Source organism: Benincasa hispida, chromosome 3 (assembly GCF_027475165.1).
Source record: "Benincasa hispida cultivar pf3 chromosome 3, pf3_genome.v1.1, whole genome shotgun sequence".
Taxonomy (NCBI): Eukaryota; Viridiplantae; Streptophyta; class Magnoliopsida; order Cucurbitales; family Cucurbitaceae; genus Benincasa; species Benincasa hispida.
In genome coordinates, this window is record NC_143480.1 from 71,029,148 (window position 1) to 71,101,236 (window position 72,089).

The 72,089-nt window shown below is 35.9% G+C and overlaps 1 protein-coding gene and 1 long non-coding RNA gene across 2 annotated transcripts in view; both read right to left on the reverse strand.

Annotated features, from left to right (window-relative positions):
* Positions 1–15,898: 15,898 nt before the first annotated feature.
* LOC120072865 (SH3 domain-containing protein) lies at positions 15,899–59,782 on the reverse strand. The gene is made up of 27 exons (XM_039025390.2): positions 59,621–59,782; positions 59,253–59,537; positions 58,985–59,044; positions 58,809–58,901; positions 54,116–54,344; positions 53,084–53,190; positions 50,278–50,340; positions 43,652–43,752; positions 41,302–41,396; positions 41,157–41,177; positions 39,783–39,878; positions 39,578–39,698; positions 39,306–39,446; positions 38,988–39,181; positions 26,895–27,166; positions 26,561–26,662; positions 20,871–21,047; positions 20,575–20,763; positions 20,065–20,306; positions 19,819–19,965; positions 18,582–18,798; positions 17,889–18,017; positions 17,646–17,786; positions 17,183–17,242; positions 16,928–17,104; positions 16,424–16,483; positions 15,899–16,326 (listed from the first exon to the last, which is right to left on the reverse strand). The coding sequence occupies exons 1-27, from the start codon at positions 59,624–59,626 to the stop codon at positions 16,252–16,254; spliced, it is 3,600 nt and encodes a 1,199-aa protein (XP_038881318.2). The 5' UTR covers positions 59,627–59,782; the 3' UTR covers positions 15,899–16,251.
* An 8,318-nt stretch (positions 59,783–68,100) lies between these two features.
* LOC120073751 (uncharacterized) overlaps positions 68,101–72,089 on the reverse strand; it is a 4,185-nt gene continuing 196 nt past the window's right edge. Inside the window, exons 1-2 of the long non-coding RNA XR_005480789.2 lie at positions 71,891–72,089; positions 68,101–68,696 (exon numbers count right to left, since the gene is read on the reverse strand). The exon at positions 71,891–72,089 is cut by the window's right edge and continues 196 nt beyond it. This is a non-coding gene — a long non-coding RNA (uncharacterized LOC120073751). The remainder of the gene's footprint in view (positions 68,697–71,890) is intronic.

Sequence of the window (72,089 nt, forward strand, 5' to 3'; positions counted from 1 at the left end):
TCACCCGGATGCGTTGATAACGGGAAATTGGAAGTCAATTCTACTCGACAACCAACTTCCCTTGGACGCGTTATGCGATGTATGTTCCTAAGATATGCGTTGATAGTCATGCGTCGATGGTCATGCGTTGGAATGAAAAATGCGTTAATCGAATGTATGCAATGACCATGAGTCCTGCCACAAGTTTTCTTGCGTTCACACTAAATATAACATGAATGGAAGTTTCTCGAGTAATCCGAGGTCGAACACAGGGACTTGTAACTATATGTTTGCGGTGATTGTGCATGCGGCGGTTGAATAAAAGAATGGAGGGGATCTTGCTACGTTAATCCTACTCTTACTCCTATCTATCAGACAACGCAATGAGAATATGCATGAAAGGTAGAGATGCGACAAACCTTGACATGAAATAAATGAATGAGAAAATGGATAAAATGCAAAGATGTTTTCATTGCAAAACTTAAGAGTGATCGCAAGGGCAACTCTAGTCAACGCAATCCATGCAATCATGCTACAACCATACACGACAAGTCATTTTCCAATGGAAATGCGGTGCTTCTAATGCTAGGATGCATGTGTTGAATGCAAAAGTGTCCATAGAGCTTATTCCTAAGTCTCTACTCTTATCCTATGCGATGATGAAAAGCATGAAAGCAAGGTGACCGCATTCAATCGTATCCCATCTCTAGGATGCATGCGATGCGTTAATAACAAATAGTGCTCATTCCTAAGTGCTTATCTCTTGTATTATGTGTTCTAATCTGGCTCTCCCAAGCCTAGATTCTAACCTGACCTTCCCAAGCCTAGATCATGTCCTTAAACTACCCTCCCGAGTATCCCCAATGGACGAATGAAGCATACATAATACAAGACAATCGCATAAACTTTGCTGACCTAAGATTGTTACTATCCCTAGTGAACAATGCATACCTTACTTAATGCGTCCAACCACTTACCATCTCGGGCAGTTAATTGTTCCTGACTTTACTCATAGACAAGCAATGTGTTAGCTCATAGACAGGCATTGCAGCAGCTTCACACTAAGCAAATAAGATTACTCACATACTCGCACAACGCACACCTTTCGGTGGGTTGCTACATGCTTCATATCCCTAATCCACATGACTAAGTATGCAATACCCAAGCAATCCCACTAAGTGTTGCAATGAAGGTAAAGATGCTAAGCAAGAAGATGGAGATGGGCTCGAAGGAATAGAGAAATGCATTGAAAATAAATTGTATTAATTTCTTAATTCCAAAATGTCATACAATACAAAATAAGAAAAGAGGGAAAAGGAAATGACCGGCTGGAAGCAAAGATTTGCTTCCAGTGGATGTGCGTCAAGGCTGCCGGTGGTGCCATGGATGGGCGGAGGAACTGACTCTCTCAAGATCTAGCTCCAGTCGAAGGCTCCGGTCGTCACTCGGAATGGATGAAAGAGGTGAAGAACTCTCGGCCATCTTCTCACGCGTTTGTCTGGATCATAGGGATACCTGGATAAAATGAATGTCAGCTCATCGGCTTCTATTTATAGAGCTTGGATTGTCGATAGCATTAATTGGACTGCTCTAAGTATGACATTCCACACGTTAGTCCTTTTCTAAGCCTCTGCCACCAATGGCGTGGTAGGTGAAATGTCAACATCATCTTTTGGATTTCTCGAGGTAGATGCGTTGATGCGTTCATTCCACCTACCTTGCGTTGATCCATTAGTTTGTGTTGTCGCGTAGCTACAATCATTCAATGGCCGCATTCGCTTAATACCGCAACTCTACACGGTGACCGCAATCGCCTGATGAGCGAAATCCCCAAGCGATGGACGCATGTGGCTGATCACCGCAACACCCATACATTGATCAATGCATTTACCTTGCGATGGAGAGCTTCTCCGCATGCGGTCGTCTATGCGGTGGTCCGGTTTCTACATTTGCATTCATTTCCTACATTAGCTACAAAGATAGAACATTGAACACATAATTAATGCAAAATAACGGGTTAGCCGAGATTCATCATGCTTATCAACGTAAGCTCAGTTTTCTCGTGAATTCCTCTTATGATTGCTGCATATTCTGCTTTATGACATTCATAATTCTAAGTAAAAGGCCTAAGATGACATGCATTTCTGCATGTCATCATACATCCACCATGTTGCGCTGACCAAGTTGCGGTGATTCTTCTTGGACGAATGTTTGCGAGCACGATCAATGCAAAGTCTTGTGGTGAAGTTGCGCTCGACCAATGTATTTCTATGATTGCAATCTCTACATTGCGTTAACGCATATTCTGCACAAAAATGTAAAGATCAACTGTCTAATGCGTTGGACGCATGCGACCGCAATATTATAGAATTTATGCTTAATGGATGCAATTTAACATATTTCATCAACGCAATCCAACATTGTTTAAGAACTTAGTACTATGATAACGTGCATTTCTACACGTTATCAATATACCACACCAGTATCGCACTAATCACCACAATCCCCGTGTTGGACCTCTGATCAATCTAAGAAACTTGCGTTGGAATTATACTTGGTTCCAGTGTAAGAAAACTTGTGACACGCGCACACTAAACGAACGCATACTACGAATTCATCTAAGCATCACCGCATCCATCATCAAGAACGTAGTATCACATTTATCATTATCGCAAAGCACATACGTCGTCAGCAACCTAACAAGTTGTTTGACAACACGACAAAGAATCAATTTTTCCATTACAAATTTTTGGCGCCATTGTTGGGGAGCGAAAACTTGAATCATCAATAAATCATCAAATTTTCCATTACAGTCGTACGTCGGGTTTAGATAGACATGTATTCAGTATGGAGGAAAACATGACTGACATGAAAGGGTAATTGTCGGCCATCCTGTCATTGATGCAGTCTATGTGCAAGTTTTGCATCATTTTATGTCTTTATATGTTTAGTTTTTACGTGTTCGTGAACTCACCATTTTACTTTACTAATTAAAGGGTTCCACGGTGAATGAGGAGACGACCAGGTCACTCATCCAATCTCGAGATCCCGATACGACTGCAACTGCCTCTGACACTCCCATCCTCATCCTCTTCTACAGCCCGATACCACCACTTCACCTTCTCCCAACCCCTCTGTACAACCCGATACCACCACTGCCACGACATCACCAATTGACGTTGAACCTATACAGGCCGACGTCTCACAAATAGAGCCCGACATGTCTACCTTACTCACCATGCCATACACGGAAGCTGACATGTCTGGCATCCCAGAGGCCGACACTTCTGGGATTGTTACGATCACAAAAGAAGTTCCATTGGTGAGTAATTTATTGATCAGTAATCTTTGTTTATATTTTTATATTTCTTGATGAGTAACATTTTATTATCTGTTTATATAGGAATCTCAAAGAATTAGTCATAAGAGAAAACCTATTGATAAATATACACCCCCAGCCCAAATAAAGAAGAAAAGTGTGGTTAAACATCCTCTCTCAGGTGTAGCTACATCAATATCCAGATCGATCGTCACATATAACGTAGCACACAATGTTCCACACAATATCCTAACAGAAATGATGGGTTGGATCTCGGACGACAATACAGACAATGAGGTTCAAGAGAACTCCTTTAAACCACTCGCCAAGCAATTCATCAAGGAATTGATTACCCCGAATTCGTTGGTCGAGTGCGATGTAAGTGTCCTAGTATTTACATCTTTACATGTTAGCTATCTTGTACTTTTACTGACATATTAATTTTTCGTGCAGACCATAAATACTTTATTTTATTTTATGAAAGATAAATTTTATACCCGGCCCAACATGTGCATGCATAAGTTCACCATCTTGCCAATTGGTGTAACGGTAAATTTTGATATTTCGTTTCTTAACTTCTCATTTTGTTAAGTTTCCTGGTCTTTACTTCTTTACTTAACTTCTCATTTTATTTGACAGAGTCACCTTAATGCTCGTGGCAAGGTATTTAAACGAATAAAGAATAAGTCACTTCTGGAGGCTGCCTAGCAAGGGAAGATGAAGACACATACAAGGACTACATCACTGGTAAATTCGATATCAAATGGCCAGATGTGGATTTCGTTTATACGGCGATGAATATCAGTGACCACTGGATGGTCCTTGCAATGGACATTAACAGAGGCTATATATTCGTGTTCGATTCACTTCCGTCATACACACCAATGACAAAGCTGATGAATTGGCTAGAGCCATTGACGGTCACAGTACCATCCCTACTTCACTATTGTGACGTGGACCGATCGAAGCCGAACCTATCCACAGCCAGTTGGAAAATCTCGCGACCTATGAACGTCGACATACAACATGGGTCGCTTGATTGTGGCATCTTCACAATCAAACTACTGGAACACCTGGTGACTGATGCTGATCCATCCATAATCACTCAGGAGAAGATGAGTGAATATAGGATGCAATTAGCGTGTCAACTATGGGCAAAGACTCCATGTTTTTTATATGTATAGAAGATGTATTTTTTATTGTATTTTTTATGTATGTAAAAACATTCATTTATTTTTTATGTATGTAAAAATATTCATTTATTTTTTATGTATATAAAAACATTCATTGTATATTGAACATATATTTTTTTATGAAAGTTCAAAGTTCAAAGTTCAAAGTTCAATATCAGAATTTTATCAGAACATGCATTTTTTATGTATAATGGAGCTACTGCTCTTTTCATTGTATAATTGAACATGTATTTTTTATGTAAGTTCAAAGTTCAATATCAGAATTTTATCAGAATATGCATAATTGAGCTTAGAACATTATATGGTTCAAGGTTCAAAGTTCAAAGATTGAGAGAGCGAGATGTTGAGAGAGAGTGAGATGTTCAGAAAGAGCGAGATTGTTAGAGAGAGCGAGATTCATGGAGAGCGATATTGTGAGAGGGAGTGAGATTGATAGAGAGCGAGATTGTGAGAAATCCAAACAATCGTTTAATTATTAGTGTACGATCGTTTAGCTTTACTATACGATCGTCTAGACAAATCCAAACGATCGTTTAGTTATAGTGTACGATCGTTTAGTTTACCAGCGCTCCCAAAGTTAAACGATCGTTTAGCTTTACTATACGATCGTCTAGACAAATCCAAACGATCGTTTAGTTATTAGTGTACGATCGTTTGGTTATTAGTGTACGATCGTTTAGTTTACCAACGCTCCCAGAGTTAAACGATCATTTAGCTTTACTATACGATCATCTAGACAAATCCAAAACGATCGTTTAGTTATTAGTGTACGATCGTGTACCTTTACTAAGCGATGAAGCCTAAAGTACACGATTATTTAGCGCGCTCCACATAGGTAGTAACTAAGCGAGAGAGCGAGATTGTGAGAGTATTTGTTATCCATTTTTGTTACAAGTATGAAGATTGAGAGAGTATGAAGTTATTGTTTTTTGTTACAAGTATGAAGATTGATAGAGTATGAAGCTATTATTTTTTGTTACATGTATGAAGATTGAGAGAGTATGAAGTTATCCATTTTTGTTACAAGTATGAAGACTGAGAGAGTATGAAGATGGAGAGAGTATGAAGATTGAGAGAGTATAAATATTGCTATTACATAAATACTCCAGCTTGTTATTGTTTTTTGTTTACAAGATGAAAGTATGAAGTATGAAATGTTACAACTATGAAGTATGAAAAAGTATGAAGTATGTTACAAGTATGAAAAAGTATGAACTATGTTACAAGTATGACGTATGAAAAAATGATCAATGGTATTTATAACTAAACTAGATCAGGGGTGTTTGTATCTCAGTCTTTGGCATTTTCAGCACGTCGCATGGTTGTAAGCGGTTCAGTACAATTTTGGCGGTTATGTCCATAATTCCCACACCGACCACATTTCATTTGTCTGCGAAATTCTCCTCTGGATGGTATTCTTCTCACTCTCCGTCGCCCAGCTTGTGGCACAAACTTCGGAGGAAGAATAATCTTTTATACGTATCCAGAAGGTCTTTTCCATTCCGATATGTGACCAAGTGGATTTATAGGCTCCCCATACGCAATCAATAGAGAGTCCACTGTATAAAATCAATTGCAAAGACTGTGGATGGGTATATTTCTTTCCTTGGTAGCAATAATTGCATGGGAACACGGGATACCAAGTGAGTCGAATTCCTTACATGTGCATTCCTTCGTGTGAAGATTGACAATACCGTCCAATCGATTATCTCGCACATGTACCCGATAACAATCAATAGGCTCCACCTGATATCATCTGCCCTAATCGGCTTCACTTGCCAATCGGGTTTCACAGTAGTCAGAGTGCAACGTCGTTCGAGATGCCCAATAAATTCCTCCGTTCGTAGAACCACGATTGGAGCATTCCTCTAATATGTTCAACCAAACATACTATGGGCATTAGTCGATACTCTTTAGTTAAGGAATTGAAACACTTTGCACTATTGGATGTCATGTTATCATATCTTCGTTCTATTTGGTAAACTCGTGCCCACCTTTGAAGACCGATGTCTTCCAAATATTTCGTGACAGCACCGTCTCTAAAACTACGGAGTTCGTCCAATTTTGTTTGGAACTCTTTCATGCGAAATGCCTTTGCACATCTCTAAATATCCAGATTCTGTTTTATATGCCATGTGCACAACCCATGAAATGTTGTGGGAAAAAATGCATGAATACAATTGCCGATAGATACCATCCGATCAAACACAAATACCAGATTATCGGGTTCTCTGATACTGCATTTCAAGTTTGACATAAACCATTTCCATGATCGATCGGTTTCATTGTCCACTATTGCATATGCTAGTGGGTATAATTGATTGTTCACGTCCATAGAAACCGCAACCAACATGGTGCCTTTATACTTTCCTTTCAAGCGCGACCCATCAATAATAATACAAGGTCGACAGCTTGCAAAACTTATAATACAAGGCCCTAATGCCATAAACATATACTTGAAATGCACCTGATGACCTGCAGAAATGCATGTCATCTTAGGCCTTTTATTTAGAATTATGGGGGCTGTTAAGCAGAATATGCGGCAATTATGTTAGGAATTCATGAGAAAATGAGTTTGCGTTGATCAGTATGATGAATCTCGACTAACCCAATATTATGTGTTATTATGCGTTGAATTGTCTATTTTTGTAGCTAACGCAGGAAGTGGGCGTAAACGCGAAAGTCGGACTACCACATAGACGACCGCATGCGAAGAAACTCTCCATCGCAAAGGCGAACGCGTTCGATCAACGCATGGGTGTTGCGGTAATCAGCCGCATGCATCCATCGCATGGGACTTACGCTCGTCAAGCGATTGCGGTCATTGTATAGAAGTTGCGGTACTAAGTGAATGCGATCAATATACGATTGCGGCTACACGATAACGCATAATAGAGGGATCAACGCAAGGTTGGTGGAATGAACGCATCAGCGCATATCTCAAGGAAATCAAAAGGTGATGTTGACATTTCACCTACCACACCGTTAGCAGCAGAGATTCAGAAAAGGACTAACATGCCGCGAATATTAGAATCAGAGCAGTCTATTAATGCTGTCGGCGATCCAAACTCTATATAAAGAAGCCGTTGAGCAGAATTTCAAATCATCCAGGGTTTTCCCTGCAATCCAGACTAATGCATGAGAAGAAAGCTTGAGAGTTCTTCATCTCCTTCTTCCATTCCGAGTGACGACCAGAGCCTTCAACTAGAGCTAGATCTCGGTAGAGTCAACTCTACCGCCCTTCCATGGCACCACCAGCAGCCTTGACGCACATCCACTGGAAGCAAGACATTGCTTCCAGTCGGTCATTTCATTTTCTCTTCTTTTCTTATATTGTATTGTATTACATTTTGTGATTAAGGAATTAATACATTATGTGTTCAATGCATTTCTGTGTTTCCATCGATTCCATCTCCATGTTCTTTACTTAGCATCTTTAACTTTCATTGCATCACTTAGTGAGAATGCTAGAGTATCGCATACTTAATCATGTGGATTAGGGATATGAAGCATGTAGCAAATCAACGAGAGGTCTGCGTTGCGTGAGTGTGTGAGTAAACCTTATTTGCTTGGTGTGAAGCTAACGCAGCGCTTGTCTATGAGTAAAGTTAGCAACAACTAACTGTCCGGGAGGGTAATTGGTTGGTCGCATTAAGCAATGTAAGCTATTGTTCACTAAAGATTGGGATAACCTTATGTCAGCAAAGTTTATGCGGTTACCTTGTCTTATGAGCGCTTCATTCATCATTTAGGCATACTTGAGAGAGTAGTCTAAAATCCAAATCTAAGACTCGAGAGAGCGGATTGGAACACATAAGCAAGAATGGGGAACTTAGAGATAAGCTTCGTTTGCTATCACACGTCGTATGCACCCTACGGAGAGGATATTGCATGCGTCCAAGAAGTAGGATACGATGGTATGCGGCCATCGCACTCATGCGACGAGAGCACGTGAGCGGGTTATGGAGGTTTAGGCAGGCGTAGGCTTCCCGACACTATCGCAAATACATCGCATACATCCTAGAGTTAGGCTCAAGTGTGTGTAGCATGATCGCATGGCTTGTGTTGACTAAGGTTGCCCTTGTGGTTACTCTTAAAGGTTGTAATGAAGACATCTCCATATTTTATCTATTTTTCCATCCATTTGTTTCATGTCAAAAGTTGTCATATTTCTACCTCTCATTCATATCCTCATTGCATTGTCTGTTAGTTAGAAGTAGGAGTAGTGTTAGCTTAACAACCCCTCCATCATTCTTTTATTCAATCGCCGCATGCACATTATCGCATACATCTAGCTACAAGTCCCTGAGTTCGACCTCGGATCACCCGAGAAACTTGTGCTCGCGTTATACTTGGCATGAATGCAAGAAAACTTGTGACAGGACACACGGTCATCGTATACATTTGTTAACGCATAGTCATTCCAACGCATGACCACGACGCATGATAATCAACGTATACTTTAAGAACATGCATCACATATTACATCCACGGATCTTTAGTTTTCGAGTAATTGACATCTAATTTCCCGTCATTAGCACCTCATCTTCATGTTTAATCTCAAAGACTATACCCGGATTCTCTATTTTTAGCACTTCTTCATAAGCATGTAGTATGGAGTATGAGTATTCTGGAGTACCTCTAGTGAGATCATACGCGACTTCCCTTGCACGCCACGCTTTATCATAACTTATGTTCATGCCATAATCTCTCCTCATATCCTCAACGATATGACAAGGTTTATAAATACGTTCTATGCCCGTGAACTTATCTTTGATGAGTTGACCAACAACCGTAGCAGTTGCTTGTCTATGGTCGTGATTCAAAATTCCTATGGAACATGTGTACGAATTGCAGTACTTTGTGATCTTGAATATATCAGACCCTTCCATTTTGACTGCATGAAAGCTCCACTTACATGTCTCCCCAATGCATTTGACAGTGAACAGAGGTTTGGTTGATTTCCTAACCTTAAATTCAAAATTTTTGTTGATGGACAGAATAGATAATCTCATTTTCAAGTCCTTTTTGCTAAAAAAAAGTTGACCAATTTCAATGTCCTCTGTCCCAGATAAAGAGGTGCCAGGCATAATCAACTCTATTCTATGACTTGAAGACACAGATGGTGGAACCACTGAAGCTGTTGTAGAATGACGCACATCTCCATGATCACAATCCATTTCATTCAATCCTGCTGGTTGCTCATCCACATCCACATCCACTAAAGGACCACAATCCATATAATTGAATGTTGATGGTATAGTGTTGGTAGACAATGGAATATCAGTGTTGATAGACAATGGAATATCATCCTCTTCCCAACGAAACTGATATGATTCCTCGTATTGTCTGTTCACAGCCGTATCATCATAACTCACATTTCCAAACTCCATTCCAATCCTTTCGTCCTCTTTAGACTTCAACATTACAGCTATCTAAAGTCTACTAAGCTCTTCTCGCAAAAGAAGGAAGTGAACATCATCATCATCCATTATCATTGTGGAGGGGCTTTAAATTCAAGATTATATTTAACTTTCAGGATAAGATAAACTCTGAAGAACTGACTTTTGTAGCCCTATAAATGCGAGATTTAAGTTCTTCATAATTCAATGTAGGGGGCACAACGATTCCTTTCAACAGTCCCCCAATATACGAACTTTTATTCTCATCCCAATCACCTCCAAATCGAATAAATAGACACTTTTTTGTCATCCTACAAAGCAAGAGAACTTTGTCATTAAGTTGTACAAGCAATTGAAGTGTACTCTCGCTCTCTCTCAAAATCTCACTCTCTCTCTTAATCTTGCTCTCTCTCATAATCTCGCTCTCTCTCTTACTCTTCCTCTTTCTTACTCTCTCCCAATATAAAATTTCGTAATGCTACCTTTCCAGAAATAACACATCAAAAATAATTAAACAGACTCAAAATAATTCAACTTTCTGAAAAAGTTGTTCCTTTCAAAGAAAGCCTCGTCTTGGAAATCCCCGTTCGAAAAATCTTCGTTCAACAAAACATCGTCGAAAATCAGAGAAGTAATCATCTTTAAAATGGAGTTTAGAGTTTAAAGAATTCACCATTGTATTGTGTTTAGGTATTATTGATTTGATTTGAGGCTTCCGTCGTGACATTTTGTCAAATCAACAGTACACTGACGAGCAATCACATCAAACCAGGGAATTTCAAGCAAGAGCGAGAGTGAGAGCAAGAGTGTTTAATCAGAAGAGAGCGAGATTTACCTCGTGAGGCTAGTATAAGGGCAATTTACGTAATTTGGTATGGCGGTGATGTCAGCAGAGGGTCAATTGACATTATTTTTTAAAAAATTGGTCATTTGACATTTTGGGCCCCATTTTTGGGTCATCCATGCAAACTTCCCATGTCTTTAGTTTTATTTATTGTTTTCAGAAATCACAAATTCAAATTCTGTTTCCAATCCTTAGCTAAAACTTACACAATTCTAAAATAGATAAGCAAAATTGTGAATTTGATCTTTGAGGACGATCATCAACCTCTTATGCCCTTTTAATTTACTATAACTTGACCATGTGCACTTGCATTCACATCAACCCCTTTTTCATTTTCACCAAAAAAAAAAAATGAAAATAAACTCCCATGTTTTAGAAGCTTCAACGGTTGGGAGGTGTTGATGGCTAGTCATGGATTGTGTATGTTCTTCATCACCTACGTCCTTTTTCCCCTTCTTATTCATTTTAACACATACATACAAACACACAAACACTCACACTCACAACAACAATGACAAAGAGTTAGATCTTTCATCCAAGAACTCCAACAACGGAAGTGTTGCATCAATAGTGTTGATCATGGTCATTCGTCTGCTTCCCACCTATCATATCATACCTATCGGCAGTCATTGGCGACTATTTTTTTTTTTCTTTCCTCCTTCCCCTTTTTTTTCATCCTCACACTAAAAAGAAAGAAAGAAAGAGATGGATATGTTGGGGTTGGTGCCCTGAATCTCGTAGGATCCTGTAGTTTGTAATTGTATTGTACAAACATTTTATTTATTTAATAAAATATGAGATGTTTTATTTGACAATTAGTAACATTAAACCCACAAATCAATAAACTAACATCCAAGGTTATCTTCTGTAGATTAAACATGAATGTAGAGACATATAGGTGGATCATGTTTAAGTGATAACCTTGAAGGTAGTCTGTGGGGACCATAAAATGGAAGCCGATCATCCCAATTTTTTCCAATTTTACATAATATAAAATTTTACAAAGATAAAAAGAAATATGCATTTAACCTAGAAATTACAACATGCATCAATTAAAATTACAGAATAATTAAATCGGTTTGAACCCTTAACTTTGAAGAAACCAATCTTCAAAAGAATCCTTTGATCAGAAGAACACCACTGCAATGGTTACCACGATATTCTCTGGGTGAGAATCCAGGAGTGTGTTGGGCTCGGCTATTTCAAATTTATGAGAGGGAAAAGAGATTGAGAGAGGAGAGGAAGATCAAGGTTTTTTGTCAATTTCTTTCAAGAAGAAGAAGACTGAAGAATGTCTCCCACTCCTGCACGTTGTAGAGAGAAAAATAAGAGAGATGGAGTTACAACTCCCTCCCTAAAACTGATTTGATATTTTTTAATTAAAAAACATATTAAAATTAATAAAATGAATTTTAATAATAAACTATATATATATATATATATATATATATATATATATATATATATATGATAACCACTATACCATATAATATATATTAAACTATATGTTATATCAAATATAGCATATAACCTATAGTTCAATATTGTATCCAATACAATATAACCTATGGTTTAATTCTCTCAATAATGATATTTAATATGAGACCAATTTATATTAAATTTAATTATATGAATCCAATTCACATAATTAATATTTGAATCATATTCAAATACTTAATTTCTCTCCATTAAATTACTTAATATTATAATGTACCAATTATATTATATTAATTATATCATATATAATTAAAATTTAATTAAGTATATCATATATAATTAATTCCCTCAAATAATTTGAACAATTTAAATTAATCCAAAACCTAATTCTCATCAAATCCCATTGAGCTATCGAGGGGACCTCATGGACCAGTAGTTTGAAGCTCCAACGGTACGTGAATAATTAATTAAACTCTTTAATTAAATTATTTATCATCCGTTAAACTGTCATGCACTCCATTAAAACCGACAGTTACATTCTTCGCACTATAAATATATTTCTATGTCAATTGGATATAACCAATCAACAGTACAATGACCCTTCACAAATCGCTCGTAAGTACAGTTTGACCAAAATTATCGTTTTACCCTTGTAGTTACATCTAACTCCTTAAGTATCATTGATTTCTCTAATGAACAATAAATCATAATCTAACCATGACCAAACCCCTCTCGATCAAGGAGAAGGTGTGGTGCCACATTGTTCAAGCCCCAGAATCAGTCCTTAAGGGAGCTGCCCCGACATTGGGGAATGGGTGAATTCCTTCTTGTGTAGTTATGTTCCCAACTCCCCAATTAGATGAATCCCCAAAATGGTAGGCATGTTGAGTTGGCGATCTAGCCACTCTCACCCATACAAATCAACGGACCGCTTTCATAAGTAAGAGTTCACAACTCACTCAAGATTCAAGTTATGTTACCTATGGTTATCCTAGTGAAATGTAAGTCTTTATTATGAACAGCGTTATATAATGAGACTAAACATTTCGTGGTCTGATCTTATACAAACTCTTTTGTATAGAATATCACCACTCATATGTCTCCACATGACTGATCAGGATCAACTCATTTGTAGCACTTTACAACAATTCTAACATCTACAAAGCAGGTCATACTCGTAGTGTCCCCAGGATTAAGTATCCAGCCTTATCCATCTACTAATAACTATTTAGGTTATCACTTAAACATGATTCACCCGTATGTCTTTACATATATGTTTAAGCTACAAGATAACCTTGGATGTTAGTTTATTAGTTTGTGGCTAATACAACTAATTTTGAAATAAAACATCATATAGTAATATTAATCCACATACATTACTCACACTTCAGTTATACGTATTATTATTTAAGATACGTCTAACAAGAGAAAAATCGAAGAATAGAAAACTTTTTCTCGAAACCTTTTGATGTTTTTGTGTGAGAGATGTGGAAGAACTTCTAGCGAAGAAAAACAAAACAAAACTTCTACAAAATAACTTCCCTTCTAGGACTTGACATAGGGGAGTCTCAACTCCCCACCTCTCCAATTCTCCTTCATTAAGGAGAAGTTAATTATTTAATAATTATTAAATAAAAATATATTTAATTAAATAAAGATTTGAATCATATTCAAATGCATATTTCTTTCTTAACCCATAGTTTTAATATGAATCTCATTCATATTAATTTATAAACTATCGTTTTAATATAAATCTCATTCATATTAATTTAATATTTGAACCACATTCAAATGTATTTATTCTCTCATACTATATAGTTTAAATTTGAATCATTTCCATAATTTAACTATAATTTATCTATTTGTATCTGATATAATAAATATATGTTTCCTTAAATTAATTTGAACATTTCAAATTATTCTTTCAATACCTTAGTCCGTGTTAATCCGTTGTGAGTTAGTAAGGGGATCCTATGGACCTACAATTTATAAGTTCCGTTCATTCGAGATTAATTAATTAAATTCTTCAATTAATTAACCTCTATTCATTAACGATGGGACAAACCCCTATGGACCAATAGTTGCACTCTCATGCACTGTAGCACAAGTTACATCCATGAATATAATCACTACGTGTAAGTCAATCATTCACAAATTGTTCGTAATTCTAGCTAGGTTAAATATTTATTTTATCCCTGTAATTACCTTTGTATTATTAAATACCACTAATCATCTAATGAACAATTTGTTTATGGTTGGTTGACCATAAACCAAGTACTCTCTCAGGAATTATGTTCCCAATCCCCTATTCAATCAAGTCCACAAAATGGTAAGCTTATTGAGTCGACGGCTCGGATCACTCTCACTCATGCAAATCAAAGGACGAACCTTTACCGATAGGAGCTCATAACTTACTCATGATTAATATCAAGTTATATATGATCATTATATGGAAAATTAATCTCTCCATTTAACGAATTTACAAAGAGAAAATAATAAGTTCTAATCTTATACAAACTCTTTGTATAGAATACATCTACTCATATATCTCCATATGAACTATTTGAATCAAATCGTTTTGTAACAATTATAAAGTGGGTCGTACCCAAAGTATCATTAGGATAAGACATCAAATCTTATCTATATACTAGTCACTTTGAATTATCACTTAAATATGATCCACTTATATATCTACATATTGTTAAAGATTACATATAATAATCTTGAATTTTTACTGTAATAGATAATTCATTATTGCATATTTAATAAAATAACCAAATAGTATATTAAATACTAAATTAACTACGATGGTTTAGGACACAAATCCTAACAATTATTTTCTTTAATATTTAATATATCAAATATAATGAATATATATATTTATATATCATCTCCTATATGGACAATATACCAAATATTTTGAAGAGGGCGTTCAATGGATTAAAAAAACATGAAACCAACAATGGTTTTTTAGATTTCCAAATATAGCAAAAATTTTCAATTTAATTTCCATTTATGCATGTGAATGAGAACAAAGTATGTTGGAAGACGACATAGCCAGGTCGTAGGAGACGCAGGGAAATGTCGAGGCCATAAATGCTGAATCCTGAGGTTGGGGGATTACAAATGGTAACAGAGCGAAACCTCTCCCATAAGATTTGGTTCAGGAATGGACATGTAACGATTCGAGTTTATGAGTACATGAATGAACCGATATCACATCCGAATGAGAGATCATGAGAATATGAAAGTATGGTTAAGAAAAACTTAAAAAGAATTAAAAGTCACTATCTATACCAACAAAGTGCACCTTCCTTTTCGGTGACTCAATCATAGGAACTTCAAAGTTAAGTGTGTTTAGCTTGGAGCAACAATTCTATGTTGGTTGACCTCCTGGGATATTTTTTAGGATGCTTGTGAGTGAAGACAAAACATGCTGAAATGACTAGTGTTGGTTTGTGGGGACTTCAAGGCACATAAGAACGACATAGCCAAGTCACAGAAAACACAAGAGAATACCAGAGCCATCAAGTGTCGAATCCTGGACCTGAGACATTACAATTAGTTAATTAATCGAGAGTTGGATCTAAATATTGTTATACCGTAAATTCTTTTCCATTGTGCTATATTTATTAATACTTTAGGCTTATTTGCTATATTTGCAACTGCGACTATTGCAACTAAATTAAATAAAGAAAAATAAAACATAATAAGCGTAAACATCTCTAAAAATCAATCTAAAAGGGCTTCTCATTAGAACAAATGTAATGGCTATAATAAAATACATACACGAACACTAATACATCGCATCCATCAAGCCAAAAGGCAGTTTCTCGCTGTTTCAAGAACATGATCATGGTTGGCCAAGACTATCATATTCATCCCAAAAACAAAATTATGAATGACAAAGCACACATCATATGGATGCAACAAACTTAATGAACAACCCATTTGCAGTATCCAGCTACAAAAGTAGATATATCGTGATGGCCCCGCTGAAGAACTCGCAAGTTATGTCATGATATGGAAAGGTGGCTATAATCAAACTTACTGGTCACAGATTTAACACCACAAGAATCAAGATTGATTAACGTAAAGGACGGGGACGAGCCCTGCCATTTTCCCATCCCTCCCGGGCCGTTTCTTTTTAACCTGTAATAGTTATGACAGTACATTAGTTCCATTAACATTGTTGCCTTCAGGTAGACTAAAATAAAATAAACTACAAGTTCTATTTCGTTATACTCACATAAAACCAGCCATCTACTTCGTACTCAATATCAACTTCTTCACCAGCTGTTAAACTTAACTGCAAGGCAAGAAACAAGTTAATATAAAAACGCTTAGTCAAGGAAATCAGCAGATATCAGAATGGGTGAGTGACATTTAAACGAGGCGACTAACTTTCATGGAAAAAGTATGAATCCAATAAAAGGGAAAGGAAAAAAAAGTAACACCGATAAAATAATAAAAAAGTATGAAAATAATGAAAATCAAATTCACCCGTCTAATTAGTATTTCTTACATCTTCATGAATTTTAACAGCTGGTGACACCAATAAAATAGCAAAAAAGTATAAAAATAATGAAAATCAACTTAGGCCGTTTAGTATTATAACATCAAAATTAATTGCTTGGGAGTCACTCGGGTTTCCTCCCAACTATCGTCACCCGTTGCACCTCCTCATATCCTTCCATCGAGAAAAATGGAAAAGCAAAAAGAAACTATAAAAGGATCATAAAGAGCAGGTTACCTCATCATCACCACCAGCAGTGAAGTCATAGAGAGCAGATCCTCGTTGTGGATTTCCAGAAGAGGAACGTTCTTCTTGAGATCCAAAACTCTGAGAACCACGCCCTGCTAAGGGGTTTTCAAATGATTCGTACCGTTGCATATGAGGAGGTGAGTAAGGAGGGGGATCTTCCCTGATCTGAGAAGCATGAAGAGTTCGATTATAAGCGAGACTATTTAACAGAGAAGTACAAAAGACAAGAAATGAATATCTAACCGGAGAATTAAAACCCTCGTGTATTGATGGATTGCTAAACCTGCTCGCTCCTGATCTTTCCTGGAAGTTATTATCATGCATCACAAATGAAAAAATAAATAAATAGCAACAATGCAACAAGTTAAAAACTGAATTCTAAAGCAAAATGCAGAAACATGCCAAGTCAAATTGAGGAACGTAAAATTTAAGTTAATAATTGATGGGCTCTTCCAGACAATTGAAAAAACCTAGTCACAATTTATATCTCATGTAGAATCCTATAATCATTTATAATCAAAACTTTTTAAGAAAACTTGCTTTCGTATCGTAATAATCAGATAAAATACTCATATCCCAGACTGCAAAACAAGAAAGGACTAATTGTGATGTGATCCACTTAATATTAGTTTCATTTTTCCACGAAAAACAAAACTTCCAGTTCCAAATTTCATGTCTCGCAAGAAACTTTTATTGTTTGTCATACCGAAGTTTGGGTGCCACCATAGGAAGGTCGTGAACTAAACAATGAAGGATAGCTCATTCCACCAAAGTGAGAAGATATGGAAGTTTCAACCGAGCCTGTTGACTCAGGAGAGGATGTCCCAGAGGACCGTGCATCATCTTCCTGAAATTCAAAAGAATACAAAATCAAACATAGCCACGTACTGCCAGTCCAACACTCGCCATACTGAACGCTACCTACTATATGGAGAAGTAACTATCATACCTCTAGTTCAGAAGTCTCTAAAAGAGTCTTTGCCCACATGTCATCATAACTAACTGACGGCCTCGAGATGATATTTTCTTCATCAACATCAGGAGCATCAGTTCCAGCTCCAGCAAGAAATTCATTGACCTAAAGGAAAGTAAAAGTGAGATAAATCTCTCTTAATGGAGAACAAAAGGCCAATTAGAACAAAAACATTTGCGCAGACTTGAACAAGTACCTTCAAATATATTCTTTAAAAAAATTAGGGGGCAAACCCTAGTTTTATCTTAATTAGCAATTCAAAGCATGCTTACAGCTTCAACAAAGCATTTAATTTCATGAAATTATTACTAATAGACGTTCAATGGTAGGAATCTGTACGTTAATTATTACTAGAGGTCTGTGGAGCATGCAATGTTTTTTATTATCAATATTTCTTTTACAAGAAACTAAACAAATTTAACCTTAAACCTATGCCTAAATCAAAATGTTTAGCATCTGATGCAAGAAAAACATAAATGGAGGATTGCCCAAAAGCATTCAATGAGGGGTAAATGATGAAGATAAGAAAATCTTGACAATTAACAGAAGCATCCCAACCCCTCAACTCGAAGTTAATATAGAACTCAGAGAAACAAGCAAAGACAAGTTGAGATATGTTGGAGTATGAAGCAGTAGGAAAAAATTTCACTAGCACTCTAAAAGACGTACTCTACTCATTGCTGGTGCACTGCTTCCCAACAGTCCATCATCACCAAGATTTGCTGCCCAAGCATTCACTAGGTCGTCATCAAGAGCATCTGGCTCATTGGTTGCTGGTTTTGATTCATAAATAAGATCAGAAATGCCAGTAGCAACAGCTGGATCACTCAAACCAGTTGATGCACTTATATTATGTTGTGTCCGATAGATGTCAATCAGCTTTGCACTGACAATTTGAAATTAAATCAAGTTTAGAAATAATAAAATTTGATGTGGGTAATAAACAGGACAAATGCTGCTCCTTTCTTTCCCTATGTATTAAAAAAGAGTCGAAGTTGACATGTTAATTCGTTTAAATGAATTTAAAAAAAAGAGCCAAAAATAAACCTTAGACATATACAGCATAACTACATATCATTTACTTATTTCATTTTAAGTAAAAAATTAATTTTCAACCAACAAAATAATCATCAAATTATTAGATCATTTTGTTGCATGTTTTAGATTAATGCGTCGGGTTATTTTCTCATGTGCATAATCAGCTAATCTTCCAGAATGTTTTATCACATTTCATAAGTTATGCAGATGCTAAGGTGAGATCTGATGTCCACAAAATGTATCACCTTTTGCTATAAAGAATTGGGAAAGATAACAATGAATATGAAAATTTTCCAACTTCCCTACTAAATCACTAGCCTGTCAAAACAAAACCATACAATCCCAATTAACACAATCAAAAATAAATTTTGAAATCTATTTTCCTAAATCTCCATCTCACTTTCTCATTCATTTTTTTCTAAATCCTTTGGCCATCCAAATAAAACCATAAAATCCCTCCGTCAAGTACACACCTAGCGAGAAAAAGTTGATTCAGTAATGGATTATTGTGCATAGGACAGAATACTAATAAAAAAATAAAATAAAAAACAGATATGGGGAGACAAGACAACATTAAGAAAATTGTTTGTATTAACGAACTAGAAAAAAATAAAATAAAGGTAAACTGATCCAAATGAAGAAAAAAAAGTGTACTCTGCAAATGATTGGTCTTAGGTTCCTAAGTAGTATGAATAAGGAGAAGTAGAATGCCACGGAGTAAACGAATATGAAGAAAAATGAAAGTTTTCTTAACAACATAAAAAACCTTGGTCGAAGAAGAAACTTTAAGACATATCTGTATATGATATTGGTTAATTTTAAATAAAAGGATGATAATGGAAACACGAAATGAGTGGGAAAAAATCACCTTATTGGCCCCAGAGGTAGGTACTTTGCTCTAGGAACGTAACAAAATAGTGAAACAAGATCCAACAACCTTTCATGGGTCTCATATAGCTTCTTGAGCTCCTCATCCGTCCATTCTTTTTTAGCATTGTCATGGTAGCGAATATCTCTGTTTGTGCAGGAAAAAATCAACAGTGCTCATGATAAAAATGAGAAATTTAAAGAAAGAGTTTGAGAAAAGACAGGAGGGAAGAGTTTGAGCTTATACTTAATCAAATCATCTTGAGCTCGATACATTTCATCAAGCACCTTTATCATTGGGCTTATTAAAACTCCAAGGCCAGTACCACTGGCCCCTTGATCTTCACCATTGCTAAGATGCATCTCTGAAAATTGAGACTGTAGACCACCTTGGGCTAAAGAATGTAAGAAGTCATAAATCTGAAGCCTATATGGCTCACCGGACCTGATTGCCACTGTAGTAAGAGCTTGAGCAGCAACTAGACGTATCTGAATCATCCAAAGAAGTTTAATATAAAATCAAATAACAGATTTAATAAAATATTAATTTGGTCATATGAAGCATAACAGATTTAATAAAATATTAATTTGTGCCGTAAAAACATGTTCAACTTGTGGCCAACTTCCCCCCTCAATATAGTTGTGCAGTAATGTTCCACTGAGATGGAGGGGATTAAGTCATGTTTATTAAATCTGCCAGTATTGTAGAAATGTTGATGACAGAGGTTGGTAGATAACCAATTGAGGAGATCAATACCTCCCAGCTTCCACTGAAGGCACTCCTCTGAAGACGAGTTAATGCACCAGCCAATGTAGGATTGCGAGAGCCAGCAGCAGCAACCATTTTGTCTGCATCTAACATCATCAATGCTGTACCCGGAGGGGTTGCTGATTCCCAAGCATACTCAGATGCAGCATAATTTGCATTCTCTCCAAGAAACCACACCTGTAGGGATTAAATCAACATAAAAGCAATATATTTATAGCATTCTAATTAATAAAAACCAAGTACAATACAAAAACAGAATAGGAATGTTAAAAGAAGATGCTTACTGCAGCTTGCACCAATCTCTGTAAAGCCAGTGCTGACTTAGGATCAGAAGCTGCAACACGGTCTACTGAAGTAATGGAGGTCATAGAGCCAGGTTGCGGTGGAGGAAGATCTAGAACTAGGGTTACAGCTTCCAAAGCTGTGTGCTTCCAGTCAGGACCAGCTCCAACGAGGCACGTCTGTAAATGGAATAACAAAATGCCTCACTTTTTCCTCTTATGTAATCTATTATTGAAAAACAACAGAATAAAAGAGGACAATAGACTGTTGATCTCAAGCATACTTCAGATTAATTGCCTTTTGTCTGCATTTGGTTATCTTGCGTCTTTTGTTTTGTTTTGGATCTCAGCTTTGTCATGATTACTCATATTATGATCCATATTTTCTTTCTCCCAATCCCCTGTGGAGTTTGTGATTTTGAGCCTAAGTCACTTCATTTTTTCAATAAAAAGTTTCATTTTTAGTTCAAAAAGAAAAAAAGTGAAGATAGAGCCACGCCCCTAGCAGCCAAGAAGCTTACAGAAAAAGGTGTCCCAAGCAGTATGAATAGGAATACAAATACACTAGTTACAAATTTCTTTCGACAGGAAGCACCAACATAGAAGCAAAGAAGCCTTGCAATGTCCTAAGAATCACTGGAACTGTTACCAGCAACGGACTGTATTTACCTTTAGTAGGGATGTTCATGGATTGGATTGGTTTGAAAGACTTTTTAGACCGAACCCAATTGTTCGGGTTATAAATTTTTTCAACCCAAATAACCCTTATTAAAAAATGAACCCAACCCAACCCAACCCAACCATGAAAGATTTGGGTTGGGTTGATTCGGGTTAATCAGGTTATTTATTTAAAATTTTGTTATAAAAAGAAATCTAATTTAATTGTTTTCATATAGTGAATTAAGATTAACAACTCAATTTCAATTTATATAGTGAAAATTTTCTTTCTAAAGTGTTGAAGAATAAATTATTCAAAAAATATTGGAATTAAATAAAATTAAAATCAATATATATATAAATAATTGTATTATAAGTAATAAAAGAATATATTTTAAAGTTAATAATAAATTCAGGTTGGTTCGGGTTGGTTTGGGTTATATTAGGTGAACCCATAAACTAACCCAACCCATAAAATTTTCATTTATTTGAACCCAACCCAACCCAAATGAGTTGATAACCCAATTCAAACCGCATGGGTTGGGTTTGGTTGATCTGTTTTTTCGAGTCATCGGGTTTTTTGAACACCCCTAACCTTTAGTGTCCTTAGTGCCTTTTTCTTTTCTTCTTTTTCTTTTTTTTTTTTTTTCCATTTTCCTTGGAAAGGAGACTTCTTCAGCGTCTAGAGTTCTAAAATAATACTCTCTAGAAAACCTGAAGCCTAAAAGACTAGATACCCAATTAAAACTGACTTGATCAGAGCTTACCAATACTGACTATAAACCAAAACTAGAAACTGAAAAGTCAGATGGTGATCCCATCTAAAACAGATTTCAAACCAATTTAAGAAACCATTTGCAGAGCCTAGGAAATTGAGCCAACAGCTGCACGGAATTGAAAGTTCAACATCACACCTACCCCAAATTCCAGTAGGTCGAAATCCCCCATTCCAAGTTTATCGCAACCAACTTAAATTGCTGCTTCAACAGTTCTCTAATGAGCAAAACAACAAGCTTTCTCCCAGGTTTGATATAAATATAACATAAGCAAATCACAAATATTGTCTATCAATCCCTGCAGGATCATTTTAATTACAGTACACAAAATCATGAGTGATGGCAAGAGCTTTTTATCACAAAATTTCATTGTGACCTCTTGGTCATGGAAGTCAAATTCTTCTTATATGGTGTCTGCTCGTGGTAGCCTTAACATCATGGACAGAATCCAAAGAAGGTTCCAATTCAGAACCTTCCCTCTCCCCCCAACATGTGTGCTTTGTAATAGGAGTTCTGAAAGCCGTGACCACCTTTTCTTTCACTATGGGCCTTTATTTTGAATCTTTTTGGTCTAGCTTGGTGTCCTCCAAAACATGTGGTGAAACAGGAGCAAGGCCCCCTTGTGATCTTTATGGAACGAGAGGAATAGAGGGATGTTTTTTTAAGAAAAAGAAAACGAAGCTTTTCATGTGGGTGATCTCAGATAAGTCTATTACAATTCTTTTAACTAAAATGTACAGTTTACTGCATTCATGTGGAGTTCTTTACACAATTCTTTTTGTAATACACAGTATTACCTTATTAATGTAGATTGACTTCTATTTTCCTGTGCTTATTAAGTCTCATAGTAAGTCAAGCATTAGTCTACATGGTTTGAGACATGTACTTTGACAGCCTTAAAGTGAAACTACACGATCTACCTTCACTATAACGGCTGTCAAACAACGTTGCTCTAGGTGGCTTACTGACCATTCACACAGAACATACAGCTGCTTAGCCGATGTGTGACTGGCTAATTAGCCACCATGGTAAGTCAAGCATTAGTCTCTTTTCATTTCATAAATGAAAGTCTTGTTTCCATTTCAAAATAAATAAATATAAATAAATAATTTTTTAAAAAAATAAACCTAGATTTTTTTTCCTTATTCTTGTATAGAAGTAACTGATTTCATTGAAAAAGAATGAAAGAATACAAGAGCATTCAAAAAAGCCCCACTAAAGAATGGCCTCCAACTAGGAGTAACGTTAGCTAGAGTATAATTACAAAAAGTCTTCAAAACCGAAACCCAAAGAGAAATGTCTTTTTTAATAAGAAACAGAAACATACATTCAAAGAACAAAAGAGAACAACACAAGGGCAGGGGTTGAGACAACAACACCCCCCCTCCCCCCGAAAGAGCTAGTGAACCTTCCAATTGTTAAAAATCATAGAAAGGCTGTAGATGTAATTATAAAAGGAATTTGGTGTAATTTGTGCACCACCAAGAAGTTGTATGCTAAACAACAGTCCAAAAAGAACCAAACGAAACAAACTTATCTTCAAAAGTTCCACTATTCCTTTCTCCAAATGCACCACAAAAGGGATCTAGAAGCACATCTCCAAAGGATCTTCCCTCTAACACCAAAGGCTCTAGTATTGAGCCCATCAATCATCCAATCGTCAATTTTGTTTAGGAGGCAGCAATCAAGGTTCTAAACAGGAGGGACCACCCCTTAAGAGGTAAAGTCACAATGCAAAAACAAGTGATCAAGGGACTCTTCACTTTTCATACAGAGACAGCAGATAGAAGGACTGAGGGAGGATTGTTGGAGCTTCTTTTGAAGTTTTTGGCTTCTATAAGCAAGAGACCAAAGGAAGAACTTCACCTTCTTTGGAATTTTAAGCTTTCAAACAATTTTCACCAAAAGAAAAGTGAAGGAGGAGGTGCTCTTCGCGATGTTAAAAAAGGTGGACTTTGTAGTGAACTTGCCAGAGGCCTCTAACTTCTACTTAAGGCTATCACAATTCACGACCACTCTGAGGAGCCCAAGAGTTCAGAAGTTCCAAAATAGCGATCAAATCATCCATCTCTCTATCGAGGATGCTCCTTCTAAGGCCCAAAGTCCAGGACTGACGCGTAGAATTCTAAGTTTCCAACAATCCGCCACAACGGCATCCTTTTTCAAGGAGAGGGAAAAGATGTTAAGGAATTTCTGTGCCAAAGGCTGATCATCACACCAACTGTCCTTCCAGAACCGAATAGCTCTCCCATCACCCATGATGAAGTCTCTGAATTTGAAAAACAAATCTTTATGCTTAAGAATTCTCGCCCACTGCCTTGAATTTCTTCCCCTTTTAGGCATGTTTGTAACCCAACCAGAAGGATCCAAGCCTTAAATAGCCACAATAATGTGCCTCTGGAGAGCATCCTCTTCATGACAAAAGCATCAGAGCCATTCCATGAGAAGAGCAATGTTTTTTTTTTTCGGACGAAGAGACCCGATACCAAGGCCACCATAAACAGTGGGAAGGGAGGTAGAGTTCCAGTTGACAAGGTGGAATGTAGGGTTACAAGGACCTCCTTTCCAAACAAAGTCTCTAATGATCTTTTCCAGGATATTTATAACTTTGACCGAGGCTAGCATAAGAGAAAAAATAACAAGGGAGACTATTGAGAACCGAATGAGCAAGAGTTAACCTACCACCCTGAGAGAGAGATTCCTCTCCATTCGTGCACTTTCAATTTAAACCGCTCCTCAAGATTTCTCTAAGCTTCCTTCGCACTGTGAGTCCCACCAATAGGGAAGCCCAAATAAGTGAAAGGAAGAGTATCAACTTTGCAACTGAATTAGTAGTGTATCGATTCACCTCCTCCCTGTCAAGGTTAATTCCAATTATGGAGGTTTTAGCAACATTAAGAGAAAGCCCCAAACCCAACAGAAACAAGTTTACAACAATCCACCACGCCTCAAGGTTGCCATCTTCCCATGAGCAAAAGAGAAAAGGGTCGTCTGCATCCTAGAGATGCGTTAGCTCAACGTTCAAGTTACTAAAAGAGAAGCCTTTTATACTCCTCCTCTCATTGCAATACTGAATAAGAAAACTCAAGGCATCCTCCACAATCATGAAAAGAAAAGGAGTGAGAGGGTCTCTCTGACGCGAACCCCTTTTAGCAAAGATTTTACCTCGAGGTCTTCCATTAACAATAATGGAGAAACTGGCCATAGAAAGACAACCCCAAATCCACTCCACCATCTCCTACCAAACCCCTTCAGTTTCAAGATCGTGTCAAGGAAAGTCCAATCAACTTTATCATAAGCCTTCTCAAGGTCAAGTTTCAAAAGGGCACCTCTGTTCCCTAGTCACTTGACACTCCTCTAAGGACTCAAAAGCTGTCAAAATAGCACTAAGAATCTGCCTCCCCTCCACAAAGGCTGCCAGAGACTCATACATAATGGAGGGGAGCACTTTCTTAAGCCGTGTAGCAAGCACCTTAGAAATGATCTTATAGAGAGAGGTAAACAAACTGATTGGTCTGAAGTCACTTACTCAAGAAGCGTTTTTCTTCTTTGGAATAAGACATATATGTTTCGTTGCAACGCTTGTTAACAATAGCATTATTAAAAAAATCTTGGAACACGCCTACTAAGTCAGATTTCAGAATTTTCCAAGATTTTTTTGTAAAATTCCTCTACCATACCATTTAGGCATTATTAAAAAAATCTTGGAACACGCCTACTAGAGACTTCAGATTGCCCAAATCAAAAACAACATCGTGAATCTCTTTTTCGGCAAACGGGACTTCCAAGGACAAAGAATCCTGATTGCTTAGAGTCTTCCAAGCAGGGCCATCAAAGGTGAAAGGGTGAGAGACTTTGTTACCACAAAGGTTGGAATAGAACACGAGGATTTCAGCCACAATCTTATGCATTCTGGGTAAACCAAACAACAAATTAAGCTACACCGAATCATAATGAGTAGGTTCAGTTTGACTGATTAGGGATCCATTCCAACCGAAATGGTCACATTCTACCGGTTGTCAGTTAAACATATTTTACTTTTAACTGAACAAAGTCATAATGATAAAGACCATTGGTATCTTTTACAATAATAGCTCAACTCTCTTTTTACTGGTTAGAACTTAGAAGTTTAGTTTTACCATTCAGTTTGTTGACGATCATACAAACAGTGTTGTTTAACAGAACTACAAATATGTTTTGGACAACTTAAAACACAATAAATTTCAAATATGAAATTTGGAGAAATGAATAATCACTTACTTTCCATAGTAGTTGCAAAACATCCGCATCAATCTTCCCAGGAACTTTAGTCGCAAAAACTCGAGCGATTTGAAGAAGAGTGACAGCCATATCAGGGGTTGCCTAAAAACAAGCATGAGTGCATATGCATTACTGGAAGGATTATAAATACACAAATCATACGTAGTACTCAAAGACTGCTTTCACTCTTCTTCACATTGCAAAGTGATAATAGATTAAACTAAATTTATAAGTGTTAAACCAAAGATAAGAATAAAACCAGTGTCATTAAAAGTGAAAAACAAAAAGTCAAAGCCCAAACATAAACAGAATATCTTTTATATACAAAACATACCTTAAATCGAGCATGCAAAGTAAGCAAAATATCATTTAATAGTCCTGCTGGCCAGGCTGGGTCAGAAAGCTCTGATGCAATAATGGATTCAAGTTCATCAAATGAATCATGGGGACTTTGCATCCATATCAAGGCCTTAATCACCATGGCTCGAACATAGACACATTCACAGGCTACTGTTGTTCGCACTACTTCCATCAATGAAGCCAGCAAACTAGCAATTGTATCTTTCTCGCCCCTACCATTTGCCACTGAAGCAGTTCTCTTCATACCTAAAAGAAGAGGATGACAATAAATAAAATAAAATAAAACAAGAACTGAGGGATATAGCAATCAAAAGGGAAGAGAACTTGGCAAGATCCAAAATGGACTCAAGCAGCAACTTGGTCATTTAACAAGGTTGGAAAGGATTAAAAAAAGGGTATTATGTTAACATTTCTAAAAAAAGTAATGCACACACATTTTTCTGTTATTTCAATGACTTCATCTTCTAATAGATTGTTTGGTTAGAGGGTTTTCTGCATGGGAATTGACACAGGCATACAAATCTCATGTTCGTTTCACAGTTTTCAACATTTTGCCTAGGAATAAGCTATTCTATGGCATCCCCTTTCCCACAGACAATATTTCCTTCCAAACTGTGGGTTTTCTCTTTTCTCTTCTCCATCTGTTTTTTTTTTTCATTTTATATATAATTTCATTTTGAATATAGTTATTTACTTAATTAATTGATACTAATTTAACAAAATTAATATAAATATTTATTTTAATAAATCAATAATAATATATTAAAATATTTACTTAACTTATTTTTACAACAAAAATTTATTTAATGAATGCAATTACATTTTAACATTAACAATTCATGAATTCGCTAACAATATCTTGAATATATTTAGTTAATTAGTACAAAATTTATTTTCAATAATAATAATTCGTTTTTTATTTTTTTTATAATCAAGCAATTATTTATTGAGATTAATTTTAATTTGATCTTTACTTATAAAGATATAAAACTTTTCTAGTACTCTTTATTAATATTCTTTATTAACATATCACATTTTTATCTCATTTTTCACTTTTTATATAATATATTGTTTATTAAAATATATTTTCTTATATTATTTAATTATAATTAAAATTACTAATGTTGAACTTAATTAATTATGAACATGATTAAACATTAGATTATAATTAATACAATGTTCATTTAATATATTAATTGGTTAATTTCAATTATAAATTATTCAATTTTCAAATATTTATAATTAAAATTATTATTGATTCTTAATTAATTAACTTTTATCAATATATTGAATGTTTTTATTTTTTTAATTAATTAATCTATTACAATTATATAAGCCTGTCATCCTTAATGTCATGAATTAAATACAAATATAATTGTTGTTTATAAAATTCTAATAGGATTTCTCATGCACAACCTAACACAATCATCTTTGATTCCTAGACATCCTATTCCCAAGCATCTCTTATTCCCAGGCATCTATAAAACCTTAAACCAAAGAGCCCCTAAAGGGTGTCTTATATATATATAGGAATGCATTCATCCAAATAATCATTAATGTATTCCTTTACTAGAAACCAAAGAGGAACAGTCAGTCAGAAGGATTCCCACGCATACAACTAGATATATATATATATATGAATGCATTCATCCAAATAATCATTAATGTATTCCTTTACTAGAAACCAAAGAGGAACCGTCAGTCAAAAGAATTCCTACGCATACAACTATATATACATATATATCTATAGGAATGCATTCATCCAAATAATCATTAATGTATTCTTTTACTAGAAACCAAAGAGGAACAGTCAGTCAGAAGGATTCGTATGCATACAACCTTCCAGATTTTACATATTCTTTTTTAACCAAAAACAACATTTTAATGAGAGTTCAAAAAAGGAGTAAAAAGGTAAAAATGTTCTCCCCTCTCTCCTCCTTTCCTCCATCTCCCCATACCCCCCCTACCGACCACCTCACCGGACCTCACCATGCCCTCCCTAATCCTCCCTCCGTCTGACCATCCCCCTCACCCATCTCCCTCCAACCTTCCTTCAGACTCTTTCATCCCTCCCTTACTCTGTTTCTGCCCTGTTTTTCAGCCATGGTTTCACTCTCTTGCCGTATCCTTGATCACCCCTTCCTATTGGAACAAGAAGGAACGAACTTCCTTTTAAAAGACATAAAAAAAAGACAGTCCATTCTTCTCTCCCTAACCTCAGCTACTTGGCTTCTTGAGAGTTTTCGAAGGCTTTTGAATGGTTCCACCTTTGAGTTTTTCCTTCTAAAGGAAAGAGTTGATCAAAGCTTCATGAGGCTTGCCAAATTTCGTGCAAAGGAGAATTGGTTTGTTGAATTTGTTGTTTCGCCAATCACGGGAGGAAGAAGGAATATCCACATCCCGTTTGGCAATGAAAAGGCAGGCCGGCAAGACTTCAAGGAGATGATCGATCGTTGCATCCAACACTTCAAAAAATCCCCTGCTCTCCAGGTCAGTACTTCATCATCCTTTCCCTCTACTAAGCTTTGTCCAACCGCCGGCCATAACAACCCTGCTCCACCCCATGTGTGAAATCTGCCCTCCCACCTTCCTCTCCTCCACCTATGAAGAAACAGAGCACCCCTGCTGTTTGGTTGAAGAAGAATGACGAGGTCTTGTCTGAGAATTTTAGTAACCTTTGGATTATCTCAAGACCAATGGCATCATACGGTTGGAAGGAGATTGCGGTAGAATTAAGCAAGTGTTTAGGCACCAATGTCATCATTAATCCTCTGTTTGCAGACAAAGCACTCATCAAACTAAGCCAAGGTAATATCAACGAAAAATTACCAATTAAGGGTAAATGGACTAAGGTCGGCCCTTTTCATCTTCATCTGGAAAAATGGAATCCAAACAGTCATGGAAGGCCCTCAGTAATGCAAGGTTATGAGGGCTGGATCACAATCAAAAACCTCCCCTTAGATTATTGGTGTAGGAAAACTTTTGAAGCAATTGGGGCTTATTTTGGTGAATTAATTGCTATTGCTTCAAAAACTCTTAATCTTATCAATTGTTTAGAAGCAAAACTTCAAGTCAAGAGGAATTTATGTGGTTTTATGCCAGCCACTATTGAAGTTAAGGATGAAATTCATGGAAGTTTCTACTTACATTTTGGTGATATTACTTGTTGTCATCAGCTTTCAAAACTACCCACTAAAGTCTTGCTTAAAGAATTTTCCAACCCAATTGATCTAATTCGGGTCCATGATGCTTTAAAGGATGAAGATGCCTCATCCCAAGTTGAAGAAATTGATTTATCCAATTGGTCCTTCCTATTGGCAAATAATTCTAAACCTAAGTTCTCGCGAAGCCCAAGTGTAAAATCAGAAAAGTTGAAAGCAATCCAAAAGCCTCTAAATTCCTCCTTCAATCCGGGAGTAATAAAGGAAGTTGAAAAGCCTCAGACCTCATCCATCAATGCGGGAGAAATAAGGGCAAACGAACAGCCAGCTTGCTATTTTATTAAGGCTGCCAAAGATACTCAATTAATTATGGAAGCTGAAAAGTCCCCACTTTTACAGCCTTTTGAAAAAGATTGCCTCATATCTCAGGCAATTGAGAAACCCTTGCAGCCGCAACTTTTTGAAAATACATCTAAGGAATTTAAAAAGCCCCGACTTATTTAATGTTGCAGAAAAGACCCCTCGTGTCCCACAAATAACAGTTAATTATTCTACTGCCATTAAGATGAAAGAGAATGAAGTTGAAAAGCCACCATTGCCAAAAAGAAAAAAGAAAGCAAAACTTTGCATCCCCTGTAATGAAGTGCTTCGTCCGGCCTCTTCCTTGACCGAGCAAGCCATAGCCAAGCCCGAAACCAAAGCCCCTCATCAGTTCTCCTTTTTCCCTGCTCTCTGTCTCAACTACTCTCCTCTGCCCTCCCCTGTTTTTCCAGACCAGCCGTCCTCCCTGCCCCCCCCTTCCACCAAACAGCTGGCCCCTGCCTTACCCTGTTCTCCCCTGCCCTAGCAAAGCACCTTCCTCCACTGTTTCTGCTTTCCCCAAGCCGCCTCTCCCTCCCCTAAACATAAAACCTGCCCTTAGACCTAGCAAAACAAACCAGAAAAGGCCAACCAGAGTTCGCCACCCCTCATGCCTCTTCAAAACCTTTCCCAAACACTTTATCAGAAGAAAGCATTTAAGGGAGCATCCCAAAAGCCTCGGACTCACCCTCAGCTTAGCCTCCCCCCAACCCCAAGAGACTTCTCCTAAACAGTCTCTTAAGAACAGGTCAGTTAATTCATCTTCACTTCCCCCGTCTAGACCACCACCAAAAGAAAACCCCATTTCCCCCCTAAACTTCATTCAACCAGTGAAAGAGACTGCCCCCCTGACTCTCCCTTTAACATCGGTTCAGAGGAAATTGATTGGCCTAGCACTTCAAAAGTTCAAAATGAGTCAATTCTAGAAGAAACCATACTTGCTGACCTAAATACCCTGTTTCAAACAGGGGAGGAACCTGCTGCCGAGAATATTCTCTCCAACCCTGCCCTTCCAGCCCTTAATCCAGCCCCTTCTGACCTCCCACCACACCTTCTGAGCTTAGTCACTGAATGCAGCTTGTTACTGGACTAACATTTGGTTGAAATTGTATTTGATCTCGAAAAGATGAAGATTATTTCATGGAACACTAGAGGACTCAAAAGACATTAATAAAAGATTGGCCCTTAAACGATTCTTAAAGAAAATTAACCCTTCAATTGTGTTAATTCAAGAATCCAAGAAAGAAAATTTTGATGCAAGCTTCATTAAATCTTTATGGAGTTCTAAAGAAGTTGATTGGAAATTTGTTGAATCTTTTGGTGCTTCGGGTGGGCTGTTAACAATGTGGGACACAAGCCTAATTTCAGTAATAGAAACCCTTAAAGGCGGTTACTCTCTCTCAATTAAGTGCAACACTAATTGCAAAAAGACTTGTTGGGTTACTAATGTATATGGGCCAACCGATTATAAAGAAAGAAAGTTTGTGTGGGAAGAACTTCTATTCTTGGTAGCTTATTGTGAAGATGCATGGTGTATAGGTGGCGATTTTAATATCACAAGATGGGCACACGAAAGATTTCCCCTGGGTAAAAGCACTAAAGGCATGAGAAAGTTTAATAAGTTCATTGAGCAAGCAAAACTTATAGAAGTACGGTTGAATAATGGGAAGTTTACATGGTCAAGGGAAGGCACCATTGTTTCAAGTTCCCTACTAGACCGCTTCTTCATATCAAAGGGTTGGGATGAATTATTTGAAAATTCTAGAACCAATAGACAAGCCCGGATTTTTTCAGACCACTATTCAATTTTATTAGAAGTCGGATCTTTTAGTTGGGGTCCTTCACCGTTCAGATTTTGCAATAGCTGACTACTCAACAAAGATTGCATCCAAATTATAGAGAAAGCATGGTTTGACAGCAAAGCACATGGTTGGGCTGGTTTTGTATTAAATCAGAAACTAAAAGATGTGAAAACAGCAGTAAAACAGTGGCATGTCAGCAATAAGGAAGAGTCAAAACAGAAAGAGGAGAGGTTGTTAGCAGAAATAGAAAATTGGGGTACACTTGCAGAAAATTCCCCACTGTCCAGCACTGATTATGCAGCTTGGTCCTCCTTAAAATCAGAACTAATGGCTTTATACAGGTTGGAAGAAATTAATCTATTGCAGAAAAGTAAACTAAACTGGCTTAAGCAGGGAGATGAGAATACATGCTTCTTCCACAGATTCTTAGCAACAAAAAAGAGGAGAAACTTTATAAATGAGCTAGTTGATGAACAAGGGATCCCAACAAAGTCGAGTGCAGAAATTGAAAACCTAATACTCAACTATTACAGCAACCTTTACCTAAAAACTCCAGGGCAGAGGCACCTTCCTTTAAACCTAGATTGGCCTTGTGTAAGCTCAAATCAGAATCTTCTACTGCAAAGCAATTTTTCAGCCACAGAAATTCTCTCAGCTATAAAATCCCTTGGCAAAAACAAAGCCCCAGGCCCCGATGGCTTCACTTCTGAATTTTTGCTAAAGTTTTGGCCTATGCTCAAGTCAAGCTTCCAAGATACCTTTAATGACTTCTACAAGAATGGCAAGATCAATGCGTGTATAAGAGAGAATTTCATTTGCTTAATTCAAAAGAAGAAAGTAGCCATCATAGTAAGTGATTATAGACCCATTAGTTTAACCTCTTTAATCTACAAAGTCATTGCTAAGGTGTTAGCCGAGAGACTAAAAGGGGTCATGTCCGACATCATTGCTCCATCCCATAGTGCTTTCATATAAGGAAGGCAAATTTTGGATCTCATACTTATAGCCAATGAAGTAGTGGAAGAGTATAGAACAAAAAAGAAGGGTTGGATACTTAAACTTGATATGGAAAAAGCTTTCGACCGAGTTGATTGGGATTTTTTAGAAAAAGTGCTTTGGGCCAAGTACTTCAATCAGAAATGGATAGAATGGATCTTGGGATGTATCAAAAACCCACTTTACTCGGTCTTCATTAACAGGAGACCAAGGGGAAGAGTGGCTGCTTCAAGAGGGCTTAGACAAGGTGATCCTCTCTCCCCTTTCCTTTATCTTCTAGTCAGCGAAGTGTTGAGTGCATTAATCTCCAAACTCAATCATTCTGGCATCATTGAAGGGTTTTTAGTTGGCAAAGAGCAAGTCCAAGTCTCCATACTTCAATTTGCGGATGATACCTTATTGTTTTGCAAACATGACAGCACTATGCTGAAAAAACTTAAGCATACAGTGGAGCTATTTGAATGGTGTTCAGGGCAGAAAGTAAATTAGGATAAATCAGCAATCTACGGCATTAATGTGGATGATAGTGAGCTCTATAATGCAGCAGCCTCTTTAAATGTGTCGGCTGACCACCTCCCCTTCCTTTATCTAGGGTTGCCTCTAGGGGGTTATCCAAAAAGAGCCTCCTTTTGGCAGCCGGTCCTAGATAAAGTACAAGGCAAACTCGACAAATGGAGAAGATTCAATCTATCTAGGGGTGGAAGAGCCACCTTTCGTACCTCAGTCCTTTCAAACCTCCCAACCTACTATTTGGCTATCTTTCTTATGCCCGAAGGGGTAGCAACTAAAATGGAAAGGTTTATACGAAGTTTCTTTTGGGAAGGTAATAAGGGCAGCAAGCAGAATCCCTTGGTCAAATGGGAATTGGTTCAAAAACCTATAGCAGATGGTGGTCTAGGTCTCGGGGGGCTCAGAGCTATGAACACTGCACTACTTGCTAAATGGGGGTGGAGATTTTTCAATGAGCAAAACTCTCTTTGGGGTAAAGTGGTCAGAAGTATCCATGGTACGGATGCTTTTGATTGGCATACGACAGAGAAAGGAGTTAGAAGCCTGAAAAGTCCATGGGTCAGCATCTCAAAAACATGGCTGAAGGTAGAATCCTTGGCCACTTTCAAACTTGGTAATGGCAGTCGTATTGCTTTCTGGTTAGACACTTGGGAAGGACATTCCCCATTCAGCATCCTTTTTCCTAGCTTATTCAGAATCACCACGCTACCCAATGGCTCAGTTGCCGATCATTGGGACAATAACATAGCTTCGTGGTCCATTACTTTTCGAAGATCGCTTAAAGATGAAGAAGTGTCAGCCTTCCAAGACTTGTTGAGGAAAATTGTAAGTAGAAGGCCTTCTATCTCTTTTGATAAAAGAGTGTGGTCCATCTCAAACAATGGCCATTACACTGTTAAATCCCTCAAAAGTCACCTCACACCATTCTCCCCTTTGGAAAAGCCCATCTTCTCGGCTATTTGGAAAACAAAAAGCCCAAGAAGAGTCAACATCCTCATTTGGATTATGCTTTTCGGTCAGCTGAATGTAGCTGAAGTCCTCCAGAAGAAGCAATCAGCATCCTCCCTTTCCCCCACAGTATGCCCACTCTGCCTACATCACAACGAGGACTCGCTTCACCTTTTCTTTACATGCCCCTACTCAAGTTGGTGCTGGAATAAGCTGCTGTGTTTTTTCAATCTTCCATGGACCTTGTGCAATGATTTCAAAAGAAATGTGTTTCAGCTCCTTGTCGGACCCACCTCCCGCAAATCTATCCGTTTGTTATGGTGCAATGCTGTAAAAGCCTTATTGGTAGACCTTTGGTTTGAAAGGAACCAAAGAATTTTCTATAACAAAGCCACTAATTGCCAAGATCGCTTTGAAGCCACCCGTTGTCAAGCCTCCTCCTGGTGCCTCCTCTCCGACCCTTTCCGTGCCTACAGCCTTTCAGACTTCAACCTCAATTGGGAGACCTTTATCTCAACCCCTCCCAACGGACAGCACTAAAATCCTCCAGATTTCCAGATTCCAGCAACGCATATTGAACTTTTTATATATTTTTATTATTTTCAGGCCACTATTTTGGCTTCATCCTTAGTTTTTTCACTTTTGTTGTCTCTTTAGGCTTTATCCTCTTTTTGTAATCTTGTTCTCTTATCTCTCAGTCATGGGATAGAATTGGATATGATGAGGATGCTAAGGGAGTGTCAACCTAGTTGAGACGTCCGGGTGCATCTCCTGATCCTTTCACAAGCACTTGTATTCTCGCTTTGCTCTTTGTATAACTCTCTTGTACTTAGAGCTTTCGCTCATCTTTATTTATTAATACAATGAATCATTTCCTATTCAAAAAAAAAAAAGAACAACCGAAACAACATTTTACATTTCATTGAAGAAATGAGAAGAGACTAATGTGCAAAGTAACAAGCTCGACACAAGAGATTCCACACACAAATTGTTTCTTGTATGCTCTTAACTAACATCCAAAAGGGAAGAAAAAAGTTATGAATGTCCATTGAAAGTATCTTAAATCATGCAATTCCTCAAGTTGAAAAATTTTCAGCTTGCTTCTTAAGATATATAAAATTTTGCAAATTGTGGTGAATTGACAAACTTTGACAGACTTTTCATATTGCTTTCCTAGTGTATATAATATGAGTCGTTCAGGTCATCAAATTATTGTATAAATTTTATTAATAATTTTGATGTGATTTAAGTATTTTTTTCAATTTTATCCTTTTCATGTCATTTTAAGTAGGGGTATTTTTTATAATTTTGTTATGATTAATGATGTGGCATTAGAGTTTCAATGGAGGCTATATTGCCATTAGGTCGTGTCAAACAGTTTTTTGGGACACTGAATTTGGGAATGATATTTTTCCTATGTGTTAATGACGGAGATTCATCACCAATCTTTTGCAATTCTTAATCTAGTGTTGCATGCTTAAATATTCAAGTGGAATTGATCATCTTATTTAAGAAGTGATATTTGATCTTACGGCAATCCACGTCTAACCCAATCCTTAGGGTTGAAATCGAGTTGAGTTGATTTGATGGTTTTAGTGATTGAGAATTAGGGGTTCTCATCCCAAAGGGTTTCTAATTCCAATTAGCTAGGGTTTTTGTATCATTTGGTATCAAAGCCTAGTACTCTAGATCGATATATCCGGTGAGTATCATCTTTATTTGATTAAGTTTAGAATTTCCATTTTTAGATTTTGTTTTTTTTCTTTTCTGTGAGTTATTATTATGGAATAAAATTTGAGTCGAATATGATAGATGGGGTAGAGTCTAAATTGATAGAAGGAGAAAACAAAATTGGAAACTGGAAATTGAAGAAAAAAAGAAGAAAAAAGAGTTGGGGGCTGTTGATTGAAAATAGAAAGGGAAAAAAAAAAGAAAAGCAAGAAGAAGGTTTGATTAAAAAAAAAGTTGGGGTTGTTTGGTCGCTGTACGTAGAATTGAAAGGTGAAAAAAAAAAAAAATCAAAGTTGAAAGGGGCGGCAGAAAATTTGAGATCGGGAAAGGGAAGAAAAAAAAAAAAGGAGAAGGAAAAAGAGTTAAATTGGGCTACATGTTTGGGGAGACGGTAGATTGAAATCGAAAAAACAAAGGAGAAAAACAATCACGTGGGTGGCTGGGAAGCAGAAGGTGAAGCTGAGGGTGGGGCAAAAATTTAATCAGGCAGCTGAATTTTCATGAGTTATAAGCAGCTTAACTTCGTAAGTGATGTAAAAGAAGAGTTTCAAGGAATAGTTGTCATGTTATTCGAAATATGCTTCCATTGTTCTTTGGATGTCATACAAATCCGGATGAGTATCTTCTTTGAAAAGAGGAAATCGATGTCATATTTGATCAACACCACCACTACAGTAAAAAGGGAAAGGTAAAACTTATCGTCTCTACATTTGAGGAATATGCACTAACATGGTGGAATAATATGTTATAAAAAGGAGTAAAAATCAAGGAACGCCTTTATGGAAAGAGGTCAAGCTTCTTATAAGGAAGCATTTTGTTCCAAGTCTTTCCACAAATTGCAACTTTGAAACAAGGGAGCAAAAGTGTGGAAAAATACTATGAAGAGATGTTGTAATTGCTTGAGGAGATGACCAAATATGAGGATGGGAAAGCTACCATGAATCGATTCTACAAAGGACTTAATGAGGAGATTGTTGAGATGCTTGCCGATCGAGAAGAAATTCGACTTTGTAAGGATTTGGAAGAAATAGTATGCGTTGTCATCAAGATATAAAAGCAACTCCATAGGAGATCTTCAAAGTACACTAAATCTAAGACTAGTTTCAATGCCTATACATTAGTGGGAAAAGTTAGTTTATCTACCCTATCTGAGCTTTTTGATAAGGTAGGAAGTAGTAAAGAGAAACATGATAACGTTGTGCCTATGCATGATAATGATGTTTTGTCCAGTAGGTCATTAGATTGCAAAGAATTACTTGATTGTATTCTTACTACTATCCTTGAATCACCTATGTCTAGATCAGAAGCATGTGTTAATAGTAGTAGGGTAGAAAAAGTAGATGATAGTGAATTTGAAACTAGAATGCTTTGTGCTAACATTGCTAGTCCATTAGAAGCCAAAGTAACATTTGATCTTACTCTTGTATCATTGCTTCTAAGAGAAATAAAACTTGATGTATGTGAGTTGAAAAACAAAAAGCATGAGACCGAGAGAAAAACAATAGAAATATGTGAATGAGAAAAGCATGTGAAGAGTGCTCGATCTATAGATAAAAATGAGAGAAAAGCCAAGAATGTGTGTTTGAAAAATTGCGAGGTCTGGTTTTCAAAACAAAGCATTCCATGTCTTTTTAACAAAAGAGTTTGTCTTCTGACAGGTGAGTTTCAACCAAGTTTGCCTAGTTTTTTTTTTTGAGTTTTTGCAAGACGTTAAAGTGACTTTCAAGCAAAGCTCAAAAACTGTCTTGTTCTTTTGATGGTCACAAATTGAATGAAGATTGGAAGGATCAATATTCTTTCCAAAATAGACAAAATCCAAGACGGTGTCAACATGACATCTCATGAATATAAAGTTGCTTTGCAAGAGAGACCGTTCAAGAGAAGTTCAAGAAAATCGAAGCCATTTTCTTCTCATGATTTTAGAACTGTTTTACAAAGCTTTGATTTGGATTCGAGGATGAATCCTTCAAAAGGAGGAGAGGATGATATGAACCGTCCAGGACATCAAATTATTATTTAAATTTTATTTAATAATTTTGAAGTAATTTAAGTATTTTCCAATTTTACCCTAGGGGATATTTTTATAATTTTGTTATGATTAATGATGTGGCATTAGGGTTTCACTGGGAGGCTAATAAAGCCTTGCCATTAGGTTGTGTCAAACAGTTTTTGGGACATTGAATTTGAGAATGATATTTTTCCTCTATGTTGATGATGGAGGTTCATCACCAACCTTTTGCAATCCTTAATCTAGGGTTGCATGCTTGAACATTCAAGTGGGATTGATCATCCTATTTGTGGAGTATTCGAATCTTGGGGTAAGAAATCTGTTCTTGTTTCAAGATATTTGATCTTAAGACAATCCGTGTCTAACCCAATCCTTAGAGTTGAAATCGAGTTGATTTGATGGTTTTAGTGATTGAGAATTAGGGATTCTCGTTCCAAAGGTTTCTAATTCCAATTCGTTAGGGTCTTCGTATCAATATATAATGGTTTTCTTTAATTAAAAAAGATATAATATGAATATGTCATGAGAGGTGTGAATAGAGAGAAAATTACTTTCAGGATGTGTTTCGTTAGCATCTGAATCCTGAGAATCACCAGCCTCAGAAAATGAATTAACAAAAGCCCCTTCATCAATGTCCTGTAGGCCTAAGGAAAATGCAGCAGCCCGACTTCTTCCCATCTCTTGCACAACTCTTGCTGCCGCATGAAGAACAGGCCTTGAAAAACTACGAAATGAACTCTCTAACCTGCATCCAAAGCACATTCCAGATAAAAGAATTACGCTTTTTACCCTTTTGAAAGTCAGGCACATGTAGATCTGATGGGCAAAATATTGAATCTATTCATGCCATAATGAGAGTGGACTTCAACCTTCGCATTACAAGTTTGATAAGAGGTTGAGGACGTCTAATCTTCTGAGATTTATCTTTGGAACTTTCCTTTGACGGCGCTTCTGGTAGCTTGAGAAACTCCCTTGTCAGACGATACCAACCAGCAGCTCGTTCTTCAGTCCTAAAATAAACCAAAATAAGCAAACCTATCTGGTAAAAAGATAAAACACAAGACCAGCCATAGAAGTATCTATTTCATAATTGAAAAAATAAATTAAATTAAAACAATAATAATAAAAACCTTCTACTTACCTGTCCGTGTTGTCTGATTTACCAAGTACACATAAGATTGCCTCAAAACAAACCCTTTCACTTGGATCAAGAAGAAGCTGATAAAGCACTGAGTTGAACTGCGACTTAATATCTGGCCGCTCTATACAAATCAATTTCACAAAAATGATCATGACATAGAAAAGCTAAAGGTATAATATCCACAGACTTCAATTTCAGTTTTTACCATCCAATGCCCTAGCTCTGGATATTGAATGACACAACCGTGCTAGTGAAACCCTGGCCAGAACATCATGTAAATGGAGAACATCCAGCAATGCCCCTAAATGGGAAGATAAAGTAAATTTTAAAAAATTCCATATACTTCTAGACAATGTTAAAGAACCAACCCATCCAGCTGCAGAAATTGGGCCAATAAATCATGCAAGAGACGGTTCATCAATAAAATGCCAGTTATACTATGTTTATTGGACATCTTTTTCTCTTGAATGTCCTTTTCATCAAAGGGCAAGGTGAAACTTAATTTCTGTAATCTTTATGTAAAAATTTATGGACGCAAGCATCTATGTAAAGATTGTCTTATAATACTACTTAATTTTCTAAACCAAATAACATTTTTGTTTTTTGGAAACAAGAAACAAGCCTCTCATTAAGGTAATGAAATGAGACTAATGCTCAAAGTACAAAATGATACCAAAAAAGCAAACCCTAAAGATCAGCAAGTGCATTCGGGCATCTCAACTAGGTTGACACCCCCTTAGCACCTTCATCATTTCCAAACCAAATAGCATTAAAAAATAATACAAATAATAATATATTTAATAAATAAAAAAATAAAAAAATAAAAAAAAAAAGAAGCTTTTGGGAAAAAAAATCAATTTATACCCGCTCAAACTAATAATGGTATCAATTTAGTACTTTCATAAGTAATCAATATAGGACTTTCATAATGAAACGGTTCCTTATCAAAATAATAATAATAATAATAAGTGAACCAATATAGATCCCATTAGAAATTTTAATTTAAACATTAATGCATAACTTTCATACATGTATAAGACTTTTTTAAATTATGAATGCTATGAAAGTTATGCATTAATGTTTAAATTAAAATTTCTAATGGGATCTATATTGGTTCACTTATTATTATTATTTTGATAAGAAATAGTTTCATTATGAAAGTCCTAGATTGATTACTTATGAAAGTACTAAATAGATAGTATCGATTTTTCATCTTCTCGTCTTCCTCTATTTTTCTTTACTTATTTAGGAATAAATATGTGATAATTTTTTCTCATAAAAAGTGGAATTCCGGGAGGCGATGCAAGATCTCCTAGCTACAACTTTTGTGGGGGCACCTTATTAGACAGGAGAAAAGGGTCTTAAGGCTCACATTAACAGGGCACTTTTTTGGAAGTTTGGCTTCAGAGAAATAACAGCAACTTTGGAATCTTCCAAAACATCCTTATATTTGGTTCTTTTCATGCTTTTAAATGAGTATAATGCATGCATCCATCTTCCAAATATAGGCTAAATCCAAGAAAAACAAATTAAGGTGGAGAACACCAGAAAGAGTACTGGATAAGATATAAAAGCATACCTCCAGGTTGTGCAAGTTTTCCTGCAAAAGGCATGGTAAACTATTAGATGCATAAACTAGCATTTAACCAAGCTTTAGTTAATTTTTAGACAACACATTCTGACAATATAAAGTCTGGAGAATTATAAAAGAAACATAAAATAACCTAGTGACATTGCTACTGCATAAGGATCTCTTGCAGCTAGCTCAGAAAGCATTTCCAATGCATGCCTCACAGCAACTGGATCAGCGAACGAAACTCTGCAGTTAAATATAGAAAACACTTGATATTATCAGAGAAACATCTCAAGAAGTTCAACCTATGGTGATCAAAACATCAATACATATAACAAGAGAGGACAAGCAAAGTAGAAAAAATAATTTCTTTCAAATAAAACACGATAACAATAATAAAACTTAAATCTAATTGATGCTTAAATGAACAACAATATCATGCGTGTACTATCTTGTTTTTTTCTTTTTTCTTTCTTTTTTCAATGTGATGAGACAGCATGCTTTCACTGAAAACAAATAAATGAATACAAAAGATTAAAGAACATACAAAAAAAACTAACCTAACAGAATTAAATGTCCCCAACCCAGAAATGCAATACAAAAAAGAGGATCCGACCTTGCTCGGTGAAAAGCACTTAAAAAGTGATTCTCTAGGACTTGTTATTATATAGCTTTGTTCAATGATTGTATGCTTTGATGTTTTTCTTTGTTGTTTTCGCAGGAAGCAAGTAATTGAATGCAATTGGAAGGTGGATTGAATATTGGAAGAAAAGAGCTTTAGGATGAACAAAATGGATCTATAAGGCATGAATAGAGAAAAAAAAAGGCTGAAATAAGCATTCCCAAACTGTTGCAACACTCAAATAGCATTGCACGATGCTTAAAACCCAAGGGCATCAAAGGGGAGAGTATCGCGACGATGGGAGAGCATTGTGATGCTCTGAAGTTGAAATGTCAAGCGACACTACAGCACTCTGGGACAAATCAGTGCAGCATCGAGACACTATCGTGTATTACAAATGCTTCATTCATTGGGTTAGAAGGGGGCGATCAGTAGGGATTTTTGGAGTCCGAGAGAGAGGAGAAGCGGCATTTCAAGAGAGATAGAGGATTGGGATCGTGATGATGAATTCTCAAGAGCTTGAGCACGAGGATCATGAGCTTGGGGAGCAGTTCCATTTTGGAGACGAAGTTGCAATGCCAACAAATTCCTTCTAACCTTCCCATTTGTCATTCATATTTCTGAATGTTAATATTTGTGCTCCTAGATTTGTATTCCCCTATCATGAGTGGCTGAATTATCTAGTTTTAAGATTTGATTGTGCTATGGACCGTTGTTGATGTCATTGTTGGACCTTGAATTGATTTTCAACTAATTACGTTCTAGAATTGTTTGCCCTTAATGCTATTATACTAGTGCTTGATCGCTTTTTTTTTTTTTTTTTTTGAAATGGAAACATAACTTTTCATTGATGAAATGAAAAGAGACTAGTGCTCAAATTACAATGAGATATAACTAGAAAGGAAACAAGAATCCAAGAAGACTAGGGAATCAGTAGGCGAACCTAGAAACTTCAACTAGGTTAGCGCACTCATCACATTCTAATAGAAAAAAGATACTAATAAAATGGTTTGGCTGATGAATGGTTTATTGTCTTGCTCTTGCTAGAGGATTTTAGACTAGATCTTCCATGCTAGACTATCATTTGAGTATACGAATATAATAGGAGAACGGTAGAGGTTAAAGACGAAGGGTCGTAGTGCCTTGCTAATTTGGCTACTTTCAAGGCAGTTTAGGAATTAGTAATTAGGTGAGAGAAAAATGTTTGGCCTCAAGAGGGGAGGTAATTGGTGTTAATTAATTCAAGCCTTATATAGGTTGAAATTGACATTCCATTAATGAAATCAATACCCTAGTATGTCTCTCTAATTGCATTTTCCTTAGTTGATTGTTTAACTAATTTAGTTCTAAAACCATCACTTGTGAATCCTTAGATAAAATCAAAAGAGTTTTCATAATAGCTAGAAGGATTAATACCTGATCCCAAAGGAAGATACTTGGTCCTATACCATTTTAACTATATTATTACTGGACGTGTTCCTTGCGTGTATCACTCGTACTAATGATATATTTTGCCAGTCTAAAATGCCATCTTGATTGCCCCCAAGTAATCAGAGTAAACCCTCACACCACTGCTTCTTCAATATTTACAATCTTCTAAAGAACTTTGTCCCACCAAAGACAAGTAGGTCTTTCCACCATCTTCACACATCTCTCACTCCCACCCTCTATTTCTTCATCTCTTTCAATTCTGAGGGCCATAAAAATGATTTAGATGACAAGAATCTTCGACTATGAGCTAATAACATAAGTCAATGTCATATGGAAGATAGAAACAAAAGCTAGCTAAGTTCATATTAATTTTCATTTGTATGAAATAAACTAGTAAATGGTAAGTTGAAAGTTCTTTAGGTATTCATATATCAATTGAGGTCCATACCCCTGGACTGCACGATGCAGAAATGCAGGATTTCCCGGATCAAGGGGAAGTCTTCTCAATGCACTTAGCGCAGCTTGTTGCAAATTGCTCCTTATGACAGACTACTGAATTGCAAGAGGTAAGCAAATAAGCAAATATTGTGAACACATGACACGAAAATGACATGGTCATAACAATAGATACGTGGCAAACAAATTATAGCGACAGGAGAAAGAAATGGATAAAAACCAAATAATCGAAGTGTAGTAAGCTTTTATATTTTAAGCATTGCACAATATAAACGGGATTTTGTGCATTCAATAATTCCCACTCATGCTTGAATCCTATCACTACAAATGTCTCCAGTTTCAAATGAACTAATGGAATGCTACAAAATTTATCCACCGAGATGAAACCAATTTCACATTCAAACTTTCAAAATAATAGTAAAATGACAGCAATAGGAATTGTTATAAAAAAAAGAAAATAAAATAAAAAGGGGAGAGAGAGAGAGATCTAAACCAGGTCATCTAATCAGGGGTGTAAATTTATCTAATGGCCCAAAATTTTGATCATCTGTGCGTGTGTTTTGGATAGGAAACAAAACCATTCATTGATATGATGAAGTGGAATACAAAAGAAGTTCCCATCGATTAATAATTACAACAAAAAAAACCTCCATTGACTAGTGAGGGTAGATAAGCTATTTTGTAATTACAAAAGGGAGGAGGCAATTTGCTCCAAGTCCAAGTAATAGCCAAAAGAGAATTGAATTTTATAAAATTGTTAATATTCGGACTCTTATACGATAAGAAGCATAGATACAGATACGAGACAAGAATACGACAACAACACGTTTGATTAAATATATATCATCTTTGGATGTGAAAAGATTCAACAAAATTCCATTGATGAGATGAAATTACAAGAAGCCTGAAAAAACCAGGAAGATTACAAGAAGCTATTCCGTTTTGCAATAAGAGAAGATAGAAGTAAAACTGTAATCACGAGAGACGTGGTATGAATTTACATCAAGATATAGATGTATAAATAAAATGTTTCAAAAAGATAGATAAATATGTTGCTTTGTCTTCGAAAAATCCATGACTACCCATAGAAAAAATTTAACATCTTTGGGGATAAGGTTTTTCCAGATATATGTATAAAGATCCTTTTGAAGGTTATTGCCATGAGATGATAGGTGTTGGGAGAGATATTAGGTTGCATAAGTCTCATTTTTTATTAACATCCCAACTGGAGCAAGGGTCCGATAGATTGATCTATGCGAGTGCGAATTGAGCGATAGAGAGTTGGTTTACATCTAATCCCACGGTCAACAGACGAAACCCACGAGGAGAGGCACGAACCTGAGCACGAAAGGCACGGCGAGAGCACGAATCTAGGCTTGCAAGGGACTGCTCAACCGACAGATCTGGATGTACTGTGTCAATGGCGCACGGATCTAAGGTCGATGGGTTGTACACGATGGATCAAAAACGAACCTAGCAACAAATTTGAGTCGGATCGGAGAACCACGAACAAGCAGATGAGCAAGGCAGATCAGAACGGAGGGCTTTGGATTTGTGCAGAGGCAGAGATTCAAGGTGAAAAAAATGCCAAACGACTGGGAATTTGGGCGTAGATGGCATGAAACGAAACCGACGGACCTGACTGGCATAATATGCACACAAGCACAGCAGCGAACGGAACGTATCTATACCTAGGTGGCAATGGCGGCTGGAGTTGAAACCCTAATGCTCTGGTACGAGAGACACCGACAAAGACGAATAAATAGACACCGACATACCCAACAAAGAAAAGAAACCAAGAAAGGAAAAATTACAATAAAGTAAAAATACCAATTAGGAATAAACCTAATTCACTTTAACACTCAACTTGCTACTTGTTTTCTCATACAACCATCTTGAAATATTGAACTCTCCTCCAATTATCCAATGGTCGTTGCAGACATGCAATAGGTCGTATAGCTCTGACTTAGTATAAACCCCGGTCAACCAAAAGGAAAAAACCATCCATGAGAACAATTTGGAGAGTGAGTGAGTGATTACCTTCAATGACCTTGATGACTTGTGTTGGGCCGTCCCATAAAATTAAGATACCACCAACTTTGTTAAAAGCATCCTAAGAGGCCCATGCTACATGTCTTCAGCTCCATATAGTTTTGATGAATCGGCAATCTAAGTCTCTTTTTTTTAGTTTACTATAGGATGACAAAGGTGCTATTTGTCTTTTTTTAAAAAAACGGAAACAGGCCTCTTCATTGATATAATGAAATCAGACAATTGCTCAGAGTACAATACAGAGGAGAAGAAAATCAAGAAACAACTAAGAAACCAACCCCAAATCACCCTAAAAAAAAACCCAATATGGCCAACAAAATAGCCAACAAACAAAATTAACAACACATGCATACATGCATAATCGACCAAGAATACAAGCCAAGAAAAGGATATTCTAACAAAATAAGACACTCCAGTTCAAGTAGAGATCTTGCTGTGAGGTTAGTGAAGACAAAACAATCCCTTCAATCCAAAGGCTTAACGTGAGAGACACGCTAATTCCTTTTAAACCAAAATCCATCTAATGAATCTATAACATCATTAGATCAAATCAACCGTGGCCTAGACTTCCAAGAAGGACTTAACAAAGCCTTTGAGAACTTCATCCCCAAGAGCTAACTCTCTCTCAACCCAACAATAATCTTGAGTTTTAAAAAAAAAAACCGATTCGAAGAAGCTTGTCAAAGGGGAAAACAACCCAAAAATAATCCATAAACTTTTGCTATAGACTTCAAACGTATAGGGATTTCAAAAGGGACAATGGAGAGAAACATGATGCAACCATGATAAAAATTTCTAGACGTCTTCAATTGAAAACAGAGCATTAAGAACAACCCCAAAATATTAACGTGCACTGTGACTGCTTGGTTAGCTTCATTCCCAAAATAATCTGTCTTCAATCAAAACAGAGTCAAAAGTGTTTGTCAAGGAGTATGGCCAGCCCAAAATTAATCCACGGTCTTCAACTATGGACTTAAAATGTGTTGGAATTTCAGAATGATGCAATGGAGAAAGACATGAAGTACCCACCACTTTTTAATTCAAATTGTCTTCCTCGTGAAAACAAAGCATTCAAATCTCCTCCCAAGATATCAATTTGTGTGGATGTTTCTTGATCAAATTCATCGTCAAAGCAATCTAAATCCTCGCTGCTCACACTAAATGGAGATTCAATGGCGGGATCCGAACTCCTTTTCAGGCGCGAAGTCGAGGGGGAGCAAGGGGTACCTCTCAGAAATTGGACCTCTGAGTTAGGATTAAAAACAAAGTATTTAAATTTCTGAATTGATGTTAAGATAGAAAATGACTTCTTGGCAGGTGTTGGCAGTTGAGCACGCACACAGCAAGCTTCTAGTCCAAGTCTTTGATAGAGTTGATTTAAGGTCGAATCTCCTTTTTCTTGAGAAATGTTTGGGATATGGTTTAAGAAGTCTCAAAAACTTGTAATGCTTAGAAAACGGCTTTAGAAGACTCGATAACCTGTTTTTGCCATAACATTTTTCTTTTACTACCAGCTTGACTTTTAGCAGGGAAAGCAACTTTCAAGTTGAGTGTCAAAGGATTCACTACTTCGGCTGAATTTGAGTTGTTATCCATGGATGGAGGGAGGGGGGAACAAAACGCCTGAGGAGATGGAACCAAAGGTGGTATTTGTAGAAGGTTCTTTGTAATAGCTCTTTTCTTCCTCGAGCAAAGGCCCCTGACATTCCAAGAGAGAACAATCATGGATGCTCTATCAACCCTACAATAGCAGGATGAGAAGATTTCCTATCATAATAGTTATTTAGGAAGTAAGGTTCTTTAATTCCCTAATCAACTGGTTGGACTTGTGATGGTTGATGTCCCTCTTTTTTTTACTTTATTGGGAAAGGCAATACTGCAGTCATTTTTCCATAGACATGGCACCAATGTACAAAGACTAAGGTGGAGCAAATCTTCATCATTTGTTTCTTCTTCTTCAACGTTTGTTGGATCATCGAAGCCAAGCCTCCATGGGTTGGTTGGTGGTTTTTTGTGGGTAGGTTGGCTGAATGCATAAAGGTTCGAGTTCAGGTTCAAGGTCTTAACCGTCATCAAGGAGTCAGTGTGGGATAGTGGAGAGGGGAGAGAAAAAGGGGTATGTCTGTGATCGAATCGATATAAGGGCCGGAGGTTAGATCTTCCAAGTTGGATAGGTGAATTCATCTCCGAAAGAAGGTTTAGTACCCTATAGCGAGAAGGTTTGCTTCCCATTGATGATAACAGCCTGCTTGGCTGACCAAATCGTTACCATAGGCTTTTTAGGAATAAGCTAAGATAAAGGTGGGTTGGGTCAAAATGGGACTGCTTGGATTTTTTGTCAAGATGATCAAGCTGGTATGGGTCGTGGGTGAAGACAGGTGTATTAGGCCCATATGAATGAGGAATGAATAGTTTGACAGAAGTGTGAGATGTACACTATTGAGGGGAGTCAAGGGGAGTATTGACTTTAAAGTATGAAGGAGGTTGTGTAGGATCAGAGGGATTTGTTTGACTATAAGCACAGGGCACATGTCAATCAAAATCACACTCTTGTATGAGATAATTCGCTAGCGCATAGGTTTACAACCCATCAATTTGGCTTTCATTCCATGAATTTCAATGATGTAACCGAAGTGGTTTTCTGGTTTGAAGAAAGGGTCGATGATAACAACAATTGCCTGAGAGGAAGATGATGGTAGTTGTAACATCTCCTGCAAGAAACTTATGTGGTTCTCGGACGCTTTTAAGCAAACTTCCATCATGTCCATGTCAGATAAAGTCTTTTATGCTATTTCACATAACCCACCATAAGTTTATTGGTATATTCAAAGGTGTCAATACTCCATCTATAGCAAGTTTCTAAATTTTATCCAGACACCGTATGACGTGACTTTCTGGTATTTGGTATATGCATCTTACCCCATTCTTCAAATATGATTAGGTATTCTCCCTACTATGAACCATCCATCCAAGTTTGCTAAGTTGGCTGCTTGCCCAAGGCTTTAAGATAGCTTTGTTGGCTTGTATGGGGCTTATATGGGCCTTGCTTGGGCTAAAGAAGCAAAAATTACTAATATCATGTTTGAGAATGTTTAAAGCTTTAATTTCAGAGATTTGGTTCGAAAGAAATTGATAGTTTTTCATGATAAGCCCTCGGATTGGACAATGGACAGATTGTTTTGGCTCTATTTGTTTACTAGCATCTTTGTGGAGTTCCCAGCCAAAGTTCTATGATAATTACACTATTCAGGATATTTGTCTTAACTAGAATGCTTTTACTTTCTCTATGTAATCATGTTCTCAAGATATTATACATATTTCGTTTGTATAGGAATGTGATAAGGGTGTTGTAGATGTGTCAGCCTAGTTGAGATATTTAGGTGCACCTACTAATCCCATCATTCTATGCTCTTGTATTTTTCTCTTTTATTTCATTGTACTTTGAGCAATACCCTCATTTCATTTCATCAATGAAAAGTTATGTTTCTATTTTTTTTTATTTAAAAAAAAAAGGTTCATGTTCGAGAACATTCAATAGCAAAAACCAATCATCATGGAAGTGTTGTCTATGGAGGATGACGATTGAGGATAGGTCCAATATGGCAAGGTTAAAAGAATTGGGGCGGATGGGATTCTTTGGAGTGGTTAGGGAGGTTCATTAATGTTATGTTGGAGGATGAATTTGTAAGAGGGAGCATTAATGGATGGCGGGGCTTCAGGAGGACTGGCAGGCAGGCACTTGTGGAGGAGAGTGGGCGAAGGGAGTGCTGAGATGGTAAGTAGATCTATGAAAAGGTGCCAACCTCTTCGGTTTTCTCCTACAAGGACAATGAGCTTTGAGAATCCTCCGTTGCTTTCAAGTTTGGCTATTTCTGCACAATGACCTCGGCAGTTAGAGAGTTTTTCAACCTAGAAGATGTGTCCATCGGTTCTTTCTTTAAAGAATTTCTAATTGAAGAGGGAGTAGAGAAGTTGTTGCAATGTCAATGAGAGTCGAGAGCAAGGAGTTGTGTTCAAAGCCAAAGAAGAAGGATCGGTCACGCTAGCATTCAGTAAGGCAAAAGGCTAGACTTTCAGTTCTTTTAAGGAGGTAGATCAAAAGGAGATGCAAAGAGAAGGAGAAAAGGATTTTAGTCCTGCCCACAGAGGAGATAGGCGATTTGTGATGATAGGTGGCAGGCGTTCATTAGGGGCCTTTGTGGTGGGTGGGACAAATTCTAGAGTGAAGCATTATAGAGAGAGGAATCCTCATATAATATGTATCATTTTTAAAAAAAAAAATAAAAGTCAATGAGTTTATGCATTTATATGCTTACACAATTGCTTTGATGTATTCCTCTCTAAAAATTTATTATTTTGTGATATATGTGCCTACTTTAGTATACTAAACAAGTCTTCGATGCATGTCAAAAAAAAAAAACGCAAATGTAAAGAAAATTTGGAGATATTAAATGCAGAACTTTAAAGGGGACAGGAAAGTGCAAATAAAAATTCAAAATTTCCGTTATATGAAGAAACAAGCAACAATTGTCAGAAACTAGGACAATTATTTTTGTCAAAAATTACCTCCTTATCACCACCTTTTGTCCCAAGTACCCCTTTCTTGCGTTTTTGAGGAGCATCAGCGACCTGAAAATTGATTTAAAAACTGAACACATTTAGAGTGTTTCTACTAGAATCTAAACACGACATTATGTAAAAAGAAGAAGGTAGTATATCAACAGGAAAGCGTTTAGGAATCTACATGACCTACGTCAAAAAAGAAAAGCTAAACATAAATTGAGATAAACCATTGGTTAAGCGGATTTTTTTCTTGAAATACATATCTTTCTTAAAAGAAAAAGGTTTGAGGATAGGTCTGAAAAAATCTAAAAAGAAACAAAGAAAGTAAGAACAGACCAAGCTTTCAGAAACAAAAAGCAAAATCACAGAAAAGAGCTTTTATTGTCAGAATAAAAAATAAAGGATAATTATAGAGAGAGAAAATTTCATTGAGAACGCCAAAAAAGCATCATATCTGACTGTACTCCAAACATCCTCCTGGAACCTCATTTTTCCTTTTTGAGGAGACGCAGAGATTTCAGCGATAGATGAAATATACAAAAGGGGAGGGAATTCTCCCAAACCACCTTTGGAGGATTACAAAAAAAACATCTCCACCTAGTTTGTAATCTTTAGGGATATAAACATTTACACCAACATAAAGCTGTAAAAAGTACAAATACTAGAAAACTGTCAAGGGATATCGTGGAGTTGTTGAAAACGCAATTGTTTTACTCATACCAAAGAATCCAAAATAATCCCTGTTGGCAGCCAACCAGAGGGTCTTCTTTTTTTTCTCTCTAAAAGGATATCCCAAGGACAAGAAGACAAGAGCCAAAAAGTCAGGAATGCTTGTCGGGAGGGATCAAGGACCAACCAAGGGCTTTCATCATGAAAACCCAGTAGCTATAAGCAAAAGGCATGAAATAAAAGAGTGGCTTTGAGATTCAAAGTTCTTCTAGCACATGACGTGCCAATTTTTTAAAAAAAATGAAACACTTCCAAAATACAACATTTCCAAGGAAATCAGAAAAAGATAAGAGACTATTACAAATAAAGTTGACTACAAGCTAAATAAGACGAAAAACATACAAACTATGAAAAGCCTACAAACTAAGTAGCACCAAAATCTTGGATAGAAAGCACCGTGAAAAACCTATGAGAGAGACAAACAGAACCAAAACGAATAGACCAATAGAGCAGAGTAGGAAGCCAGAAAATTGACAACATTGTACTACAAGCCAATAAACTCTAAAAATGTCATCATGAGAAGAAAACAAAATCCCAAAACAAATGGACTTAAAAAGTTCTAGCAGTCAACAAAAAAGCCCCGGAAAGTCCATGGGTTTAAGATCTAAACAAACAAGGCAAACACCATTAAACTATAACTCCAGGAGATCTTGAGGGAATTGCCCGTATTTGAAGACCACAAGCCTTAACCAAATAAGAGAATTTGTCAGGAACCAACGGAGACGACACCATTGTTGCTACTAGGATATAAAAATCAAGAGGGCATTCGCTTTTGGAGGCAGTCAACCGCATGGATGCCCAAATGGCTAGGTTCCCATGAGAAAAGTTCTCCGATTTCTTTGCAACAATAAATTTCATAATGTCACAAAAAAATTGCTAGCCAAATATTTAGACCACCAATTACAAAACGAAGGATTAACAAGCACCTCCTCCATAATGTCCCTTATGACTTGTAGATGAAGCCAAACTTACTGAAAGCATCCAAAAACATTTGTTAAATTTTCACAGTAAAGTCACGTCCAAATACATGATATTGATCTTCCACCTCCTTGAAAAGCAAAGAGCACCATGAGCCTAAAACCATAGATGAAGATTTGGACGAAGTGAAAGTGCAAGGTATCAACCTCCCCAAAGTAACTAACCAAGAGAGAAACATAATCTTCTTCAACGTTTTAGCCTCCCGAAGCAAGGTGAAGAAAAGAGAACCAGGATCATTGGGATGGGCCAACCATGGGCAAAGAGAGACGACAAGAAAAGAGAAATCTCCACAGACAAAATCTTCAGAATTATTTTTTGGTAAAAGAAACAATTCATTGATATGTATACAAAATCTTCGGAATTATGAGAAATAGTGCTTGCCAATCTAGAAAGAAATAAAATGTTCGATTACATCTCTGAAATTTAAAAGGATATTTAAGAAGTCCCTTTGGTTGTAACTTTCAACAAGTGTTTAATAGGTAATGGCTTATTACAAGAAAGAATCACTTTTTTCTAACAAGAGGCAAATCCTTCTAAACACTTTCTAAAATTGACAACATGAGAAATTTCTAAACACTTTCTAGAGTACAGAGATCAATTAGACACAACATTGAAAATTCAAAGACATTATTAGGATAGACACCAGCTCAAAAGTTCAAAGACAACTTATAGTTTAACCCAAAATGTATATGTGTATACCTACCAATCAAAAATTTCTACCAAGGTTTAGGGAAACCCTAGCTAGATTATTTCTCTTTTTTTTTTGGATAAGAGAAAGCCTAGGCAGATTCTCAAGGATCTGAAATCTCACTATTCAAATTTTAAAAATTTCAGATTGTCACCGTGAGAATCTGATTGCAAATTCCAACTACTACCAACCTTTAAAAGTCTTAAATCTCTTGTGTTTTACTTTTACCCTAAAACTTGTCCAACATTAATTTTGTAATCATTATCCCGCATCATTTAATTATTAACTTTTGGTTCAATAATTATTTCTAAGTCATATGTATCATCTACCAAGTAAAGAAAATAATGCACATAACAGATTTCAATCTACCAGAAAAGCAAACAAATACTGTAAGTATAGCCAGAAAAAACAAACCTTATCGAGAATTGAAAAAACAATTTCATATAGTTGGGACAAAATCTCAGAGCTGCTTGAAGGAGCATAGGTAAGAGCCTTCAGTGCTTGTAGTCTTCTAGCATGAACTTCAAGAAAAATATAGTGTCAAAAGAAGCTGCAAACAATTTACTTGACGAATCTCTTTGGCTTCAATAAATAATAAGATATTTAATTCAAATTCAATGAGATGGACCAAAGAAAGAAACAGATAAGAAGCCCTAACCCTAAGTAACACAAAAATTGTACAGAAGATTTTTATGCAAAACAATTGTCTGTTAAAGAAAACCAAATTAGCTACAATGGCTGCCAAACCAAAGGGAGGACTATTATCAGTTTCTTATAATAAATAAACAAAAACCCAAAGGATGGACCAAAAGAAAGTATAAATGATGAACAAAGTTCTTGGACAAATCTTGAAGAAGAGTGCTGGAATTTTATCATATGATTTTAATATAAAAACTTAACAAACTAAAACTAGCCTAACCTCTTTAAATAGACCTAAAGGAGAAGGGTTTGTTCAAACCCAAACTAAAACTTATTCTTTAACTAAAACTTATACTCGAACTAAAACTTAACAAACTAAAGAATACAACTCCCAGCAACTAATACACAAATAGTAAAATAAAACAGGGACTAGCTGCTGAAATTATTCCCAAAAGGGTCCCTACATCAACAAATCACATGAGAATAAAATTTGTAAATGCACTCCTAGAACCTCAGGTTAAAAAAAAATATTGAGAAAACCCTGAAGTTAAAAGGAAGTCCACAAAATCAGGAACCAGAAACTAGATTAAATGACACAAATTCCAGTGAAGTCGTATATTTCTATCTACTAAAGATATTTGACATTCATTCTGACTCATCACGATCAGGAATTAAGGAATAGCTGACAAACATGCTATTTTAATCTAACATTGAAAGAAGATAAACAGGAAAAGCATGCAAAGGAAGAGGGGGAAATTGTCAGAGCAAACTACAATAAAAGAAACAGAGCAAAAGAAACCAGCTTACATTCAACATCAGGATTAGAGGCCTCTTTTACAAGCTGATTGACTATTCTTGGTACAACATCAGCTCGAGTCACCCCCCCACCAGCATCAATATCAGCTAAAGCATCCCAATTAGGGGTCGGGATCCCACCACCTGTACTTACACCTTGTGCACCATTATCTGATAAAATTCTGGCTAAATAATAGTACACATAACGGAGGACACTCCTATCTTCGCACTGCTGATTTAACTGCAAATATACAAGGGGATAAACATCAACTTTTGCTTTTTCTTTGTTTTACATTAGATGAAAAAAAATGTTGTGTCCTTTTGTATCTCAAAATACTAATCTCTTTTCATTCTCTTAATGAAAAGTTTCAAATTTTTTTCTATAAAAAAAAACAAATCGATGAAAATGTTGGACATAAAAGTTGTTAATGGAATCAGACTCCAACATGGTACCAAATTCAGATTTGTGTCCTCTAATTTCCTGCAAGTGCAATATTCACCCAACTGAAGATAGAGATTTATCAATTGGCAATGTCTTTTTTTTTTTTCTTTTTTAAGGAAACAAAATTTTTCACTAAAAAAACGAAAAGAGGCTAATGTTCAAAATACAAAGAAACAAAAGTATTAAAAACAAAAATACATAAATGAAACTAACTAAGCAAACAATGACAAATAAAGATTAATCTAGAAATACAAAGGCATCCGATTCAAATCCTTTGCAGACTTCTCGCTTCAGGATATAAGCCTAAATTGGAGGGCATTCACGCATCCAGACTAGTAGTCTCTGTTCTCTTCAGTGGATCACTTTGTGTTAGTTTGGATTAATTTTGAATTATGCTTCCTGTACTTGTTGTTTTATGATATATCACTCACTTGTTCTTCAAGGTTGTTGCAATGTTTTAAAAGGCTATTGAGGCTTACGCCTTGAGGCTCGCCTCGAGGCAAGGCTCTAAGTTTTAGCCTCGAGGCAAGGCTCTAAGTTTTAGCCTCGAGGCAAGGCTCTAAGTTTTAGCCTCGAGACTGACGCATTTGTTGAACATAAGAGCCTTGCGCCTTTGTGAAAACACATTGAGGCTTAAATCTCTGTGCCTCGCCTAGTGATTAGAAAAATAATAGTCATTTGTCTAATTCTTAAAAAATATTAAGGTTTGGGATGTGACAATTTGAATTAAGATTATTTTTACCGTTGTGACCATAAGAACTCTTAAGGCAAACATTTATAGTATTAAGCAATCCTACTAATGATAATAGTAGTAGTAGAGATGACGAAGATGTCCTTTTAGAATTTTTTATTGAGTGAAAATTGTGGGGGTGAAGTTTCTTTTTACACTTATATTCAGCATTACTTGGTCATACCAATTTAGGTTTTGTAAAATGTTTTTAATTCGCTATTTGAGACTTACGCCTCATACCGCCTCGAGGTTTACACCTCGCCTTTTGAATAGGAAAAGCCTCAAGGCCACCTTTAGCCTTTTAAAACATTGATTGTTGCTATAATTTCTTTTGGAATGTTGTGTCAGCTTATCTGGATATGATGATGGTGCTATGGGGATGTCAACCTAGTTGAGATTTCCAGGTACACTTGCTGATCCTTAGGTCTCTTTTTTCATTGTATATATCTTGTACTTTGAATATTAGTCTCATTTCATTACATCATTGAAGAGGCTTGTTTCCGTTTCAAAAATAAATAATAAATAATAAATAAACTTATATCTTGAATGGAAAATTCAGCATAAAACTTAAAAATGGAGCACCCGAAAGAGGCATCGATCCTTCCGGTTACAAAATGATCCATCCATGTAAGTGATTTATCGTGGAAAACTCTCTGATTTTGTTTAAACCAAATTCTGCAAGGATAGCCCTGACCACATTTGACCATAACAATTGATACTTTGGCTTTAAAGAAGGTCCAACTAGAATTTGAAGAACATTGTCTTTGAATGCCTCACAAAAAATACACTGGATGCTAAAAGTGGATAGCAAATGATTCCAGCAAGATCCGGAAAATTGACATTCAAAGAATATGTGCTGAAGATCTTCACCATTCTTCTTGCAAAGATGGCAAATAGAAGGCAGCAAGAAATGTGAAGGTAGTTTACTTTGGGGAGTAGAGGAGCAATTCAATGTTCCAAAAATCACCATCCATACAAGAATACTAACTCTCCAAGGGCTCTTTGTCTTCCAAAAAGCTTTATAAACCACTCTTTCCAAGGGAGAAGAAACTGCCAAATGTTTGGAAAGGGATTTAACTGAAATTTTTCCCGAAGACTCCAAAGAATAAATACATCAATCCAGTTGCACAATCACCCTTTTTCCGATAATAAACTCAGTGATAGCTGGAAATTAATAACCTCAACATCTTTTAGTGCCGATGGAAAGATATCGACCAAGATAACGTAACTTCATCCCAATGATCTGAGATTGAGCCCTCGGGTAACAATGTAGTTCTATATAAATCAAAGAACTCCACTTTTAAAGGCAAAACACCAAGCCAAGTATCACTCCTAAAATCAATTCTAGTCTCAATACCAAGTTTAAAACCACCAATGATTCAACTTGCAACCAAGATTTGGAAATGCTAATCCAATGACTTCTAAGCTAAGTCCAAACTTTCCTGACATACACCAAATGAATCGTCCCTTTCCATGAATACTATTAATCACCATATGCCACAGAGAATTAGCTTCATTAAAGTATCTCCAACCCCATTCAACAAGAAGTGCCGACCATTTCTAACTTTTATATCATCAAAACTGAGATCTCCATCCATAATAGATTTAGAAACTAGATCCCATTTTGCCAAAAATGATTTATCCTGCTGCCTTTGTTCCCTTCCCAAAAGAAGTCCTTCAAAATTCACTCAAAGAAGGAGATAAACTTTGATAGCATAAGAAACAACGACATATAATAAACAGGTAAATTGGATAACACTGATTTGCATAAAGTAGCCCTTCCACCACGCAACAAATTGAAATTTTTCCATCTGTCCAATTTCTTTTGTACTCTATCCATAACCAGCTTCCAAAAAGAGACCTTTTTTGGGTACCACCAAGTGAAAGACCAAGATATAGCAACAGAAGATGTTTAACCTTGCAATGAAGACAAGTAGTAGTGGATAGTAATTTATCTTCATCCACATTTACTCCACATAAAGCCACTTTTCCCAATTAATTGTATGCCTAGAAGACCATTCGAAGACCTCAATCGTACTGCTAAACGTGTTCAACATTTCAAGATCACATTTGCAAAACAAAAGGGTATCACCGGCAAATTGTAAAATTGGAACATGAATCTTATTTTTCCCCACAATGAAACCTTCAAACACCCCTTTCTCATAAGTTTGATCACGAGCGCACTCAAAACTTCACATACTAGAAGAAAAAGAAAAAGGGAAAGAGGGTCCCCTTGCCTAGTTCCCCTATTAGCAAAAATTCTTTCTCTCGGTCTTCCATTAATAAAAACTTAGTATTTAGGATTTTGAACGCAGCCCATTATCCATGAAATCCATTTAGAATTAAAGCCTTTGGGTACCATAACATGCTCAATGAAGTCCCAATCTACTGTGACAAAAGCTTTTCCCATATCAAGTTTTAGAATCCAAGCTTTCTTCTTCTTCAAACGATAATCTTTGACAACTACATTTGCTATCAGAATAGGATCCAAATTTTGCCTCCCACCAACAAAATCACTCAGCATAGATGAAATAATGTGTAGCATAACAAATTTTAACCGCTCCATCAGAACCTTGGCAATAATCTTGTAAATCGAAGTGGTGAGACTAATAGGCCGAAAGCCTTTAACATGAACAGCAGCTTCTTTTTTCTGGATTAAACAAATAAAATTTTCCTTAATGCAAGCATTCAAGCTACCGTTGTCATAAAGTTCCTCAAAAATCTTCTGGAATGCATGCATCAAGGAAAAATCCATTTGTTTATTCATTTACAACAGCTATTGAAACCTCTTTCTCAAGAATTTCAACCTAACAACATGGATTTAGAGAGGTTAATCTTCAAGCCTGAATGAACTCAAAACAATCCACCAACTCCTTCAAGCTCTTGAGCTTTGATTTAACATTAATAGAGAAGATGAGCACATCATCAGCAAATTGAAGGGATATTAGTAAGTTGTCACCAATTATAAAGAACCCTTGTAAGAACCATCTTTGACACCCTTCTCCAGCATTTGACTGAGACCAACAATTACAAGCACTAATAGAAAAGGGGCTAGGGCGTCACCTTATCTCAAACCCCTAGAAGCTCTCGATAAACCTCCCGGTCTATTGTTAATGAGAATGGAAAAGGAAGTGTGGGAGATGCAAGCCTTTATCCATCTTATAATTTTTATCCACCGGCCAACGAAGCTTTTTCTTTTAAGAACTTCACGAAGTAAATCCCAGCCCATTGAGTCATAGGCTTTCTCAAAAGCAAGCTTGAATACTCAACCAGCCTTTTTACTAGCCGTATAGTCACCCCAAAGTTCATTAGCAATCAGAACAGAGTCAAGGATTTGGTTATGGGATGCAAGAAAAGATAGATGTTTGGGATTCCATCCGTGTCTTAATGGCAAAAGGTAACAACTAGACCAATACGAACAAAAAAACAAACGGAACTCATTGTATCAATAAAACACTAATATTCAAGACAAATTTGAAGCATAAAGATTGCTGAATCAAAAAAATAAAGAAAGAAAGAAGGGGTTATCGTACCATGAGAAGAGATGGTGCCAGCGAAGGATCAACTGAATTGTAGACGGCAAGTTTTGGAAATACATGATGCACTAACTGCTTCTGGGAGCTTTTCTATAAAATTTACAGAAACATGACAAAGTTCAAAATGTTATCCGTCCAAATCACAACACTAAGAATTGCGACATACTGCTCACCTGATCAGACGTAGCAGCTAGTTCATGGATACTCCTAGCCAATTGGGAATAAGAAACAGGCTGCAAAACATATCAAATTGAACAAAACATAAATCAATACAAATACCAATACTAACAGTTCAAAAAGTTTCCCTTTCGAACTCCACATTCTACTTCCAGGTTCCAACCCATTTCCAAATAAATAGAGCACCAACAAGGAAAAAAAAACAAAAGAAAACACCCCACAAAGAAAAGAGAAGAAAAAAGACGTAAAAATTTAGAAGATTACCTTCTTCTTGCTCTGCCTCTGCGGCATAATGTTGGTCCTCACAGGATTCAAAGCAGCTTTAGCAGCAGATATTGTATCATTCTGGATCTGCATCAGTGCCGCCCTCTTAGACCTCTTCTCTCCGGCTGGCTTCCCCAGTGCACTGGGAAGAACACTTGAGGAGGAATTTGAAGATGAACTAATTGTTGACGACTGGACTGATGAAGCAGCTGTGGAGGTCGATCCCGCCGAAGTCGTTGATGGGTCCGCAGTAATCAGATCCATTAGCGTCGTCCCCGACGAATCCTGAAAACACCCCAAAAAAACGAATGTTTACGAAGGAAATGACGAAAAGAAATTGTGCAGAAAGAGAAGATCTGGAAAATTACCGCCATGATCGACTGACGAAACTATTCCCCCAATTCGATTGATCTTTTCGACTCCCTGGTTGCTTGCTATGCTCTCTGTTTCTCCTCCGCTCAACTTTTCATTTCTGTTCGCTTGACCTGTCAAGAATCTGCAGTTTGAATACCTGATTTTCTTCCTAGATTAAAATGTCTGACTTAATTTGATAGATATTTCTAGAAAAATTATAAAAATTAAAATATAATTTAAATTAGTAAATAAATATTTTTTAAAAATTATTTAAATAATAAAACTGTTGAAAATATTTATAAGATATACTAAAATTTTAGAACATTCAATTATAGACGTCGATAGACTTCTATCCGTATTTATCAATGTCACTTATAGAAGTTTATCAGTGTCTATCAACATCCAAAATTTTACTATATTAAATATTTTTATTCATTTTTTTATATTTAAAAAAGTCTTATCTTAAATTTTCAAATGAGTTAATATGTATATTATTTATATTATGTTTATATTAGTGGTGTTTTGATGATTATTTTTTTTTATGAAGTTAGCATACAATTAACATAAATCATCATCATTAAGCACTCTAATTCATCAATTATAGCATCTAAATAAGTATATTCATAAGATAAAAAGAGGATTTTTGAAAACATACTTTTGAAGACTTCAAATTCTTCAAGTTCCAACTTGAATCTCCTCACCAAAATCTTGTAAATCACTATTGGATCTTTCCAATGTCCTCTAGGATCTTAGATTAGACTGTGAAAAATGAATTGAAATTTAGAAAATTTTTTAGAGGAGAGTTTTCTGATTTTCAGCTACCGAATGAAAAACAACTTCATCAACAACTTAGCTTTCAAATTCTTATTGCATGGCCTTTAACTCAGTTAATTAAACTGAGCTTTATCCATTTCCATCATGCATTCAAATTGTCTCAAGGGATGACGCCACCTACTACTTGTGGTATTAAGTGGGAAATTTGGTGTATTTTGTTGGATAAACCCACTAATGGGTTTTCCAAATTTAAAACTGAATTTCAATTTGAAATCCAATTTTCTTTTTATTTTTAAAATTAATTTTCAAAATTAAAAACAAACAAGATATTTAATTCTATATTAAAACCTTATTGATTTTGTGTATAATTAATTTCATATAAAATTAATTCTTAATAATTAATTAAACAATTTTAATTAATTATATTAATTTAATATCAAATATTAAATTAATTAAATATCAATTTCACAATCATGAATCTTTATTCATGTAATTAATATTTAAACCGAATTTAAATATTATCCAATTCTCCAATTTCGTTCAATTCAATAATTAAATGTGTAATTATATCATATATAATTACTAGTTCCCTTCATTCAAATTTGAACAATTCAAATTTACTCATCACTCTATTCCAAGGTTTAATCCGTTTGTGAGCTAGTAGGAACCTAATGGACCTATAGATCATGGGCTCCAACGATCCGAGATTAATGGGTTAAACTCTTTAAACCGAATTAATCAACATTCGTTAACTATCGAGTCACTCCACTAAAGCCCAGTAGTTGCACTCCCCTCTGTAGATATATTTATGTTCACTTGATTTAACCATAATTCATAAGTTGATCCTTCACAAGTTGTTCGTAATAACGGTTGGGTCAAATGTTGCTTTACCCCCGATATTACATCTTGCTTCTTAAGTCCCACCGATTCTCTAATGAACAATTGGCTTGTGATCCAATCACTAAACCAATTCTCTTTCGGGCCAATGAGAGGGTGAGACTCCTTGTTCAAGACATAGAATCAATACTTAAGAAAACAACCTCTCAACTATCTCTAAAAGTGGGTAGGAGTGAATTATATCTTACAATGAGTGAATTATATCTTGCACCTTATGTCCCCAGCTATCTACTCAATCTCACCCTTGAAATGGGAAGCTTATTGTGTCGGCGTTGCCAAGCCAACCCTCACCTATGCAAATATAAGGATAATCTTGAATAAACAGAAGTCCATAGTTAGCTCAGGATTAAGGTCGAGTTACCTAGGTCATCGCTTTGAAATAGTCAGTCTTAAACAGTAAATAGCGTTGTGAAGTAAAAGTGACTTGTTTCTCAGTCTGGACTTATGCAAACTCATTGCAAATGACACATCCACCCGTATGTCTCCACGTGAACGATTCAGGATTACATCATTTGTACTAAATACAAAGTGGGTCGTATCAAATAGTGTTACCAGAATAAGGTACTCAATATTATTCATATACTATAGACCATTTTAGTTATCTACTTGAACTTGATTCATTCTTATATCTCCACATAAAGTCCGAGTACTCATGTAGTAGCCATTGATCTTAGTTTATTGGATTTACGCAATTTACATATTCAATGACAAATTTATTGAATAAACCTAAAAAACATCTTTATTGCAAATATAATATATTTGATATTACAAACTGCAGATTTTAGGACATACAACCCAACATTTTTATGTTTCGTGGGTTTTTTTTTTTATGATATAATGAAAATATCGATTCACCCATAACGTCAATATTGAACCCATAGAAATGTGGAAATATCAATGACATTTCAACCGAAATTTAATTCTACGGTAGAAACTATTCGCTTGTTCCAAGTTCCAATTTTTTTTGTAGTTGTCTCCTTAAGCTATAAAATTCCCCTCATTGTTGTACACTCCATGTTGATATCAAGAAGTCTTACTATATTTTTAAAACTACATTGGTGTGGCACACAATAAGTAGATATAGTATGAAAATTTTCCAAGTTCCATGTCTAACTAGACCATTATTCTTTCTTTGAGGTTAAAATATCTATTTTCAAAATTATATTGTAGGCTTTATTTTTTAAACTATTTTAAATGTATTTTTCATTCAAAATATTAGTACATAACTAATAGGTATGTGATTTTTACGATGTATTTTTTTATTATAAGTTGAATTGTGGTCTAAAAATAAATTTTAAATTTTAAAAAATCTAGAAAATGGAATTCAATGTAGCAATTTAATTTTTTAAATAAAATGAAGTCAAAAGAAGTTAAAAAGTTGAAATACCTTGAATCAACCCATTGAAGAAAAAAAAAACACAATTATTTGCTTAGCTTAACAATAAAGAATAGAGGTATACATCAAACCCACGGTCGATCGGTTGGTTTTCGATTGTTCGAAAAATATTTGAAAATCGACTAACGTATATATATTTGTTTTTTTTTTAAAAAAAACTAAGTATAAAAGCAAGTCCATCACCAACAACCCAAGTCCAAACCTACTATTTTAGTATTGATTTATTACTATTTTTTATATTGCCTAATTTTCAAACCCATTATATGATTTATTTAAATTTTTTCATAAGAAAAATGATTGATTTAGAATTAAAAAAGTTGTTAATTTTATTAACCCAACAATAACACATGATCAATTCATCTTTACTTTTCATTCACCTTGGCTCCTCTTAAAAAAAAACCAAACCGACCGACCAGTCCAACCGATGGTCGGGCGAATTTCACACTATTTTTTGGTAGGTTTTCAGTTTCAGTTTTCTCCCAAAACCGACACCCCTACTATTCTCAACAATTTCGACTTTATTCTTTAAAGAGATCAAATTTTACTCCTCTTTCTACGTTTATGTCAAACTACAATTTGAAAGAAAATCATGAAGAAACGAAAGATAGTTCCTCGGTCTTATTTTTGCAGAAAACATAACTCTTGGCGTACTATAAATGTAATAGTTGTGTGAAAATTCTTAATAAGTGGATCTCCAATGATGAAGTGGTATTCCATTCAACACAAGAAAAACTATGAATTTTATTTATTGACTAAAACTTCTAATTCTCGTACAAAAGCTTTTATTGTTATAAAACAATTTCTTGTCAAGACAACCTAAAGACAAGATTTTAGCTATCATGAGTTTGTTGCCAAATAAACGCAATATGAACACACAAACTTTAATTGTAAAAAAGCATTACATGTAACTCTTCTTGATCCATCGTGGAGTCCAAGATCGGATTGATCTACAGGGAAGCGCAAATATAGTTTCGAACCAATTAAGATTTCTATCTAAAGTGGTAAATGAGAGGGTTGGTAAGGAGATGAGAATTGAAGCGAGGAAAATAAAGTGCAAGAAATATTCAAAAAAAAAAAGTCTAGCTTAGAAATTAGGAGTCATCCAATTGTTCGATTAATCCTAAGATTTTTGTAAATTATTTCTCATGCATGAGTGTGCTTGGCCTACTTGCTCAGGTAGCCGAGACAAACACCCTAATGTATTAATTAATTTCTCAATTAAGCTAGATGTTCGATTGATTGGATTCGATAATGTCCATAAAGATCAAACATCGACATTAAGCCTAGGAGAAATAAAATTTTGCCAAAACTGTATACGTTCATTTGAGAAATGACTTCGATAATTAGAATCTTTAAAAATAAGGGATTGATATAGCATCATAACTCATGACTTTGAATAAATTAATAATACTTTTGTACAGACAAGAAAATTATTGCTAAGTGGACAGTTTGTCTATTATATATTGGTCTCTTGTTACATTTCCGTATAAAAGTTTGATTATCTAACCAATTTCAAATAGTTGATTTGAAATGATTTTGCATATTAGATGTCCAAATGGAGTTTTTAAGGACATGATATTAAACTTGCCTCAAGCATCTTACATTTACAAAATTGTTGTCAAATGTTAGATGCAATAACTTCGAATAGAATAATAGTGTATCGTTCTAAAGTAAAGTTAATAAAGTCTAAGGAAAAGACTCCTAAGACACCTCAAGTGTTGAGAGCATATGATTCATTATCTTTTTTAAGTAGGAGACAATTAATACGTGAGACTTAATTAATATTTCATATACAATTGATTAAATATATCGATTAAATCAATGGTATGACTATTGAGTATAAAAATTAACTCAAAATATCTATGGATAATGAAAAATTTGCTTGTATGGAATTTAAGATTTGATCTTTGACAAGATATACAAGATCGTACAGAGGTTTAGAGAAATCCATGTTAAGATTTATCCTGGTTGGTATAGCATGGACTACAAGGTAATTGTTTTACTTGTGAAGTAATAATTTGCGTAGCCATAAAATATCTTTACAAATCTGAAAGTTGTTTCAGATATGAATTAGTCTACCACACTTTATGAGATAATAATGGTACAAAGACTGGAACTAAGGATATTAAAAAACACCAAAACCTAAGGTAAAGGCAAACTGAGAGAAAGCATCATGGTGTTGACCAAAATGGGCTTTTATGACATATATTTTGATTTATATAAAAGGAGTCTCTAGGCTAAAGAGTGTGGGGTCACCTAGAATGTCTAGGACTATGAGACATGTTTCTACTTTGTTAGGGCAAGTGGGAGAACATGTAGGGTATTGGGTATGCTATAGGACACATGTCTCACTCGCTTTAGTGCAAGTGGGAGATTATTGAGATTTATGCCCTAAAATCTCGTAGTTAATTAGTTATTTGACATAATAGCTGATTATTTTAGATATGCAATAATGAGTTATCCACTACAGTAAAAATCCAAGGCTATTTCATGAGACTTGAACAATATGTAGTTGACATACAAGTGGATAATGTTCAAATAATAACCTATTGGGTCTATAGTATATGGATAAGGTTGGACGTTTTATCCTGGTAACACTATGGATATGATCCACTTTGTAAAAGTTACAAACAGCGTGATCCAAATCGTTCGTGTGGAGACAAGTGAATAAGGATATCTTATACAATGAGTTTGTATAAAACCAGTTTGCAAAATCATCAATCTCTTTTTGTAATGCCCTTGACTGAAGAGATCAATATTTCATAGTAATCCGATCTCAATCATGAGTGAGTAATGAACTCTTGCATGTGATGGTTTGTTCTTTTATTTGTATAGGTCTGACTCAATAAGCCTACCATTTTGGCGACGAGACCAAATGGAGATTTGGGAACATAATTACATAAGACAGAATTCACTCCTTCCCCCTTTACAGTAAGTAGATGAGTAGTTCCTTTAAGTACTAATTTTGGGTCTTGAACAAAGGGTATCCACTCTCTCATTAGCTCGAGAGGGACTTGGTTTATGACAGGACCATAAATAGATTATTCATTGGAGAGATAGTGGTACTTAAGGAGTAAGAGGTAATTACAAAGGTAAAACGTTAATTTGACCCAACTGTATTTACGAACAATTTGTGAAGGATCAACTTACATGTAATGGTCAAATCCATGGACGTAATATGTTTGAACATAGTTTTAAAGAGGGATCTTGGCCAAACTCATATCATAATCAAATTGCCTTATGTTTTTAGTCTTACCTATTTTTGATGAGGGAACGTGTATCGATTTGTTGAGTATCTCAAAATTCTTTAAATCCAATTAAGAATTATCAAAATAATTTCCTTTTATTCTCGATATAAGCACTGAAGTGGATGCACTATACTTCGAGTATGAAATTCTTCTTCTTCTTCTTCTTCTTTTTTTTTTTTCTTTTTTTCTTTTTTTTATTGAAGGGATCTTTGTTTAGACTAAGTTTGTCTCCTTTAATTTTACTCAAAGTATTCTGCAGTGCTAGAAATTTTTAAAGATTTGATGGCATAACTCCTCTGTGAAATCTCAATGTTACTTGAGATTGTTTCGCATTATCATTTCACAGTATAATAGGGATATCCATAAATATGTTATCCTATATCATAGCTTTATTAATGATGGCATAGACATTATACTTAAAAAAAAAAAAAAAAAGTTTAGGAACTAAATTTGCAATTTAATAAAATAAAGGGAAACTCAACGTGGATGCTGTCTGTCATCTAAACAAAAAGGGGTTGGGTTGGGTGCAATATTAAAGAAAGTGAGCATGGAGATTTGGTGACTGCTCAAGCCTTATTTCCTGCTAGTAGTTTAGCCCACTCTTTGTTTTTATTGGGGGATCCTGAAGCACGAGGAGATTTTACTCGTTGATGTTAATTAGGTGGTCTGTGGACTTTTGTTGCTCTCCATGATGCTTTCGGACTAATAGGTTTCATGTTACGTCAATTTGAATTTGCTCAATCTGTTCAATTGTGACCTTATAATGCAACCGCATTCTCGAACCCAATTGCTGTGTGTTTAGAAGCTGAAGCCGGAGAAATTTTAGCCATCTTGGTCGAGTTGCAGCTTGCCGAGGAGACTGGTTGTGGGGCAATTTGGCTTGAATATGATGCGGAGGGTGTGGTTAAAAATCTTCAACCTCTGTCGCTTTCTCTTCCCCCTTTTGGGGTAACTTTATCTAAAGCCTATTCTTTAATGAGTTGTTTAGGTGTCGTGGGCTTGAGCTATGCCCCTAGATATTGTAATTTGGCCAATAAGATGGTCCATAATTTGGCCAATCACGCTATTTCTTTTTCTTCTTCTCGTCGTTAAATCTTTGATTTTCTTATTGACTTTCTCATTTTGTTGGGTTGAGAAGGAAGGATTTGTTTTTTTTTCAAAGGTATTATAATTAAAGTGTGAGAACCTCAGATCTCGAAGTCGATAGTATAAACACTATACGCTCTTGTTGATTTTAGGAAGGATGTTATTCATTGTTGTGCTTCCAAAAATAATAATAATAAGTTAAGATTAAAATGATTATTTTTTAAGAAGTGCAATTTATTTATTATTTTTTTTTTTTAAAAAAAACTGGTAGAATCTAAATAGATAGCGTGCTAAGTAGGCTATTTCACAAACTATTATTAATCACAAATGCCAATTTTTAAGAAAGTTTCATCTTTAGTTAAATTTCTAAAATTTTAATATAAAATTAGAAACACACAAAATGTAGGGAGAATTCCATTGAAAAAGAGAAAAAATAGAATCGACTAGAATCACAATGAAAATTAGCATTCATATTTCTTTACCTTATCCTAGCTCATGCATCCGAGAAATAAATTTCATTATATCTCATTCATCGCATTATCCAACTCGAACAAAAAATGTGTTCCATCAGACAAAATCATGTCTATGTATTTGAGTGACAATTCATGTCATGTGACTTTGTAATTGTCGTATTCACTTTTAATTTTTTCATTACTCTTTGATAATGTGAATGTGTCATCTTTGTAGCACTCCTTGATCGTATTTCTTGCATTCCAACATAACGTTTAGAAAGAAGTGTCATCATAACTTTTTTTTTTTTCATTTCACTAATTTTTTTTTCTTCTTCAAGTCCTAGCACATTTACATAACATTTCATGAATAACATTCACAATTGTTAATAAAAGTTGAAGCGTATAAGTTTTCCCCCAAACTTAAGGGAGGCAATGCCCTCATTGACTAGAGTATGAGAAAGGGTAAAAAACAAGGTAATTATTTGGCTAGGCTCTCCTAACTAGGTTGTTTAAATGTGTGGAAAACTAGCCTAAGGAGGTTTTGCACATAAAGACAAATGATGCTCTTGGTTTTGTACACTTTAGGTTTGACAAGAAGGCAAAGAATGAGATATGCTCTAATTATCATCATCAAGGACTACTTTGTAAAACAAAAGACTAGCATGCTCATTTACTTACATGATCCTTAATATTTTTATTTGGTATTATGTTTCCAAACTCTTTAAGTGAAAGCACTTTAAATCTACCCAACTCTAACCTAAAATCTAAAACAAAGAAAAGAACTATGCACAAATATACTGAAAGCAATAAAAGAGAACTGAGAACTACCCTAATGAGCTTTGGAAACTCCATCATCATATTCATCAGCAGTGGAAAAATAGGATCCTCGAGGCTTGATGTAGCTCATCAGATGGTGGTGGAGGAGTGGTCTTGCTCACTGAAACAGGAACCTTAGGTGGCTATCTTTCTTGACTTCTTTTTCCAAAGTCTGACGTCTACCTACCTTCATATTTCTTATCATGCTCCACCATTCCTTCGAGCATAGATTTTGTGTTGCTTGAGGAGTGGAGGGTGGCCAATAGGCTTTTAGTGGCCCACTCAGATTCTGATGACGTTATTTGAATATTGAGAATTTAGATTGGTGCAGCCGCATCGTTGCCATGATGCGGGTGCATTGCCCTTTTAATTTTTCAAATATTTTCTTTTCACGCCAGCTCCCTTCTGGACTCCTTTTTATCTAAAACACTTGAACTAAATCATTAAAAAGTTCAGGAGACTTCATATACACTTTTAAGTTTTTCTTCGTTTTGAATACCAACTTAATAATTTAGCAATTTTAACTCCTAAGTAGGTCTCCAAGTCGAGGTGTTCCCTATAGTCAGCTTAAATACCTCTTCCTTAGATAAGACCATCCTAAACAGAGTTTTCTCACATATACTACTGGTTGATATTTGGAAACTCTTAAGTTCTCTCTTTGTTTATTTATTTTTTTTGTTTTCTTTTAAATAAAGAAGTTAACTTGTCATAATTTCAGTAGCAAGACGAAGGCATTGTTACTTCATTTTCAGACCATCGACCTATAATGATTACCTTGAATCTCAAGCATTTTTCAAACCAGAAGAGGAAAAGGAATTTCAATTTCGAAGACATGTTAACTCTGAACCCTGATTCTAAAAAGATCATCAAAGATGTGGGTAATTGGGACATACCAAGTTCTATTATTCCTTTAAAGAAAAGCCTAAATAGAAGTTCAAGTTCACTACTCAAATGGGGAAGAGAAACTTATGGTAACCATAAGTCCAGAATAAGCAATTGCATAAGAGTTTTGCAAGCAGCTCATGACAACCCCTTTATTAAAAATTATGATCAAGTCCACCTAATCGAATTTGAGCTGGAAAAACTCCTTGAAGAAGAAGAGATCTACTGGAAACAAAGATCTAGGGAGGATTGGCCTAAGTGTGGGGATAGGAATACAAAATAGTTCCATAAAAAAGCCTTCATAAGAAGGGAAAAAAAAAACACGAAATCAGAGGGATTTTTTCTGAAAATGGCGCCTGGACCGATGATGACAAACAATCCAAGAAACTTTCATGAAGTATTTCAAGATCTTTTTACCTCCTCAGATCCAACTGATAATCAAATCAAGGTGATAACATATCATGTTAAAAGGAAAGTTACTCCTGAGATGAATTCCAAACTGACCTCTGTTTACACTCGAGAGGAGAATGAATTAGCCATAAAACAAATGTTTCCAACTAAAGCACCTGGATCTGATGGGTTTCCTGCCATTTTTTATCAATCTTACTGGGATATCATTAGTCATAAAACCATTGAAAAATGTTAATATGTTCTTAACCATAACAAAGGCTTAGCTTCTTGGAACTCTACCAACGTAGCTCTTATTCCCAAAATTACAAATCCTCAAGAAGTTAGTGATTTTAGACCAATTAGCCTTTGTAGCTTATAAAATTGTGACTAAATCAATTGCAAATAGGCTAAAAATGGTCTTGAGTGACATTATCTCTAAAGACCAATCAACTTTTGTCCCTGGGAGAGTTATTTCTGACAATATAATGATTGGCCATGAATATCTTCACTTCATTAAGAATAAAAAATCAGGGAAAGATGGAGCAATTGCCTTGAAAATCGATTTTAGCAAAGCTTATGACAGACTTGAATGGTCCTTTTTAAAAGCAATGCTAATTCAGCTTGGGTTTGATCCAAATTTTGTATCCTTATCTACTGATGTATCTCTTCTATTCAATTTTCCATCTTAATAAATGGATCCTCATCTGGTTGTTTCTATCCTTCAAGGGGTCTCCGTCAAGGAGATCCTCTTTTTCTTATCTATTTTTATTAGCTACTGAAGGTTTTTCTTCTTTTATGCTTGCTAATCACTCTTTGGATGCCATTTTAGGTGTTTCTATATCTCCTTCAAACCCAGTGATCTCACACCTCTTATTTGCTGACGACAGTCTCATCTTATGCAAAACAACTGAACAAAATTTTACAATTCTTAAGCATATCTTCCTTTGATACGAAGCTGCATCAGGAGCCAAAATCAATTTGTTGAAGTCTGCATTGATGTTCTCCCTGAATATAAACAAGGATAGAAGGCATTTTTTAAGTTGCATTCTTGGTGTTCAACAGGTGGAGATTTTTGGCAACTATCTCAGACTTCGTTCCTCCTTTTCAAATAGCAAAACAAAAGATTTTAAATTCACCGTGGACAGAATTTGGAAGGTGATGCAGGGCTGGAAGTTTTCCTTTTTCTCAATGGCTGGAAAGGAAATTCTTATTAAGAGTGTTGGCCAAGCTATTCCAACGTATAGTACAAGTCTCTTTAAGTTGCCAAAGCACCTATATTCTGAAATCACTAAAATCTTTGCAAGGTTTCTATGGGGTTCTACTTCAAAGGAAAGCCAAATACATTGGATCAAATGGTCTAGGTTGTGTCTCCCAAAGGCATTAGGTGGCTTAAACTTCAGGGATCTAGAAGGTTTAAATTTTGATCACTAAATAGGTTTGGAGGCTTGTTTCAAATCCAAATCTTCTTGTTTCTAAAATCCTCGAAAGTTTATACTTCAAGGATTGCTGTATTTGGAAGCTATAGAAGGAAAAAAGGACTCATTCCTTTGGAAGAGTCTTCTTTGGGGCAGTTCATTATTAAAGGCAGGGCTTAGATTTAGAGTGGCTAATGAAAAATCCATTAAAATGTTTGTGAATCCTTGGATCCCAAGAGAGTTATCTTTTAAGGCAACCTGAATTAGTAACCATTTTAAATCTGATCTAGTTGGGATTTCATTACTCAGTATGGCTCTTGGGATATTGATCGTTTAAAGCTTCCTGTCCCTAAAAATGAAGTGAATATCATAAAAAGAATCCCAATAAATTTGAGATACAGAGACAGACTAATATGGCACTATGATAAATACGGTTCTTATTCAGTTAAATCAGGCTATCAATGGTTCCAACGATCTATCACGTATCGTTGTTCTGAAGCGAAAATATAATGGAAAAAATGTGGAACAATATTTGGAAACTAAAAGGTTCCTTCTAAAAATCAGGGTGATTATGTGGAGAGCTCTTCAAAACATTATCCCTACAAAAGATAACCTATGCAAAAAAGGGATTACCCAAACAACTTTTTGTCCGATGTGTGCAGAGGATTACGAAAATTTAGATCACATCCTTTTCTCTTGTAGGAGAGCAAAATCTTTATAGCCTATGATTATGAATGAAAAGCTCACATTGGAGGATTTTAATGGAAGTTTCACTGATAGATGGAAGGCTATGAATGATTTGTGCACATCCGAAGCTCTGGATTTAATAACCATTACTTGCTGGGCTTTATGGAATGATCGCAACTTTGTCACAAATGGTAATTTGATTTCTCCAGTTGAAATAAGGTGCAATTGGATTAAGGCTTACCTTGAGGAAGTCTCAAATTTCTTTAACAGAAGACAGATGAATGTTACTGCTGCTCCAAGTTCATCCTCGACCTGTTTATGGAAATGGCTTTCTCCTCCTTCGGGTGTTTTTACTCGAAGTGTTGATGGTGCGTGGAAATCAAATTCTTCTACTGGCCTTGGAGATGTAATTCGTGAGATGAATGGTTCTGTGATTTCCA

Coding starts and splice junctions, on each gene's coding strand:
- LOC120072865 (XM_039025390.2), bottom strand. Junction 41,397..43,651: donor CTGCATCGTGCAGTCCAGGG/GTATGGACCTCA, acceptor ATTTAACTGCAG/AGTTTCGTTCGCTGATCCAG. Junction 17,105..17,182: donor ACGAGGGTTTTAATTCTCCG/GTTAGATATTCA, acceptor CATGCTTCTCAG/ATCAGGGAAGATCCCCCTCC.